Source organism: Chamaea fasciata, unplaced genomic scaffold (genome assembly GCF_029207755.1).
Source record: "Chamaea fasciata isolate MVZ Bird 193981 ecotype frontalis unplaced genomic scaffold, bChaFas1.0.hap1 SCAF_11, whole genome shotgun sequence".
Taxonomy (NCBI): domain Eukaryota; kingdom Metazoa; phylum Chordata; class Aves; order Passeriformes; family Sylviidae; genus Chamaea; species Chamaea fasciata.
The window spans coordinates 24,473,951-24,544,211 of NW_027094096.1; the positions used below are offsets into that span (position 1 = coordinate 24,473,951).

The 70,261-nt window shown below is 43.2% G+C and overlaps 4 protein-coding genes and 1 non-coding gene across 9 annotated transcripts in view; 3 read left to right on the forward strand and 2 right to left on the reverse strand.

Moving 5' to 3' along the window:
* Positions 1-13,592: 13,592 nt before the first annotated feature.
* Positions 13,593-13,665, forward strand: TRNAV-AAC (transfer RNA valine (anticodon AAC)). Its single transcript has one exon. It is a non-coding gene; the product is annotated as a tRNA-Val (tRNA).
* Positions 13,666-13,868: 203 nt separating this feature from the next.
* Positions 13,869-25,451, forward strand: MYNN (myoneurin). The gene is made up of 8 exons (XM_066193711.1): positions 13,869-13,916; positions 14,441-14,737; positions 16,526-17,331; positions 18,866-19,025; positions 19,634-19,812; positions 20,006-20,089; positions 20,551-20,637; positions 21,725-25,451. The coding sequence occupies exons 2-8, from the start codon at positions 14,472-14,474 to the stop codon at positions 21,991-21,993; spliced, it is 1,851 nt and encodes a 616-aa protein (XP_066049808.1). The 5' UTR covers positions 13,869-13,916; positions 14,441-14,471; the 3' UTR covers positions 21,994-25,451.
* A 2,345-nt stretch (positions 25,452-27,796) lies between these two features.
* Positions 27,797-36,882, reverse strand: LRRC34 (leucine rich repeat containing 34). Of its 4 annotated transcripts, none has more exons than XM_066193915.1 (11): positions 36,725-36,882; positions 35,804-35,922; positions 34,802-34,923; positions 34,587-34,651; positions 33,754-33,837; positions 32,628-32,756; positions 31,297-31,392; positions 29,773-29,927; positions 29,531-29,686; positions 28,329-28,455; positions 27,797-28,071 (listed from the first exon to the last, which is right to left on the reverse strand). In XM_066193915.1, exons 2-11 carry the CDS (start codon positions 35,917-35,919, stop codon positions 27,868-27,870), a joined length of 1,254 nt encoding a protein of 417 aa, XP_066050012.1. In that variant the 5' UTR covers positions 35,920-35,922; positions 36,725-36,882; the 3' UTR covers positions 27,797-27,867. The 4 variants fall into 4 exon arrangements, with proteins under 4 accessions (XP_066050012.1, XP_066050011.1, XP_066050010.1 ...); XM_066193914.1 differs by having other exon boundaries at positions 35,804-35,925; XM_066193913.1 differs by lacking the exon at positions 36,725-36,882 and adding an exon at positions 36,271-36,430.
* Positions 36,883-41,132: 4,250 nt separating this feature from the next.
* Positions 41,133-52,439, reverse strand: LRRC31 (leucine rich repeat containing 31). Of its 2 annotated transcripts, XM_066193916.1 has the most exons (10): positions 52,141-52,439; positions 51,542-51,796; positions 50,509-50,658; positions 49,956-50,123; positions 47,336-47,503; positions 46,295-46,462; positions 45,393-45,560; positions 44,163-44,330; positions 42,854-43,021; positions 41,133-41,683 (listed from the first exon to the last, which is right to left on the reverse strand). In XM_066193916.1, the coding sequence occupies exons 1-10, from the start codon at positions 52,151-52,153 to the stop codon at positions 41,364-41,366; spliced, it is 1,746 nt and encodes a 581-aa protein (XP_066050013.1). In that variant the 5' UTR covers positions 52,154-52,439; the 3' UTR covers positions 41,133-41,363. The 2 variants fall into 2 exon arrangements, with proteins under 2 accessions (XP_066050013.1, XP_066050014.1); XM_066193917.1 differs by lacking the exon at positions 45,393-45,560.
* Positions 52,440-67,568: 15,129 nt separating this feature from the next.
* Positions 67,569-70,261, forward strand: part of SAMD7 (sterile alpha motif domain containing 7) — a 7,547-nt gene continuing 4,854 nt past the window's right edge. The window contains exons 1-4 of the mRNA XM_066193920.1: positions 67,569-67,671; positions 68,395-68,521; positions 68,661-68,797; positions 69,909-69,987. Of these exons, the coding sequence (XP_066050017.1) occupies positions 67,569-67,671; positions 68,395-68,521; positions 68,661-68,797; positions 69,909-69,987 (446 nt within the window). The remainder of the gene's footprint in view (positions 67,672-68,394; positions 68,522-68,660; positions 68,798-69,908; positions 69,988-70,261) is intronic.

Sequence of the window (70,261 nt, forward strand, 5' to 3'; positions counted from 1 at the left end):
AGTTGCAAGGTGACACCTCCCCAGTTTGTCAGAACTCAAACCCTTTCTGGAGGACAAACTAATCAACTCACGTTAACTTCATTTTTTTCCCAAATTTCCTTTGCTATCCCCAAACAGGCAACACAACACCTGCTGTCATCCCAACAAAGCAAGTGCTACCAGGGAGGAAAAGCACCTTCTGTTACAGAGCAAAGAACTTCTCCACTGGCTTCTCTCAAACAAAATCCAGCTGGAGCAAAATAAATCCTGTTTTCTCACTGAAGAACTCCTCATGTGCTCAAAACAACCCTGAAAGAACTCAAATGCTTCATCCAGTTTTAATTAATTCTATCTAGACACACAGCAGTCTGAGAAGCTGTAGTGTTATATATATAACCTCCTTACGTTTCACTATTTACATTGTGTTATTCTCTGGCTATTTCCCAACTTTGTTCACTCACCCTGGAGATCAATTTAGGCACCAAAATAAAATATGATCTTATCTTTGCACTGCACAGAAAAGCGAAGCAAAATTTCTCACGGGAGACAGGGGTTAAGGCACTGGACTGGGTGTCAGAGAAGTGGTGTTCTATTCTTGGCTCCACCACTCACTTGCTGTGGGAGCTTGTAGAGCAAGATACAGAGCAGGAATGGAGACTCCAGCCAAGAAATTTCTCCTCTGTAACTTTTCCTCTTTCATTATGCATGAAAGTGAGTTTTTCCAGCGTCCAAGCACACTTCTGAAAGCTGGGGAAACACGATTCCACCAAAATACAGAACGGGCAGAGAAAGAAAACGAGTGGAAAACATCAATTACAAAGTTTTCTTGGGCACCTCTGAAGAACGAAACAGAATCTCTACTCGCACGGTGAAGATAGAGAAGAAATTCAGCCCCAGCAGGAAGGCACTGCTCCGAGGACTGCACTGGACCTGCACATGGGCTGACTTTGGTCTGCTGTGCTGCTGCTCCTTGATCTATTTGCTGCTTCAGAGAAGTTTTCTGAGACCGTGAATGACAAAGAATCAGGCCAGGGGCAAGAACGTTGCTTTGGGGTTTTTTTACAAAAATAGGAGCCTACACTTTGGTTTTGAAATCAACAATCTGACGTTAAAAAGTAAAAATAGACTTTACTGGGGCAATTTTTGTTCAAAAGCCATAGCTAAGACTATATCCAGACCTGGAGTAACAAACTGCCTGAATTGAGGATGACAAACTCACGGTTAACTCCTGCTGGAAGCAGTATTTCCTTCCCCAGGAACAGACCAGGCAGTACTTCGTGCTTTAGGTAACAGCTGTGGTCGAATGCACAAACTAGAAACATTACTAATCATTTTGGGAGACCTGAAGAAACAGTAAACACGTAGGTCCTCACTTGGCGTGGCTGGATCTTGTTCTGCCCATGCCAGCTAATGACTGAAGGGAGAGATTTTTGCAACTACAGTGTTCTGTGTGAAAAATCTCATGAAACTGATTCATCCTGGCCATATTTACTTTTAATCACACAGAAAATCTGCCCACATTCTGCTTTGAGCCGTGTTCTAGATGTTCAGTGTACACTCAACTCGTTTGCTGACAGTTTTACAGCTGGGTCTCAGACCCTTTAAGCTCAGAGAAATGGAAAACTAACCCAGTCATAGAACATTCTTCAATCTTAACCTTCCTCCTAAACTTTGTATAAGATATAAAGGAGTAGTATATACCTTGTTTTATCATTTTAAGAGTCATATGAAATCAAAGTCTGACCAAAAAGCTCACAAAAGCAGCTGCTGTGTAGCGTCAATTCTCAAACACAGGTGACTCTGCTTCTAATATACAATAAAATACATTGTCTTGGCCACCAAGAGGAAAATTTCTTATTCAGTCAATCCCTCAAAATGCCAAGTCTTCAGAAAGTTTTGGTCTGAGAGTCAGGCACACCTGGACTCCTTAAGGAGTCCATAGAATATATCCATGATTTATTAAAAATGTTAGCAGGAAATATTGATCTCCTTACCTACAAAGTGTTTTTTCCCTCTTCCTTTTTTGATGTCAAACCTCTAATATTTCTGATTTTTCAGAACCTGTAACAAACTGTCCCAGGCAGTTGTTCAGAAAGGCAAACAAGCTTCTTGATACATGAGAAAAATCCTTCCAATTTCATACTTTAAACATTTTACTATATTTAATTTACTTTAATTGCTGAAATATTATGTAACTGCAGCCTTTAATCTTTAGTCTAAGTGCAAGCCACGCTTGATATATAACAATTATTCCTTAATAAAATGCAATTATAAAAAATTCAAGGCAGTCTCAGGGAATGTGCAACTGAAACTGTTAATATACCTGAGGGATTATTTCCACACTTACATATATTAGGCACTATATAAAACAAAAGATTTCTTGGGACATTATCAACAAAGGAGAATTCTATTTTTTTTTAACCTGCTTTTTACTGATTGCATTATCAAGTTCAATTTTATTAGCTTGAATCTTCTGGGAAGGATATGATTTTAATAATGTATAAAAGGTTTGCCTGGTAGCTGGCTGTTGGCTTTTACTGGCTACTTAATGTAATCTGTAATTACTGGAGCAGCTCCTATGTTGGCCAGTGCTTTAAGGTCACTGGAAAGCTCTGCTGGGTTGTACCTGGTGTCCAAGAACATCCCTCTGCTGATTGATGGCTGCACCCCATGGAAATGTTTTCATTTTGTCCTTGAAGCATTCCTGTAAGGACCCGTGTCAGTACACATCCCTCCTTGTCAAGCAGCAACCTGGGGCCAGCCCAAGATCTGCCTTTGTACCAATGAGCTCCCACTAATATCTCCTTTGGCTTTCACATTTGGTTCCCAAACCTTCAACCGATGATTTGCATATCTCTTAATTGTTAGAAAATTTTCATTTAAAATGCACGATCTACCTTGCACAAACTTTAAGATGGAAAACACACGAAGCCCTCGCTATTCAGTTTTTTTAAAAGGTAAATAAAATGTTGCAGGGCTTGGCTTCGATAAAGTAGATTTCCACCTTTTTAAATATCGTTCCTTCTTGTGTTTTTTTTTCCTTTAAGCTGAAAATTCCTGAACTGAGACAGCTGACCAGAACTTGCAGTTGAGAAACACAGTTAAAACATGATGTGAACAGGCTTTATTACAAGACTAAGCTGGATTTAAAGTGTAACGTTGCCCAGCCAGGAAGTCACCGGCAGCTTCTTGTGTCACCTGCGGCTTCATGTGCCACTTGCTTTGGTGGTACTACCAAGATAAACCTGGAAATGGAAGCAAAATGCTGGAAATATTCCAGAACTGCTCTATTCCTGAGCCTTTTAAGCTTGAACTTTTCCTCACAAGATTTCCATGAAATAGATTGACAATTACACCACTGTATTAATCACAGGGTCAGCAATTTGTGTTTATGATCCTCACTGGACAAAACCCAGCTTTTTGTCCTGGTGGTGTAAGTTTGTTACATTAAAAATGGCTTTTCTGAGGAAAAAAATCCTTATGGAAACTCCTCGTGATTGCAGACTGAAAAATCAACTTGGTAGAAAAATTAATGATATCAAAAAGCTTATTAATGGGTGAATTTTTTTAATGTATTGCCTAACAACTTTTGTGCTGCCTAACACTACTTATAGATTCTATACATTTATTTCTGGGAAATTGTTCACTGCAAGGTTCCTGTGATTTCACAAGGAAAATCAGGAGCATCTACTGTCATTTTTCACAATTTGTCATCTATTTAGTTTCAAATTCACGGTGGCTGCTCTTTTTGAAAGCAATCAGAATGACTTATATGACTTATAAGTCATAGGAATAGAAAGCTATAAAATACTTTACAAATAATATTTTGGTATTAAAAGCACCAATAAAGGATCGTTATCTTCACTTCCAATAAAACAAAACAAAACAAAACAGGCTCCCTGAGAGGAGTTTTAAATACTTTTTTCAGTATAGAACATCATGTTTTAGTGAGTTGGTTACCTGTTTTCTCAGGGAAATTTATTCATTTCATGTTCACTAAACAACCTGCTGCTCTGTGGACTGGGGCATCCTCATCTCCAGTTCTAGCCAACAGGAACTGTGGGTTTGTGCATCTCACAGCTCACAGGACAAGAGTTTCTTCTCAGGACAAGATCAATTCAAACTGTACATAAGAGCCAAAAGGATTTATTTTCCTAATATCAAAACAACTTAGCTCTTTTTTCAAGTTTAAACCTGCTGCAAGACCAACACAGGTGTAAAGCAAACATATTGTGCTTCATGTCTAATGAAAGAAGAGGGAGTTTCAAACATCATTCTCTGTAACTGCTAGATCATTCACACATACACACCAATAAACCTCTGCCTTTGGACAAGTCTTGTGATTGTCCACTGAAAATCAATTTTGTTTTACTCATCAGCTAAGTTGCACTCTTATTCCAAGAGAAAAATCCAAACACAACAGAGTACCAAACCTCCTAACACTTCTATATCCTGCCTGGCTAAGTCTGTGGGTTTATCTTTTTTGCTGTAAATAAAAACAAATTAAAATCAACATTAATAGAGAAGAAAGCCACTATTCAAGACACCAGTGAGAACCCCCCCCATTACCTGTAAGGCCACTACTGTAATCCCTGATAATTTCTTGGGAGCAGAATCAAAGGACTACAGCATGCAACTTCAATTAAAAAAAAAAAAAATCCAGCCCGAATAAATAGAGAAAACATGAAAACAGTGATTTTTCTGGCACTCCGTTTGAAAGGAAGAGTTAAATTAATACATGAAAAGATCCTATCAGCTCCGACTTGTCTGAGTTATTAATTGAACACCTTCTTGGAAACATGCAGATAAAGACGTGTACCTTAGAGAATACGAGATAAGAGTGAAAGGAAAGGGGGGAGAAATTAGCAGTTTTGCCAGTTCACTCCCTTAATTGCCCAGCTAAAGCTGTTCAAAGCTGCCTGGAGCAGCACAATACGGAATGGCAACGAAAAGCGTGGGCTGGCGATGCAGCAGATAAAAACTTCAGGATTATCCTTAAACGTACTTATCTTTAGGCACAGAAGAGGCTGTAAAGCCAGCTGAACGATATAAAGCTGTTCTAAAACAAGACAAATATCTACTCCATGTGTTATAAGCAGTTCAAGCTGCTTCCTGTGATGAAAAACATGGGCTGCACGGTAGACATACTACAGCTAAGTACAATAGATCCCATGACACAGTTGTTTAAAGGAATATTAGAGTGATGAAAGAAGTGATGGAATTCTGCTCTTTAGGAGGGTAGGAGAAAAAGTTTGAGGTAAATGTTGTTGATGCTGGAGGACAGTTTTATGCCCAGGCTCTCCGGAAACAATAGGGCTCGATGGTTCTCTTGCTCCGGGCAAGAGGAGAGCAGGGGAGCGCTGCTCAGCATTTCCCATCCTCAGCCCCCAAAGGGCGCCGGGATCCTTCCCGCACATCTGGAGTCAGGAGCAGTCCTGGGACCAAATCCCCCTCACCGCTTCATTTCAGTCACTTTTCATCCTTTCTGCCTTGTTTTTGTCCCCCACGGAGCGCAGTGAAGCGCCCAACTGGACAATTCAGATAATACCAAATACAGTAATAAGGAAAAAAAAAACCTTATTAAAATACTAATTGCCACACTAAAATGTTTCCTATGAAATTATCAGAGCTGCCAATATCCCATCATTAATGTACAAAAGTCTGATTATCTTTTCAATAAAAACAGAGGAATTCCAGCCTTTAAACTCGTTATCGTGGCAAACCAGAACGCTGTGATAATGCACGAGAACTTCGGCTTGCAGCTGTAAAATTCCCCAAAGTCCTGTGACTTGGTTCTAACTTTGTTATAGATGATTACCTTCCTCACTCACACAACTCCTACGTTCGCTTTTGGGAAACAAAGTGTGTATTCCACAAAAGCAAGCAGTAAATTTATTTAAATAAATGAGAAAGAGGGAAAGCAATTTATCCTACAACACACTGCTGTGCACTGGAAAGCCTGACGTTTGCACATCCAGTTGCAAATCACACAATGCATTTTCAGAGGCGAAAGTAAAATTTAATATCTGCAAGGGCTGATCTCTGACACTGTTTTCAGTGGGGTCAAATTGTCAAAACACTTTGCCAAGGTAAATCCTAAACAGGATAGACAGAAAATAAAATCCTTTTATTTGTGCAAAGATATGTATTATTTATTTTCTCAGGCAAACATAAACTGCAAATTAGTAGTGTTTCGAGCAAATTTGAAAGGGAATAAAGATCTAGTGTTAACCAACATTTCTTAATCACTTCAGTTTATCTGCAATATACCTTGGAAAATTCATTTTTAAATAGTTTTTACATAAGGATGACAATTCATTTTAGCGCCTTCCCGTGAGGCTTAAATAACATTTTTGAATGTTTGCTTTGAATTGGATTCCATAACAAGAATTTACTTCAGATTGCAAACGTTTCCATTAATAGCAGTTTGTCTGTACGTTTTTTTTAAAAAAAGGGGGGAGAAAAAAAACCACCAAAGAACCCCAAGCAACCAACTATTTGCGCATAGTTTCACTTAAAATTCCCCTCTTTGCTCATTAAACTGTATTAATGCCCCGAGTTCCACTCCAGTGTTTTACAAATGAACGGCTGTTGCCATCTACCGTTGGAAAAATAGGATCAACAGCAGGAGATAACAGCGCAGATAAGACGTGTGGAACAAAGGCTTCAGCAGCCGCAGAGGATCAGCTCTTCCTACTGAAATCTTTGAAACAAAAATCTCAAATGACCGAAGAGAAATAGAAAAAAGTCCCTTCTACTCCTAAGCCACTGTCATTTTTAGATCTGGTCCAGCTGGGAAAAAAACAGGAATCCGAACTTCGACAACTTCATTTTGTATGGATTTGGGGGTTTGGAAGGCTTCACTCAGAGCTGCAGCTAGAGCTGACACAAAAATTTCAAAAAATTAACTAAAAAAGCTGAATTTTAAAATACCATTAGGCCCAAGCTACGATCATGCCTCTGCAGCCTGAAAACTGTAAATGCAGGAGATAAAAGCCGCGTCACAGGTGTCTGAGCACAGCCATGCAGTACAGAGTTCTGGCTTGAAAATGGACCTGACCCGACCCACGGGCAGGGCAGAGTCACCCGGCACAGCACCAGGATACCAGGGTGTTTCTCCCAGGCTCTGGGGCCAGAGGTTTATCACTTCCTGAGGCTGATTTTTCTAAACTTCTCTTGGATTAAACAACTTCCTAGCTGGGGTGTGTTGAGCTGAATGCAGAGAACTGGGCAAAGAAAGGCACAGAAAGTCTATAAAGGGACAGAAATACTATATTCTTACACCATCTTTAGTCCATGTTTTTTAGCATTTACAAAGATTCGATTGCATGTCTTCACTTTACCATTAAATTACTTATGTATAAATAATTGAGACATAGGTTCCTTCCGTTCCTTTTCCTGATAAATATCCTTAGATACCACATCCAACCACATTTTGAAGGTACCCCTGGTTGAGGCAATCTACAAACAGAATTAGGGTAGGGTTCTATTAATGTTTGCCAGACCTGTCGGAGGTTAAACAGCCTTTGAATTAAACCATTCTTTACTCTTTGATAATTATTATTTTTCCTTAAGACACTTTTTGTTGCCTCTTAAGCAAGGTCAACTTGAACTGTGTTGTTGGACTCCGTATCTCAGTACAACGTTAACTCTGCTCATGCTGTTCTTACAAACTCCGTGTGTGCTGTCACCTCTGCCAACAGCTTTGGGAGTGTTTAGCCGAATTCTCAGTTGGTGAAAAAAACTGCAGCTTTTCTGTTGGTCATTTCAAATACCCGGCAAAGTGTACTTTTAAATCTGCACAAAAAGTCACACCAACACGTGTATCTGTACTTGTCCATCTTTACAAACCTCTTGCACTGATTTAAATCTTCCTCGGTTTGCTTGCAGTGCACTGACACATCGCACCCAACCCAAACGACCACAATTGTTTTTAAACTAATGCAAGAAAGCTAAATGCTACACTGGGAACAGATTAATGAAAGCGATGTAAGATAAAATCCTGCTGTTTTCACGTACGGGGAGTGAAAAAGGGCAACGACATTGAGAGGTGACTGAAAGCAGAGGTGAAGGCAGAGCCAGGAGAGGAGCACAGCTCAGGGCCGTGCCAGCACCTGAGAAATGAGCGCTTGGAAATGCGGTCATGGGGGAGGTGTGCTCGTCCCCTCGGGGGCCCCAGGTCTGCCAGCTCCCAAAAGACCCTCAGAGCTGTTTGCACAAGCGCTGTAATGCTACTCCTCCTGTTATCCCACCAGTTCAGTGGGATCCCCTAAAGGATTTCATCCATGTTCTGCTGATTTTTTTTTTTTTCCTAGGTTCTCCACAGAAGAGGATCGGTTTTCCCGCAGGAACAGAAAGCTCTGGGGTGTTCAGAATCAGCACACCAGAAGATGGCCATGCAAAAGGAAGGGATCCCCAGGCACACAGGAATGCAGCGAGGCCACTTCATCCTGCTGGGAGCACACACTGGGCTGGGTCACCTTTGGCCAGAGCACTGTCCCTGTACCCAGCCTGACACAGCAAACGTCGTGTGAGTGACCTTAAACAGACCCGAGCCAGCTCTCCGTCAAAGGGCACCCTAAACACCTGTTACACAACCTCCTGACCACTCGGTGCTAATTCCTGAGCATCTGGCACTGCACAAGTCGCCCGGGATGTGCGGCCCTAAATCCCAAACGAACAGAAGGGCAGCCCGGGGTGTGAACCTCAGTAATGCCCTTTCGTAACTCTGCTCAGCATGAGAGCTCCTCTTCTCCCAGACATAAACGGGATTTAAAAAAGATTTTGAAATTAAAGAAATCTGGAGATATGAAGATGAGCACTTACATTCTGGGGGAAGAAAATTGACTTAATGCCAGATGAGACAAGATGGAGCTGCTGCTGGGACACGTAATTACTGCTGGCTGCCAGGTGACTTTTTTTTCCCTATCTGCTCCGAGGAGAGACATTGAATACAATTCCTTTGACACAGTTGCAAATGGCTTTAAACACTTCAAGAGCCAAAGAGCTGAGAGCTTCTGTTTGCATTCCTAAAAAGCCACATTAGCACGTTTTTTGGCCGGTTTCAGTGGGGCAGGGAGGGCAGCTGTGCAGAAGCAGTAGCAAGCTGTACCTACAGCTTCATTTGTTGTCCTCTCTGCAATGTCACATTGCAGTTTTCCTTGTTCCCGTAGATAAACAAACAAAAGTAGACCGCGTTCTGTGTTCCTTAGCATTTTCTCTCTGACATGTGGATCTGCAGAGCACATACCTTTTTTATGACTGCAGAAACTTGGCAGTTTCGCCTTATCACCCCTTTCAGAAGGGACAGCTAAAAAATTTAAAATGCCACCAAACCAGGTATATTTAGAAGACTTTTCTTCAGAGACAATTGCAGGTCGAGTTTCATTTGGAAAATGATGTCCTAAGCACATGAAATACCTTGGCTCTGCATGTTTAGTTAAGAGTCTGAAATGAAGTATTCGATGCTAAGTGAAAGCTGTTGCTTGGAAACAAGATAAAACAGTGAAAACACAATTGTTTGGACTAAGAAAGAACATTACCATCAGCAGGAGCCAGCACTAGTTTTAGCTGGATCTGATTTATTAAGCAAATTCAGATTCCAGGACCAGAAAGGCCCTACGTATCTTCAAGTGTGTGGGGTCGGCGTCTCCTGTTTCTGTTTATTCTGGCCGCAGAATTCTTTCAAACAGAATAAAAAAAATTAAGTACCCAAGTTCACTTCCATCCTCTATGCAAAGAAAAAAAAAAAAAAGGCCACAAGATGGCACTGGTCAAACACTCAGGAGAGTTAGTCAATGAGGACTGAGGATGCCCAAGATCAGTTTGTAGGGCTGTCTGTGTCCCACACGTGTGCCCGCAGGTCTGGTGAACCTTCTGTAAGTGGTTGATGCCAGGCACAGAAATACCAAACGTGTTTAGCTTTGGTCAGAACCAACAGCAGAGGGAACTGAGCAGCCAAATCCTGTGATGGTGATGGCACAGGATGGGCCCTGGGCATTCCTGCCTCAGGCAGACAGTGCCGGGGCTCAGCACTCCACAGGCAGGTTTGGGGCTGTGCCCCTGGCACAAAATAGGCACGTTTGAGGCTGTGTCCCTGGCACAGAGCAGGCAGGTTTGGTGTTGTACCCTGGCACAGAGCAGGCAGGTTTGGTGTTGTACCCTGGCACAGAGCAGGCAGGTTTGGTGTTGTACCCTGGCACAAAGCAGGCAGGTTTGAGGATGTGCCTTTGCCACACATTGGAGAGTTTTTCTTCATGCCAGTGCCAAAGCCTGTGCACAGGAAGAGGAATTGCTAAGGGAGGACAAGCCACAACACCTTCCCCTCACAATCCTTGCTCCACACTACAGCGAAGTACTTGTCCCTAGCTCTCCACGCTCCGTCTCTCACGCTTTCACAAATTCAGCTCCTTGTCGCCAGAATCGAGGAGTAAAACTCAACATTCCTTGAACTCGACGAAGGAAAAAATCCACACTTCTGAGCCTCCATCACGGCTGGGCTCTCCCAGATACGATCCCGGCGGCGGCGGGCGCATCCGTCCCTCCGCCCGCACTCCGAGGGGAGCGCACGAGGGAACTCCGCGGGCACCGGCGCTCCGGGGGCTCCGTTCGGGGTCCCCGGCCGGCCCAGCATCGCCGGGGGCCGCCTGGACACGCCGACCGCGGCGGGCCGGACCCTCCCGGCGGGGATGGGAGGGTTTGGGGGATGTCGGGGCGGCGCCGACCGCGCACTCCCACATCTCTGGGAGCCACGGCTGCTCAGCGCCCCACGGCGCCGCACCCGTTTTGTTCTGCTGGAGTCCCCCCGCTGCCCAGGGCAGGCGGGCCGGCCCTCAGGTCCCGGCCGCCGCCGAGGCTGACAGAGACGAACTCTTCGCGGCGGCAGTGGCGCTGGGCCTACCGACCGCGGCCTCCACGAGGGGCGAGGGCTGGACCATCCCTGGACAGGTCTGTGGAGGGACAGGGACCCCAGGGTGGGCCGGGGTGTGGATCCCCATCGCTGGCTTTTTTTGAGGCCGGAACTCTTTTCCTCCCCATCACCGCCCCCCCTTCCCCTGGGCCGCGCCCTCTGCCCGCTGAAAGTCAGCGAGTAAAACAGCGGGTGGGTGTGAGGGGCGCAGCCGCCATTAGGGTTAGTTGGCCGCAGGACCTGCCCACCCCGGCGAAGGCCGCGGGGGCGCCGCGTCCCCTTCTTATGCACCGCGGCCACGCCCTCCGCGTCCCCATTGGTTAGAGGGGCGTCATCCTCCGCTGCCATTGGCTGCGACGGGCCGATGGGGCGGGGCCCGGGGGGCGGCGGGAGTTTGGAACGCGCCGCGTGTTCGCGGGAGCGCGCCTGGCGGGGAGCGCGCCTTCCCTGCCCCGCACCCGCGGGCCGGGATCCGGGAAACACGGCCCGGGGCTAGGACAGGACCCGCCACCCGCAGCCGGGCCTGGGGCTTGCAGCGGGATTTGGGGGCTGGTGCCTGGGGTTTAGGGGCTGATGCCTGGGATGATGGGGCTGGTATCGGGATTTGGGGGCTGATATCAGGGTTTGAAGACTGGTGCCTGGTGCTTGTGAGCTGAATTAAGCCTTAGTTTACATCCACCCCATCCCACTTGAGGATCCCTGATTGAGGAACCAGGCCATTCCTCTCCCACCATTCCCCCAAAGCAGAGCTGTGCCAGCCCCACCGCCCCCCTCCTCCCCCTCCCACGCTGGGTTGGATGATGGTTTTCATTCATCTCTGCCGTGACCTCTCTTTGTGCGAGGCGGATGCTCCCTGCGGTGCTCCCTGGAGCATTCCCCTCGGACCCCTCTGCCGCCTCACGTTCCTCAGAGAGGCTTTTGTGCAGTTGTTTTTCCGCCCTGAAGATTCCCATGGAAAAGCAAGGCGTTTTGCAGGCGTTTCAAAGGAGTGTGAAACAACGATGCAGAGCTCTTGGTCCTCCCAAATTTAGTTGTACATATGCTGTGCAGGATTGGTCTGGTAAAGGGCCTCTTAAAAAAATACTTTATATCTATTCAGAAAGATGTATCCACGGACTAAGAAGGAGTAAATCATGCTAGATGCTCTGATTTTTACTGGTGTGCTACAGACACAGGCTTCTCCCTACTCGCTCCCAGGTAGCTCTAATCTTGGGTTCTTTTCCAGCAAGTGTTAAGGAAAATATATATGTTATAAAAATACATCTATTTTAGAAACATCTTCTGTGCACTGTGTTAGACTCAGCCTCCCTGTACTCTGTCACAGTATTCTCCGTGGGCTGGAAGTCACTGAGGGAGGCAAGGAGCCTTCTGTCCAAACTAAAATCTTAGGAGAAACTCTGACTTTCACCTCAACACCTGGTTCCATATATTCGGCTTAATTCCAGGGTAGAGGGCACCAGGAAATACAAGAAAGGACTGGAGTGGAAATCCTTATGGCAACGTGGTGATGATTCATTCATTATAGATTTGGAGCAGAACTTGCCAATCCCTAACTCTGTGCCAAAATCAGGAGGGTGAAATATGCCCTCGGGACAATTGAACTCTTGATTGTGAGCCATAATGTCAGGAAGGTGGAAAGATTTTCCACATTGCTGGGATTCTTAGCCATCCCTTCCTTAAGCCTGAGGCACACATAACATCATTTTTCTCTAATGCCTTGTACAAGCAGCTCCTCAGCTCCCATGACTTGTGAAGTGCCACTTTCAGAATCCATCTTACATGATCTGTGAGCTCACAGCTGTCTGGGTCAAAGTGGAAAATAGCAGGGGCGAAGCAGCAGCCTTCAGGGACTGGTGTCACTGATTGTCACTGTGGGTGACACCGTGGCTGGAGTCTGTCACACGGCCTGTGCTGAGACCTGGAGACAGAGTGGGAGCACAGCCTGGACTGACACACAGAGCCGGCACAGCAGCCTGCTCAGGGGAGAGCTCTGCCGTTTCTTCCCCCCAGCCTCCCGTTTCCCCAGGACATGACAACCCCACACTTTTCTGGATAAGCACAGGAATCAAACAAAAGGCGTTTTGTTTGGTATTTGGTGGAATTGGACAAGCGCTTTTCTACCCCAGTCTCCATGGCAACACCAGCATCTCTGGCATCTCAGCAACATCTTTGGTCAAAGTTTATTGGGGATGTCCCAGGTAAAGGACATTGGGAATGTGTACACTTCAATTATGTTTTATTTTGAAAAAAAAAAAAATACTGGGAATGCATTTGACCTGTTCACAATCCAGGCAACTTCGGAGAAGGTTACAGGATGCATCTTTCCACCAGCTGGACCTTGGCTCACGTTTCCCTCTGCAAAAAGTGGCAAAACCACATTCCCTTCTGTAGCTACTCCCAAGATCTGTTATTTCAGCTCCTGGCGCACCAGAAAATCAGGAGGATTAGTCACTTCCCCATTCTGCAGATCCAGCTCTAGGCGAGGTCTCGGAAGCTGCGCGGGGACAGGAGGCAGGGGGGAGGCTGAGGCTCCCGGGGGCGTTTGGGGCGTCCCTGGGGTGCAGGCGGGGCTCCGGGCGCGGGCCGGGGCGGGAGGGGACACGGAGGCCGCGGAGGGGACAGCGAGGACAGACAGGGTGGGACCGCGGGGACGGGAGGGGCAGGTAAGTTTACGGGTGTAACTGTACAACTTGCTGTCAGCGGCGTTTCCGTAGTGTAGTGGTTATCACGTTCGCCTAACACGCGAAAGGTCCCCGGTTCGAAACCGGGCGGAAACACCAGCCGAGGCGGCTTTTTATTTTTTCTCTTCCTCTTGGCGGACGGCAGCACTGCTCTCGGCTACTCAGCCCCGTTGCTAGAATTAATTTATTTACAGCCGCGGCCCGGCAGGAAGATTCAACCCGTTTTATTCCCCAACTTCGCGAGCCGCCGCAGGAGCGGAGGCCGGAACTCGCGTCCCGGAAGCGGCGGCGGCGTCACCGGGACATGGCGGCCTGAGCGCGGCGCTCAGCCTCTCTCCCCTCCGCAGGTGCGCGGGGCCCGCGGCGCTCGGGCCGCGCCGGGCGGGACCGGGGGGACGCGGGGGCGGCGGGGCCGGGCCGGGGCCGCCGCGGGGTTGCGGGTCCCGCGGCCCGTTCGCCGCCGAGGCGGCCCAAAGCCCGGGCCCGGGGGGGGCGGCGGCGGCGGCGAACGGAGACCGCTCCGGAGCCCCGGTGCCCGGGAGCGGCCGGCCCGCGGCGTGAGCGCTGGCCCGTCCGAGCCGCGCCGCCCGAGCCTCGGGGCGCTGCCCGGGGCCCGCCGTGACACGGTGTGACAAGTCCCGAGCTTATCCCGGGTTAATCCCGGGAGCGCACGGCCGCTGCCCGCGCCCCCGCCGGACCCGCCGAGCCGCAGCCGCCGTCGCGCTGTCCGCTGCTGCTGCCGGGCTGTCCTGAGCGAGGGGCAGGACCGCACGCCGACTGCCTTAACTCTGTTAAGGGGTTACGAAAAAAATAAATTGATTTGTTGGTTTTGGGGTTTTTTTTGTTGTTGTTGTTGTTTTTACTTTCGCAGATCAGAAAAGTGTCTGCAGCGCGTTCCCAAAATGCAGTATTCCCATCACTGTGAGCACCTGCTGGAGAGGCTGAACAAGCAGCGAGAGGCCGGATTCCTCTGCGACTGCACCGTGGTCATCGGGGAATTCCAGTTCAAGGCGCACAGGAATGTGCTCGCCTCCTTCAGCGAGTATTTCGGGGCCTTTTACAGAGACGCGTCTGACAGCAACGTTGTCTTGGATCAGACTCAAGTGAAAGCTGATGGATTCCAAAAGCTCCTGGAATTTATTTATACAGGAAACTTAAACCTTGACAGGTAACGTGCTGTTAAAGGGGGATAGGGAAATGAACTTTGTGGTAAGGCAGAACTGGATTTTTTGTAGTAAGGTCTGGAGAGACAAATAGCAGTGGATGTGGTGAGTGTTAACAACCGAAGTTCATCTGTTAGTGTGCTTTAAAATACCCCATGACATGTGAGTGCCGACATAAAGGTGTATTGTCTGATATTACACCGATTGATAGTTTCAGTCTCCTGCTGTTTTTGTCTGCTTTGGGGGAGATTACACATCCTGCGTGATTACCAGGAGAGGGAAGGACAAGTCTGGGGGTGAATTGCACTAGTCCTTTTCTGGAGAAACACACTGGAATTGTGAATCTGCTAGAGACTTAAGCCTGAGGGATGGATGAGCATCGGCGCAATTTTAAAAGTCACATTTGTTAGAATTTGCATGATCTGTTGCTTAACATTTTATATTGCATTGCCCAAAAGGAGTCACAGAAAAAGTATTTCCTCTCATCACTGCGGTGATTTTGTGCCTGTTGTGCTGCTTCACATACAGTGAGCTTTTTTCTTTGCAGTGCCTTTTTTTCAGCGAAAGAGATTTATCTCTCATGAGGGAGGTGTGGCTACTTAGAAGTACCAAGCCCAGGATTTTTTACTTCTTTCTCAATGCCTGATGTCAAATGCAGGCTTAAAAATTGGCTTTTTTTTTTTTTTTTTTTAACCAAAGTCATACTCAAAAATTTAAGTACACAGATGCAGGGTGGGTTTTTTTTAATTAGCTGCAGGCATTAACAGCAGCAGAGCTGAAGTTAGCGATTGGTGCTTTGCCAATGACATGTGAGCAGAGCTGTGCAGAGTTCTTGATGTCCATCTGGGACTGCAGCGGGAGAGATTCCGGATTTTCCGAGCAGGTGGATCTCTGAAGGAGGAGGAAGGTGGAAGTACCATTCTTGGCCAGAGAGAACTGTTTGGTTATAGGTGACACCTGTCTTGTTGTCCTGTGACCCATCAGGGGCTTATGCAGCTGCCTGCAAAGTCTGTTGTCCGCAGAGGTGGTGGATGCATGAGTGACACCAGGAGGGTACTTTGAACCCAGCACTCGCATAGCACAAGATTCTGAAACACTTGTGCTCGTATGGGGAGTGATTGTGGCAAGTTGTTTATTGTTAGAATGAGGTTGTTTACCGTGAATCTCTCTTTAAAGTGCTGTAAATCCGTAAATGCACTCACGGTATGTGTGGCCGCCTTTTCCAGATCGTTTTTTCCTAAACCATCAAGGCATGTGTAGCAGGAACTGAAAAATAAGAGTGTAGTGGTTTAAATGAGGACTTCCTTAGTGTTGTTGGTTTCTGTAGGATTAATACGTGCCACAGAAGTGCTGAGGTGAATGCACTGCTAGTGAATTGCCTGAGACTTTGGCCAGAAGGTTTATGAAATGGTATTTTTCAATGTATTTGATTTTGCGGTGTTTTATCCCTTCGTTCTGTTATTTGTGAGCGGTTTGGACCAACAAGCCCCTGTCTGGCCTCATCACCTTACAGCTGACTTTTGACTTCAAATTTTACAAGAGGCACGTAACTAAAATAAGATTCCCAGTCTGAGGGTCTGCAGACCCCACTGGACCTGCAGTTCAGGAATAATTGACATTTTAGAGCCTTGTGGCACTACAGCACCCAGAAATTAAATGTTGCTGTGTGTTCTCAAAGTCACGTTTTCGGACAGTCTGGTCCAAACAGCAACGTGTCCGTTTGTGATACAGTTGGAGCAGAACAAACGTTTGCTTTGTCCAGAATGTTTCACCCAAGTCTCGTTTCCTTGCAGCTGGAATGTTAAAGAGATCCACCAGGCTGCCGACTATCTCAAGGTAGAAGAAGTGGTCACTAAATGCAAGATCAAGATGGAGGACTTTGCTTTTATTGCTAATCCCTCTTCCACAGAGACATCCAGCATCACCGGGAATGTGGAAATGAACCAGCAGACTTGCCTCCTGACTCTCCGAGACTACAACAGCCGGGAGGAGAAGGAAGATGCCGCTGCTGCAGAGCTGCTTCAGCCACAGGCCAAGAAAGCGGCTCTAGAAAAGAAATCCCCTCAACCCAAAAAGCGAAAGAAGAATTTCAGCCCCCCCAAAAGCACGGAGAATAAATCCCTGCAGTATCAGAACGAGGCGGCCGAGAACACGTCCTTTGAGATGTTCTTGGACGCAAACAAGCTGGCCACCCACATAACAGAGCAGGCTGCCCAGGGCAGCGACAACTCGGAGCTGCAGCTGGCGGCCGTGGTGGCGAGCGAGACGCTGGCGGCGCAGGATATCCTGGCCCAGACCATGGCAGCCAAACAGAAACGGGGAAAGCCTCAGCAGAGCTGTGCCCTGAAGGAGCACTGCATGTCCAACATAGCCAGTGACAAGGGCGCTTACCAGCTGGAGGGCTCCGGGGAGGAGCTGGACCAGAAGTTCTCCAAAGCCAAGCCGGTGTGCAACACCTGTGGGAAGGTGTTCTCCGAGGCCAGCAGCCTCCGTCGGCACATGAGGATACACAAAGGGGTGAAGCCCTACGTGTGCCAGCTCTGTGGGAAGGCCTTCACCCAGTGCAATCAGTTGAAAACACATGTAAGAACTCACACAGGTAAGCCACTGGCCGTGTCTCGTGGGCTGTGGTGGCCTGGGGTCACACACAGCCGGGGAGTGTGGGGCTAGGAAGATTCTGACCTCTTCCTCCTGAAATTTTGTCTGCTGTTGTGTGCGTGCAGGGGTAGACCCAGTGTCCTGATAACATGAAATGTTTCAGCATTTTTCAGTACTGAATCTTGATTTCTGGATGCTTCCTCTGATTTCTCTGCTTACGAAACGTCAATCAGTGCAAAACCAGCACACTTAGGAGAGCTGGCTGTCTTTTAGCTCTGTGCAGCAGTGGAGTGGCCAAAAACTGCTGTCAGTAGAGCATGAAAAGCAAGCTGTACTTGATACAAGAATTTCTCTTGCCTTTTTTAGACTTCAAAATATAATATATGTTTGAGAACAAGAGTGAGGAAAATATTCAGTCTTATAACTTGTCCCATAGGGTCTCAAAAAAGATAGGAGGTTGGCTGAATTAGTGCAACATTTGGGATTTTATTTCCTAGATGTGCAGCTGAAATGTGTGATGGTGTTATGATCTGTGCATTCAGTAACATCACCAGGAGCTTGTGTCAAATCCAACATGCAAGAAAAACCACTTAGGAGCACTTAAATATTTCAATCCAGCGTGTCTGACTTTAAAAGATGGTGAACAACGAATTGCTGGAGCCTGGGAAGATGCAGGGGAGAAGTCTCGTGCTTGTCTTTCCATATGCTCTGTGTGTTGAAAAGCTCTGAGCAGAGGTCACAGTTTTTTAAATTCTGTCAGCCAGGGTCTGACCAAAGATTCACACATGAGGTGGAGCTTGTTTGCAGGATTCAGAGACAGTGCTGGTGGGAATGCCAGCTGTACTTTGTATCTCTGAGGGTATTGTCCTGGGAATTTTTGCAAGAGTGGGGAGAGAATTCCATGGTGTTGGTTCCTCAGTGGCATGCTAGATGTCTAATACTTTTACTTTTGAAGTGTTTGTGTACACAATTTACTCCTGAGGTTTGATTGTGCACTGCCACAGAGTGGCAGAGAAAGGCATTTTTATACTTTCTGGGACTGCAGAGTTGCACTAGCCCTTACAGGAGACAGTTCACCACTCAGAGGACAAGAATAGTCAGAGGAGTGCCTGTAACATTCTGCAGCAGATGCTAATGAGAAGTTAGGGAGCATTAGACTGTATGTTGAAGACCTGTTGCTGTTGGACAAGCCAGAAAAAGCAGATGATTTGTTCATTTTAAATGTTCAGAATGATGGATCGACATAACCAGCAAAGAGTCTGAAACGGAAGTGGCAGCATTCTTAAAATAATGTGGAGAAGCTGGCACTATTAAAAACTTTTTTTTTTTTTTTTACCCTGACATTATGTGTTAAAAAATAGTCCTGTTGTCCTCCGTGTTCTAGCACATTCCACTTCAGTGGACTGATTACAGGATTTTCCAAGATGTAATTTGTAAGAAGTATTAGAACAGACACCTGAGCTTTTGTCAGGTCATGGATTGCAAAGCTTTCTTATGTAAATACAGAGAGCACTGAGGGTGTTGTTTTTCGCCAGGGGAGAAGCCATACAAGTGTGAGCTGTGTGACAAAGGCTTTGCCCAGAAGTGCCAGCTGGTGTTCCACAGCCGGATGCACCATGGAGAGGAGAAGCCTTACAAATGTGATGTCTGCAACCTGCAGTTTGCAACCTCGAGCAACCTGAAGATCCACGCCAGGTAGGGCACAAGTGAGATCCTTGGGTTTGTTTTAACAGAAACATTTACTGTTGTGAGCGTGAGAGTAAACGTGATTTCTAATCCTTTTCATGTGGGACTTCTCTCACAACACCTAACAGAGTAATTGTATGGATGTACTTGCTCATTAAGGATGAGATTTGTGCTGGATGAATGTACAGCCTGAGTCTGGTACCCTTGGTTTAAACTGCTTGTAGCACAAGAGAGGAGAGAGTTCTGCGGTGGGAAGCGAGAGAAGTTCTCACTGCCGTCTGCGCGGGGCTTTCGGCAATTTTGACAGGAGCAGGAACGATACTCCTGCGTTGGGAATCACCATCCTGTATTTCAGTACAAGAACGCTGAGTGCCCGTGGTGCATGTCACCTGTGCAGGGCCTGTGCTTCAGCTCAGCTGCCGTGGAAGTCATGGATGTTCCAGGGGATCCAGGGAGCGACCAGGCTGCGAGTTCCGCTCCGCAGGACCCGCGAGCTCGCTCCAAACTCCGTAGTCGCCTGTTTGTTTCCCCAGAGCGCAGCAGGAGGAGCGGGCTCAGAGCCCTCCCTGAGGTGATCCCTGAGCCCTGGGTGCTGCTCACAGGGGCTGTCATTGCAGGAAGCACAGCGGGGAGAAGCCGTACGTGTGTGACCGCTGCGGGCAGCGCTTTGCCCAGGCCAGCACGCTGACGTACCACGTGCGGCGGCACACGGGAGAGAAGCCCTACGTCTGTGACAGCTGTGGCAAAGCCTTCGCCGTGTCCAGCTCGCTCATCACCCACTCCCGCAAACACACAGGTACAGCACAGGGGCAGCGACCCAGAAATCCACCTTGGGAGTGCTCACCCAGCTCCTTTCTCATGTTGTTTTTCCTTTGATTCCAGTTTCGGGAGCACTTTCTCCCACTGGACGTTATCTCTGGTTTTGATTCGTTCTTAATGTGTATTGTGGTTTATGTATTGAAGGAACAACGTGCTTGTGTTTCTTTTAGGAGAGAAGCCATATATCTGTGGCATTTGTGAAAAGAGTTTTATTTCCTCTGGGGAGCTCAATAAACATTTTCGGTCCCATACAGGTCAGTTTTCAGACAAGCTGCTTCCTGCACCATAAATTTTAACTTACTTTTACTCTTTCGCCTTTAAAAACCACTGCATTGGTCTGTACTTGAAAGCAGAACAGTTTCTTAATTTATGTATCTCTGGGTTAACATAATGTAAAGAAAATACTCGTTAATTTCTTTAATTGCCTTCAGAGTAGTATCTGTACCACAGCATAGGTGTTGATGTATGATCGAGGCTTTACTTTAAATGTTTGGGTCCTCTTGCTTTGTTTTAAACTATTATTCTGGAAATAATTTTATACTAATAGTATAAATGCAATATATTGTATAATACAGTAAATAGTATGGTACAGACAAAATAAGAGTTACAAAGTTGTATTTCAGAATAGAACATTGAAATCTGTTATCCTGTGTCTCTGACTGTGTTTTTTTCAACATCAAGATTGTTCTCACTGCCAAACCAATTTTTTTTTCAGGTGAAAGACCATTTATCTGTGAAATGTGTGGAAATTCCTACACAGATATAAAAAACCTTAAGAAGCACAAAACAAAAGTTCACACAGGTGAGTTCCTTGTGCAAAGAAAGTAAGCAACCACATCAGCTCTATTGCCTTCCATGTGAATAAATATTTTTGCTCATCCAGGCTTAAAATTAGAAAACAAAAAAAATTTGGATAGTATTTGTTTTTAGGGCCAAAAGCATCTGTATCCAACTTTGTTCAACACTGGCTCCATACTCCTTGTCCTCTGTCCATCCTTGTGTATTGACCATAAATCCCATAAAGCCTCTGTCATAGGGAATAAATGGTGTCTGTGTACATCAGGACTGGGAGGGAGAGGGTGAGAAAATGAGCCATGTGCAGAGACAGTGTGGAATTCAGGAAAGCCCCATTGCAGCAGGAAGTGAGGGCAGGGCAGCACTGAGTGTGGAGAGGTGATGTGGGAGAGCTGCCAAAGCAGGCCAGCTCTGATGGAGAGACAGCAGGCAGCCAGGAGTGTCTCAGCACTGAAATAACAGACTTTGGAGCATGCTTTGGTAGAGGAAGGGTCAGATATCCGATGTGGCTTAATCACAGAGCCATCCAAGAGCAGTGGCTGGCTGCATTCCAGCAGGAAGACAGCAAGGAGCCCACTAGCAGGGTTTCAGTTAAGAATAGAAAGTAATTTTTCAAGTGACTGGATAAAATCTGTAATGTGTCCGGCTGGAATGGAGTTAAGAATTGTTGTCTTCCAAAGAAGTTTACAGACAAGTGGTACTTTATACACTGCTCTTTCAGTTAAACGAGGATGCTTGGGTGTGACTCCGGTTCTGAGACTTTCTGGGATGGAAAAATCTCAAGGAAACTTTCATTATTACATTTTTTTCCCAAAGATCCTTTGTTCACTGTGATGTTAAGGGTTTGTTGTTTTCTGTACCATGCCGAGTAGAGATCAGGTTGGAATGCATCATCCTTCCAGTTGTCACAGTACAGGCAGCAGCAGGTGTGATTCCCAGTGCTTACACTGTACTTAGAGCCTGGAAGCACCAATATTCCTGTGACACACCAGGTGTTGTCTCTGACAGTCATTGGAAAGGGAATTTACAGAATCTGTGCACGAGCTTTTGAACATTTCTTTCTGGTTTGTTTTTCTTTGTTGTTGTTTCTACAGGACCTGAAACTTCCCCTGATTCTACTGCACTTGATAATTCTTTCAATGAACAAGAATCCATTCAGAGTCAGAAAAGTCCTTTATCAGAGTCCATAGATGTGAAGCCCTCTGAGATGTCTTTAGCACTTCCTCTCCCCATTGGGACTGAAGACCATCAGATGCTGCTCCCTGTGACAGGGAGCCAGTCCCCTTCATCAGAAACATTACTGAGATCTGCTGTGACTGGATATTCAGAACCTCAGTTTATTTTCCTGCAGCAGTTGTACTGACAGAGCAGTGCAGAGCCATCCAGGTAGTTTGGTAGGGAGCTTGGAAACGTTTGGTAAAATGAACACAATCAAACCACCAGTCACACTTTCCCATTTGGATGTGTTCACTGTTTTCCTCTGTGTAAAGACACCTGTAAGGCATTTCCGTTGTGCAGTGCTGAATTGTGCTAATCTACAAGCAGATTTCTATTTGTGATTAACACTAATTTCCAGGAGATGATTCTGGCAACACCTGCCTTAAGAATTCTCTGTTACATATGTTGATGTACTTTGGAGTTCTCTTCCCATGTTCCTGTTGATTTGATGTGTCACAATGTCATTTGAGAACTGATATTTTAAGCCATATTTGATAGTTTAGGAAGATTAACCCAGAGGCATAGGGAAAAATCAGTATTTGGATGTGTTAGTAAGCCTGCACTCCAGGGTGCTAGAGTGGTCCATGGTGAGGGCAGGTCAGTGCTCTGCTGAGCTGCTTGCACAGATTTGCTGCTGGCTGCCAGAATTGCCATCTTCAAGTGGAGCCTGACCAGAGGGAAAGGTTTCGGTGTGTTTTCCTGACAAGGAAAGTAATGGAGGGTTAATTTTTGTCTGAAGTGTGGCAAGTGGGATGGTCCTAATGGCATGGATATTCCTGGGTCTTCTTTCCAACAAATTGCCTTTCTTTCTGTGTTTGGAGTGAATCCAGCATTGTTGTATCTTGTCCCAGATTTATTTTTCACATCCCTAAAACACCCTTGGTCTGGCACAAACAGCAACAAAAGGAGAGCTGGGACATGCATGTTGTAGATGAGGTGAAAAGATGCAGTGAGTTAATTAGTGAGGCATGAATCAGAGCTTCATAATCCTTTTTTTTTTTTTGGCTGTAGTGCTGCTTCTTGTGCTAGATAGGAGGTACAAAAAAGGAAATAAATCCCGCCCTTCACTGTGAAAATAATGAGTGAACACTACCTGGGGAAGCATTAAAGAATAATACAATGGAGCGGATTGATACTCTTCCGGGCAAGGTTTTGTTAGAGTTTAACTGATTTGTTTTAATTACAGTTTTTTGTATTGCTTCACCTCTCATGTCTCTTGTCCACAGTAACTGCACAAAACTGGTACCTAGCAAGGCCCAGGTAAAGACGGGCTTTATAACTAGCAACATATTTAAAAAGCAACATTTTAATGTCTTGGTAGGGTCATAAAGGACTAGGTGATAATAGAAGTACTTTTCTACTCCATTTTGCCAGTTTGTGCCATTAACAGTTGCAAGCATTATTTATGTAATCATCAAGCAGCAATGAAACCGTCATGATACTGTACCAACAATGCATTTAAAGCTGTCCTTTGTTGGTTATTTCCTTGGTGCTAGCATTTATTTCCACCGATGCCTTGTGTCCAGACGCTGATAAATAGAAGAGCATAGAAGATACCTCTTAACTGATTCCATTCCACATGGAGTAATAAGTAATCTGCACCTTAATTAAACGGACTTGTGAAAAAATTTCTTGAAGGATTTCATTTAAAGAGTCTGAAAATGGTCCCTTAACTCCTGAGTGTGACTGTAATTTTTTTTTTCCTCTCTTCCTACATGTTTGTATTTGTAAAGTGATAGACCTTTTGTTGCTTTGCGTTGATCAGTTTAGTGTGGGGCATGTCTATAACCTGCTGCTTGGTCACATTTTAGGCTTTAATATGTGGCAGATTTGCTGATGAAATCTACCATGGCCAGCAGGAGTACAGCCACGTTCAACAGGAACATCCCTAATGCAGGAATCTCTTACACTGTCCCTCCTGAAGCTAATTATTGCAGGGCCTTTAATTGCTCTGCTTGTCTGTCCCACAACGCTTCTGCACAGCTGATGTTCATAATGCTGGCAAAAGACAAAGGATAAAGTTCTCTGGTGTTTTCTTTTTGGCATTTCCCTTTGTCTCCCCTCGTCTCTTTCAGCTTCTGTTGTTGGTGTAGCCCCTGAGGGATTCCTCAGCCTTGCCATTTAAGACTGAAGAACCACAAAATCAGGATCTTGACGGTGTGTAGCTTGTAGTAAGCTTTCTCTTTGCTGTCTCTCTCTGAAAGTAGAGCAGAAATCTTGGGATAGACAAAGGTTTAGTCATGAATACTGAGAAAGAAAACACCGTACAACTGATAACTTGCGTATTTAAACAGCTTTGGAAGACAAACTAAAGATACGCTGCAGGTAGCAGAGGAGAAGCAGCTCAGGATAAACATATCCAGGATAAATGAGGAGAGAGAACAGCTCTGGAAAGAAACCTAAACAATAACTACATTCCTACATAGAAAATGCATTCCATAACAGTGTTTGTTTGGACTGGTTTTATATTTCTAAAATTATAGCTTATTACTGTATTCTTAGATTTCAGACTTTTTTAAAAAATACAGTGCTTAGATTTATACAGGATTTGTTTAGATACTTATAACAGTAACAGTTGCTTTATTAGTCATTTAGTTTTCTTTATAGACAAGAAGATACTCATTATTTTTTACAAGACAACAATTTTAACCTTTCTTAATAGAATACACAGGCTTGTAGTTTTGTCTTGGAGCAATAATTTAGTGACCTGCACTCTTGAGTCCCCATCTGAGAATCTTGATTTTTATCCTCATCTTTTATGAAGATATCTCAGCTGCTGAGGTATGATCTCTACCAACTGTATTCATTTACTAGAATATAGATTTTAAATAAATAAATATATATAAATATATATATATATATATATTTGTAGGTGTGTTCAGGCTGTAGGTCTGGACTGTACCTTTTGCCAATAGATGCATGGAAATCAGCTGCACATGTAAGTCCTAGGCTTAAGGGTTCATTTTGAAGTACAAGGCTTATAACAGTATTGGTAAATTCTGTAAGGGATTAATATGGGAGAGCATGGAATCTTTTTAGGCATGTGTCCTTGCAAAAGAAAAGAAGGAATTTCAATAATTCTATCAAGAGTAATTCAAAGAATATGACATGTTTTGTCACACTGCTCTTTCAGTCAATTTTGCACTGAAGTTGGTGCAAATTTTGCCTGAATAGCTTATCTGCATCTCTAAATCTCTGAATTGACTGTTTGGAAGTAACTTAGGTGAGAATAGCTCTTTGTATCACGTTGACTTTTAAATTAGTGCCTCTCAGTGGGCACAAAGCATGACAACCTTTCTGAAATCATGTGCTACAAAACAATTTTCAAGTACAGACAAGTCCCACATGAAGGATTTCAGGGCTGTGATCCCAGAGAGGCTCAATAAGCCTTGCAGAACAAAGTTCAGATAAGGACTAATAACTGATTTTTTTGGTTAAATTATTTTTAAAGTATCTGTCATGTATATACAACTTTTCCTCTGTTATTTGTATATACCTCAACTCTCAATTTTACAATCCCCTGGGAAGGGAGGGAGTTGTACATATTTAGCCTGAAGTGTTTTATGTTAGACTTTAATAAACTTGTTTTATAATTTTCCCTCACCTTGTGTCTCCTGTTTGTAACTGCAAGGGGCTGCAACAAAAGCAGGAGGGAACCAGTCAGACACAACCCCTGTCACCACCCTGGCATGAGCACCATGGGGGCCCCTGGAGCACACAGTAGGATTTGGGGGTCCTTTGCTGCACCCCTGCCCTGCTGGATCAGTCACTTGCCTTCATTTGCCTCCCCTCTAAAACTGGGGGGGAGGAATGCTGCCTTTCAGCAAGGTACAGTGAGGTCTAAAAGCTGAAAAAGTGGTTTTCAGAGCAGGATTATGCTTGCTTTAGCTTCTGAATACCTCAGAGGAACATGGCAAAAAAAGGTCTAGCCTATGTAAATTCTCTCATTCCAAAGAACACAAGATATGTCTTCTAAGAATTTCAAGGTCAGAGGAAGGAAGAAATAAAAGTCTCTGGCACGGGCCTCTTTAAGCAAAACAGGGTTTTGCACAAATAATTGCTATAGTTTGCAGGAAGCTGTATACAAAATTTGGTAGGGATTACTCTGTAGCCCTTTCCTACAAAGGAATATCAAAGAAAACTGTAACACATGAGCTGTTTTTATGACTATTGTCAGTAATGAAGAGGGCTTTATGGGCTGAACAAGTTGCTGTTAAACAAGGGTTCAGATAGAGTGCAAATACTTCAAACACATACACCAGCACTTTTAGATGCCATTTTACCTGATATATTTTGACTGTGATATTGTTGCCATCTTATCACATCACAAAAACTAAAATACTGCTGTTGGTAGAGTTGGCACCACCTGATGCCACCTCAAATTAACAAATGTCATTCATACAAGTAAATTAAGACTTAATTTGAGCAGTGGAATTAGACTGAACTTCGTATACTTGACAAGGGAAAGAAAGATTCATGGAAAAAGTAGCTGTCTGAGTCTTGTAGTGGTGTTTCTAGCAAGAAATTCTGTCACCATTGTGACACTATCAGAGTGTCACCTGCAATGATCCAGAGCAGCAGCACTCAGAAAAGAACCAACTCCGGCTTATCTAATTATTTCAACATCTAGGAATGCTCATAGTGTGCAGATTTTTCTCAAGCCACCATGTTTGGCATATCCCCAACTTGAGTCCTCGTTGCTTCACCCTTCCTGTTGAGCAAGAGTTAAAATAGAAGCTCCTCTCTGGAGCTGGGTGTTCGCAGGTGACAGCTGGACTTTGTGCTCAGCAGGGTGACTGCAGGCTGGGAGGGCCCTGTGCAGGTGTGCAGAACAAACAAACCTGCTCTGGGCTGAGCTCTGAGGCCTCTGAGGATACCAGAGGCTCTTGGAGCAAGAGCCTGAGTAATTTGTGTTTGGGGCTGGGGGCAGTGAAAAAAAAAACAACAAACCAACCAAACAACAACAAACCTCCACCTATGCCAGCTCTCACAACTGCCCTGGTCATTTCAGCAGCTACACTGCTGCTTCCCAGCTATTTTGACTGAAATTACTTTCTTATATTTTTCTTCTCGTGCTTTGGTCTTGTACACACAGTCACAGATTATTCTGGAACTTTATGCTAATATTTGACAGGCACATTTAGAGTGACAGTGAACTGCATTAATGAATGGCTTAGAGCAAACCTCTGTTGTCCTGTTTGGTGACTTTTTCTGTTTAAGAGCATAAATTCAGTCACTTCTGCAGGGATGAGCAGAGTGAATGAAAAAAGGAAACCAGCAGAGTGATTCCCAAATTTAGACAAAGTCTGTCCAAACCATCAAACAATGTTTAACTACCATTACATGCATACGTTGTCTTACTCACGTGTAGGAATTGCCACAGGGCTAAATTATACAAATGTTTTTAGGCAGTTTTCGTGAGATGAGAAGGAATGATGGCACCAGATTTGGTGGTGGTTTCTATTCGTAGTGTAAGAAACAGGTATGTGCTAAAATGTAATCAAAATTCCATGTATATCCCAGCAAAGTGGGTTCAGCACCTTTAAATTCTAGCATGGCTGTGGCTTAATGCTTAAGTTCACTTACCTTGTTTTTTAAAAAGTCACAGTTGGGAGAAGATTAAAAGGATGCAAATGCTAAGGAAAAGGAAAGAGTACGTGGAGAATAGTGCTATCCAATGGATTTACCCAAAGTTCTCAGCTTCAGCAGGAATCTGACTCTGCAGGATACCTGATCTGCTGCCCAGCAGCAGTCCTGGGTATTGCTTTTTCAGTGTGCTCTGCCTGGATACAAACCTTTTCATAGTTACAGACTTTTAATAGATGGAACATTATTTAGCAACAAATGTTGAGGTCTTTTGTTTGGCGTTTTCTCTCTGTTGCCATTTCCAGCAGGTGTAGATTCCTCCCAGACCCCAAAGAAACAACATGCAGCAAGTCTGGTACCGATACAATGTATTTTACTAGAAAGCAGGCAGGGAAAGCTGAGGCACAGGGAGTGCCCCGGGGTGCTGCCACACTCACAAATACTCGGCGACAGGGAGGATTCCCAGGCTGGCGTTGGCGGCGCCGGGGTCCACGGCGGCGGAGCGCGGAGCCCAGTAGCGATGCTTGCCCAGCCCGTGGGACAGCTCTGCCAGGAAAACCTCCCCATCCACCTCGTAGGGAACCACGTCCGTGCAGCCCAGCTCCAGGCGCCCCATCTCGATCAGCTCCCGGAACGCCTGGAATGAAGAAAAGCAGGAATTTGACACGCGGTACTTCCTTTGAAGTGCGGTGGAGGCTCTGCAAGGCAACACACGGCACTTGGTCCCGTCAGCGTGCGGATCTCCAGGGAGTCTCCTTCCAGCACCACCACATTAAAAACCCCAAATCAATCTGGTGTCTTGTTCACTACTTGCTGTAGTCTCCCCAACAACGGAAAGAAATTAGAACAAACAAGCCCCAGCCTTCTCAGGCGAGTTCAGAACCAAACACTTACCACACAGGCGTTTCTATCAATTTTGTTCCCCCAGATGTAAATATGGGAAAGTGTCGTGTTGGCTCGCATTGCCTGTGCAAGAGCTACAAGTCCTCCGTCAGTTATACTGTTGCTTACGACAGACAACCTAGAAAACAGAGAAAATGTGTGCCAAACCACAGATTTCCCATCTCCTAGTTAAAAATAAGAATTTAACTATGATTTACTCTTATTATTATATATGTAATACATATATAGAGCTTTTTATTTATAATATAATTATTTATTTGTATCAAAGCCAGTCCTATTCTAATATCCTTTTCAGGTTGCCAAAGGCAATTGGCCTCTGGAGTTACTCTGTTTCCCAAAGCACTTCCCTGCCTCTTGCAGCCAGGTTGTTCACTACTGAGTTCTTCAGTGTCAGTGACTTTGCTGCATGGTGGCCAGGTCTCATCTCTAGTCTGCTTTGAAGCCCAAGCCTTGGCATTTATCCAGGCTAAGCTTTGATCTTTGTGAAGTGGCAGTTATTTTTATATTAGTGAACCTGCAAGGCTGTCAGAGGCACCTCGCAGCCGCCACCTCCTCAGTCTGCTACTTAGAACTAATGGCTTCAGGTAACACCTTTGATCAGCTTTTACATCCTGCCGGCGGGGGTTTAACGCGGCTGCAAAAGACACCCTGATGGAGAGATTACGGCTCTTCTGGCTTCACCCGGAAGCGAACTTAAACAGAGGATTTTCTTAAGTGTCGAAGATCAGAACCAACAAATATAGTGCCTTATCCCAGCGTGGAATCTGATTATGTCAAAATTCTGAAGACCTACAGCTCTTGTTTTCGTTTGTGCTCCACAGGGACACAAAGCGCTTCAAAGACGGAGAAAGAACGAACAGATCAATTGCCTCACCCCTCACCCTCTAAGAGTGTGAGAGCTGTGAGAGCCCTGAGCAGACCTGGGGCTCACCTCCAGCACCCCAGGGCGTCCCACAAGTCTTGGAGCATCTCACATGGCAGCAGACACAGATGCTTAGTAAAGAAATCCCACCCAATCTCTCACGGTTTGTTTTTTTTTTTCCCCAAGAAGGAAAAATTGTCTAAAACATTTGGAAGTTCCTGACTTTCCTACTGTGATCAACATGAAGACGCAGAGCTGAGATGCCACTTCACCCCCTGCAGAGTCCAGGTTTCCCACCTGCAGCCCCTGGGGAAGCTGTGCAAATACTCACGCCTGCAGAGTCATGTTCCGCGTTGCCAAGGCCTCGCTCAGGTAAATGGCTCCCTTGTCTTCTATTCGGTTTGCACCAAGATCCAGGATCTTCAGGGTTTTGTTCATTTTTAGTAGCTCTCCCAAAAACTTCACACCATCATAGGTTATGTTATTACTGAAAGAGAGATGCACTTTTTAATTTTTTTTTTTTAAGTTGCTAAGAAAATGAGTTTCTAATGTGCCACATTTAATGACTCTCACCAGCTAAGGTCAAGGTATCTCAGGGTGGAGTTTCTATAAAGGGCCTCGCACAGTCGCTCTACACCAAAGTTCTTCATTCCATGCTTGCCCAAGTGTAGTTCCACAAGAGAAGAATTACTCCTCAACATCCGAGCTACGTGAACTGTGGTCTCTTCCTAGAAACATACACTCGATTTTATTAACCTGGACTTTAGGATAAGATACAGTTGTGCCTAAGTAAAAGGGAGGTATGCAACAAACTGCAAATCTGGTCATCAGTACTGTTCTATTTTGTATATTATAAAAAAAATAACACAAAACAACATCTTATGATAAAGCTAAAAATTAAATAAAAAGAGAAGAAAAACACCATAGAGGTATTCGCAGTTTTACAGTACTGTCTACATCACTGCAAATATCAGTGAAGCATCAACATTTAATTATGTCTAATCAGTTTCCCTCCCTGTTATTGCTCTTTAAAAACTGAATGTTTGAGTCAGTCTTTGCTGACATTTGGAAGTACTTTGAAATGATGCTAAATATTTCATACAAGAATGAATTGGTCAAAGTTTTTACTTGATCTTGGAGATCTTTTCCAATCTTAAGGGTTCTGTTAATTGTAGGCAAAAGAAACAGGACTTCTATGGGAAAAATGTCCTGCTTCTCTCAGGCAAAGGAGGTTTGTTCAAAGTTGTCCTGTTTAGTTAAAAAACTGAGTGAATACTGTGAGTCAAAGGAAAAACCCAGAAGCCTCAGAAAATTATAGAGCTGAAGGTGGAAACAATGAAAAATAGAGTCTCTGCCAGGTCCAGACCAGGTTCTTACTGTTACCAATTGCAGTAGTTTAAACTGATTTCCAAAACTGGGGTTAGGCAGATCAAGCCCAGCCTTCGAAAAGAAACAACTAAAATCTGTTCAAACTGTAAAATTTACCTTTGGGAATTGAGGGAGATCTGGCTTTGATGAGAGCTTAATTTCGTTATCCTGCCATCAGGAAAACACTGATCCTGTCCCAGACACCTGAGAACTGCTGCCAGGCAGGTGACTCCACCTCCACCCAGCTCTGCAGCCAACACCTGAGCAGCACCAGCCACGCACAGAGTGAGACAGAAAAACCGCTCAGCCCAGAGAATGTGGGAATTGCTGCAGTGTCTTTCTTCTTCAGGCTCAGCTAAACAGCATAATTTGTGCTCCCCCTCGTTTCCTGCTACACAGCATGGCTCCCTCAGTTTGCTGAACAGTGCAGCAGGAAACTCCATGTTCCAACAGCAGAAGGAACACTTGCTTCTCCAACACCAGCCCCTCTCCATTAGCCCATTATTTAACAAATGTACCAACAAAGAAATTTTTAAAAATTTAACCTTCTAGTTAAACAGGGGCTGCACAAAACTTGGCACAGAAAGAAAAAAATAATATTCCTGCAACAATTTTCTCCAGTTTGTAAGGAATTCCATAGAGCTGTGTAGTTCAGATGTCCATAAATACACCAGTACTGAGTTGACTTATGCCCCTCTCTCTGAGCTGACTGCACAGGCACTCACATACCTGTTGGCTGGATAGCAAAGGACGATTCAGGTTTATGGCTTTGAGTGATTTGTTCTGAGTCAGGGCTATGGATGTTGCTATCAGGCACTGCAGACCCTGGAAATGAAAATAAATAAACTCTTTAGAGAAAATCGTTCAGTGTATAGATCAAGCTACCAAATTACCACTGCTGTTCTTTCTGCCTTCATCTGCTCTGGAGGGATGGGACAATAGCAGGCAACTGCTTACAGACACATAACAGATTTTCTGATAATACCAAGGCCAACTGCCTATGGAACTGCAGAGTGAAATTAGACTAAGTAGTACAAATTACTTGGCAACTCAGAAAATAAAAAGTAAGAATAATGGATCTCAAAAATACTTGTCCATTCAATTGATCCTGTATTTTGATTTCCCTGATTTATGAGGCAAAATCAGCTTATGTGCGTTCCCCTAACATTTATCCAACACATAAATTCATATTTAGTATGAATTGGGCAAATTTAGATTTTTTTTTAATATCATTCTAATTTGGCCTCTATTTTACATTTATGGTACTTTTCAAGAAGGCTGGTCTGTACCCAAAGCCATCTCATTTTAAACCAACTCTATCAACTCCCTACCAAGCACACACAAACCAAGCTTTTGAATAAATCCTGCACTGCCTACACTTTCCTTATTCATGTATTCATAACACCTTCACACTTTCTGAGGGGTATTCCCCCTTCTGGCTCAGAAGCAAATTCTGAATTTCCAGGAGACAAATGTTGGCTTTTAAAAGCAATCCACAACTTCCTGAGTCTCCCTGTGCGCTGTGTAAGAAGTCTCAGTGCCCAGCTCTAGGAGGAACCACATTGTGTAAGAATAAATTGGGTGCTTTTCTACTCAGTTCAGCACTGCTGGGCTCATGTCCTTTACGGGCCAAGCTCTGAGAGGAGCAGCAGAGCTATGGGATGAGTGACTTTCAGGGGTTACAGCACTGCACACTTTTGAAGGAAAGGATTCTCCAGGGAATGAGAAGTCCATTCTTCAACATGAATTATACAGGACTTAGCTTAACAGAAAGGAACAGCAGAAAAAAAAAAAAAAAACTCAGAAAATGTGCAAGCAAAGCACTTGAATTCCTAGAGAGACACGGTGGCTCTAAAATATCCCCAGTTCTCACTTCACAGGTGCTTTGTGCAATGTGCCTTTCCAGGCACACACTGCAGTATTACATATTGTGTTACCTCTGGCTGTCACAAAATCAATGACAACAGATGGCATTTCCCCCTAATTAAGCCCTGCAGGACCCTTGTAATACCCTTGAAAGACTTATGTTGTATTGCTGATAATTTTACTGGGTTACTCACCACATCACAGTCTCCAAGATCCAACTTCTCTAAGGTTGAGTTAATTCTTAGCATTGAAGCAAAGAACATCCCACCTTGGTTTCCTATTTTGTTTCCAGTCATTCTCAGGTGCACAAGACTATGATTGCTCTAGACAAAATTTTTAAAAATATATATTCCTTTAAGATGGCCTGGAAAACAACACTGTCCTGTTTTTTTTTTTTCATGTGAATTCTGCTGGTTGTCACACAGAGACAAAACAACCTTTCAGAAGAATTGTGTCTAAGTGATAACACTGGCTCAGCTCTTGGCTCAGGCTCCCCTCCCTGGCACCAAACATGAGAGTCTGCTAGCAAAACTCCTGTATTAGAAAACTTTTGTTTCCCCCAGGTTCACGAATTTCATCACACTCATGAAAATAATCCAGACAAATATTTCTGCCTAAATCGGCATCTGAGATACAAATTGCATTAATGCTGATTTAAATCTGGTAAGCCTTGTGTGAGCCCATCTACTGCACAGCCTTCGTGTTTTGAAGGCCTGTCAAATTTAGTTGAAATCACTTCAGGGTTCTAAGACTGTGAAGGAGGAAGAAAGAGCTCATGTGAGTCTCCTTTCACAAACACAACAAGTCTTACACACAAGCCTCATTTCCTTGGGAAACCACATTAAAAATAACAAACTTGGGTTTGTGGTGCTGCTGTAAGGCAAAGTTTTGAAAACATGTCTCGGGCATCTTGAATCAAGACAAATATTGATGTCAAAGTACAGGCAAATTTAATTTTTTTGTGAAAAAAAAAAAAAAAAGGAAAAGAATGATGGCATTCTACATCCTGTAGCATTGCATTTTTCGCTCAGAAAAACCCAGCTGCAATAGTTGTGCTTTTTTACAGACAATTACGCCTTTTTCTCGATAATTAAGTGTTAATGGCAGCACAGTGCAACTTTTCTCTTGTGTGAAATCTGATTTCTGAAGTGTGCCTTGGGAAACCAGGCAATCCCTGTGACACAGCAACATGCTGAAAGGAGCAAAGACAGAGGCCCCTTTCAGCCAGCTCTGATGTTGGCAGCACAGCCAGTACTGGTCATCAAAAGCAAAAATATCAAAGGAGATGCCATTGCCTAAATCTCCCAGGCAAATACTCACATGGAGTGCTTCTGCTATCAGCTCTGCCCCACTTGTGCCAATGTCGTTGAACATCAGGTTCAGATACTGCAGACTGGAGTTTTCCTTGGGAACAAACAGAGCAGGAAGCAATGGGGCTTGTTTTTCAAAAACACAGTTGTGTTTTCCAAAAAGGAGATACACACACAAAACTCTTCCCTTTGCAGCATTTCAGGCAGTTCATGGGTTGGAGAATAGTTAAAGAATGCTAAATTATGTCAGGTGATGAGGGCACGGCATAAAACCTGTCACAGGAAGAGCACCCATGGGGCCTCAGGAACCACCCAGGAACCCTGAGCATGAGGCAGTGGTCGAGCTCAGGTGCACAAATTCAGGCATTTTGTGAACCTAACAGTGCCCCTCAAATTCTAGGAACACAGGCACAGGGTGACACTTCACTATTTTCCACCTATATCCCAGACAATGACAAAAAGGCTGCATTAAAATTCCCTATGTTTAGGCCTATAAAAAAGCTATCAGAGATTATAGAATAGCTGAAACAAAGGCCCTGGCACACTTGACACAACCATTACCCCCTTTGTTTAATTGAACTGTAAGCCTAAAAGCCTCATAGTTTATTCCATCATTCTTTTCTCAGGACACCCACAGCCAAATACCCAAAGGCCTTCTACCAGAAATTAAAAATCTCCACAGAGAATATAATCTGAGGTTCTAGTAGGATGGATTGGGATGTGATAGTCAAAGTTATCGGAATTTTGCCAAACCAGCTCGTTCTTGACCCCAATACGCCACATATAAATATCACTACAGACAAATAAATTACAAGTTGCTGAAAGATAAACATCTCTTGACACCTGGAGGAACGTTGCTATGGTCTGTGCTCCAGCATCAGTCAATAAATTATAGGCAAGATCCAAACCTGAAAAAGATGAAGAATAAGGAATGCATATCTAGATTGAACTGATCTCTTAACAAAAAGAAACAAAAGATGAACTAAGGCTGAAATCCAGACTGATCATGTTTTCTTGCATTAGCACAGCAATGTCAAACACACAGGGAATAACCTTACCTGTGACAAAGGCAGCTTGGTCTAAGACAGAGACAAGAGCTCCAAGATCATCATCTGTAACTCTTGACACAGGCACCAGATGATTATTTCCAGCTAATTTTATTGTGATTCCTTTTGTACTTCTGCAGTAACATAAAGATGTAAGCACAGGGGGAGAAGTAAAACGATAGAGAGAAAATAATTTTCTCTCCAGATCAGAGGTGTGTCCATGCCCGCCCTCACTGGAGCTCTTGCACAGGGTAATCTGCTGCCACTCCTTTGGTAACACCAGGACAGATGATGTGATCCGAGCAGTGCCTCAGCACTGCCCTTTCTGCAGGCACTGCTCAGCTGCAAGGCCATGCTTGCACTTCCCTTTCCAAGATGAGGGGAAGGCAGATGGAAATAAAGATTATCTCAGAGGTTACCTCATCATCTTCTTTTTACTTGCTCTCTTTCCTTTATTTACTTCATCCTGCCCTCAGGATCAAAACCTAACACAAACCATTTCATTTTCTCAGGTTTTTTTCCCCCCAAAGGACAATTAACTTTGATCCCAGCACCATCCATGAGAAGAAGCAGTACCCAAACCCTTAATGAGAGAGAATTTGGGCGGTTAATAGCTTGCCAAGATTCAGAGACAGCTCAGGGAAGCATGACCAGCTGGAAGGTAACTGGATGCAGCTAAGGCTTTTTAAACAGGAGTGAGACACAAAGAAGGGAGTTAGGATGACTAAACACTGCGTTTGGCTTCTTTAGGGGACAGAAAGGCACCATCCCGTACATTTTTCACTTTTTTTGATTCCACTGCTTGTAAAGCTGCCCAGAAAGGATGTATAGCTACAAACCTCTGCCAAGATGATGTCAAGATGAGTCAAACCAGAACTTCAGCAGCAAATGTTAAATTTGATTTGTGTTTAAGCCTGAAACTGCATGAACTTTCTCATTTTTCAATTCCTCATCCTGCTACCCCATTTAAGGCTTTCAGAAGCATCTGGAACACCCCATTTGTTATTTCCTTACATTTCATCATTTTTATCAGCTTCTTGAAGCACACGAGCAATGAAGGGGTTTTCAGGCTGGCTCAAATCTTGACAGGCCTGCACATAATGCAGGTGAAGATCTGGAAGAACCGACATGACCTGCTGGAAAACAAAACCAAGTGTTATTGCATCGTTTTTTGGCAGCCTAGCAACCAGGAGAGATCTACGTAACAATACAAATGGGCTCGGTCTGGAGAGGGTTACAACTCGTGGTTTGGGAGTAACAGATACAGGAAAAGCATGAGGAAAACTGTGGGTGTGTTTTTGACGCGCTGTAGTTGGTTAGAGCACCGTACTAACAATACCAAGGCAGGCCGTTCACTTCAGAGTCGATTATTCTTGTGGATCCCTTCCAACTCAGCATATTCTGTAATAAACTCAGAGATAAAAAGTATCTGAGCTAAGAGAGAAGTGATCCCTGTGGCAGCTGGGCCCTTCAGGCCTTACCTGAGCAACGACCACCTCTTCCCTGTCCCCAGCTCAGCCTGCGGTGACCGGCCCGCGGTCAGTTCGGTAACCGGGAGCAGCCCGGTAACGGGGCCCGTTCCCGGGGAGGGTGTCCCGGAGCCCGTTCCCGGGGAGGGTGTCCCGGGGCCCGTTCCCGGGGAGAGTGTCCCAGAGCCCCTTCCCGGGGAGGGTGTCCCGGAGCCCCCTTCCCGGGGAGGGTGTCCCGGAGCCCGTTCCCGGGGAGGGTGTCCCGGGGCCCCTTCCCGGGGAGGGTGTCCAGGAGCCCCGTTCCCGGGAAGGGTGTCCCGGAGCCCGTTCCCGGGGAGGGTGTCCCCGGCCGGCAGCAGGAGGGAGCGGGCGCGGTTGCCAGGAGCCCCCCGGTGTCCCCTGTGCGGGGCTGAGCCCCCGGCGCTGCCCAGACCCTGCGGACGGGGCCGGGCAGGCTCCTCCTCACCGCACCCGCAGAGCACAGAGTCGGTCTCCGAGGAGCCTTTGCAAACTGTCCATGGTTACACGGATCAGCTGCTCCTTCAGAGATTCCGGTGCTGGCCCTTTGCAGCAAATAAATCCCTCTGGTGATTTCACCACTGCTCTCCCAGGCAGGAGGGGGTGGGTTCCATTTTCCTGCACTGCAGCACTGCCAGGAGCTGTGTGTGCTGGCTCTGCCTCACAGAGTAATCTCCTGCACAAACTTCCCCCAGGTTTGAAGAATCTCCCCGACACGAGGGCGCTCAGACTGTCTGGACAGCCTGGAGGAGATCCCACACCAGCTCTGCTGCTGACCTTCCCTTTCCCGTGTTTCTGTGAGGAGCACCACGTTACACACTGCACCTGCATCCTCCACCAGGTTAATCAGTGTCAGGACGCTAGATCTGAGCGGAAAACGCTCTGATGCCATTCCTGAAGGAATGTGCACTATGAAAAATGTATTTGTTCCTTTGTTTTAATTTTTATTTTATTGATCCCCTTTTGCACGATCCAACTTCTCCTTTACAACCAAGTGTCACTTTTCCCTACCGCGGTGAGAAGGAACATTCCACTGGTACACACCCGAGCCTGGGTTCCTCATTATCGCTGGCATCTCAGTATTCAGGCAGGGAAAAAACAGCAAGAACATGGAAACACTGACCTTCGTGTTGAATCATAAAGATGGAACCCTGACTGTAGGAACTGCTGCAGTGTTTTGCATCTTTTTTTTCTGTGTACGCTGGAAAATAAGAGCTGCATTGGCACAGAATCAATCTGCCACAAAGTGAGCAAAGGGCAATTTAAAAATGGATATGGTACTGTTAATGTCTTTAACTCCATAAACATTTGCTGTTCATTTGATAATGAACAACTATGCACCCTTGGGCTATTGTAAGTGTTAGAGTATTCATAGACATCCTCATTTTAGGGCTCAGAACGCACTTTCCTTTTTGTATAATGCAATGCTTTTTTTCCAAGGGTTTTTTTTCCACTGGCGCAGTTTTCTTCTTGAAGGTTATATTTACAGAAGTAGTAATTTATGCAAAAGAATCACTTTCAGATTTCATTAATTTAAATTGCTCTCCCCTGCACTGTGCATACAAAGGAAATGAAAAAGCAGACTAATGGTTCTGCTAAGAAATAAAATTAAACCCTTAAGAAATCTTTCCAGCACAGGAAACAACACAGATGTCTTTGCCAAAATTTCCACCATACTGTGAGGTATAATGTGACATTAATGAGCAGAATATTCTGTGTTCATCTATCAACAGTAATGCAGCTCCACAGAATTTTCTTAGGAGATTTCTTCCCTAAAAACAAAATCCCAAAGATTACTATTTAATCGACATAATATATCTTTTTAATGACTGTGTCTAGATACCTGTGGAGGTGAAGGAACTGAAAATTTTAAATGCCTTAGACTTTCTGAAAATAAATTCAGTCTCTTTCCAAAGGAGATCTTTCTCCTGGAGTCATTAGAAAGACTAGAGCTGGGACAAGACAAAGGAATTAAATGTCTGCCAGAAGACATAAGCAAATTGTAGGCACGAGCAATAGAAGGGGCAAGATCTTGTTCTGCTGCAACATGGAAATTCCATGGACTTCAGCTGCTCCCAAATGCAGGACTGAAGGGACTCCTAATCTCTTTAGGTACATAGTGCAGCATCAGGCCAGAACCGTCAGAACAGGAATAATATCAAAGCTCAGCCTTGAAAACTCATATTGTTTATCTGTATTTAGTAATGATCCCAAGAATATCACAGATTATAGACCTTACTTATGCACTTTACCACCAGAAATGATCAGGATCTTGTTTGGAAATATGGAGTAGGATTCCAGACAGGCAGAATACACACTTCTGGCAGGACCTGCATAACCATCCTGTCTTACAGAGGTGTAAAAAGCTGTTTGAAAGTATCTCCACACTTCTGCAAAACATCACTGATGTTTTAACAATCTGCAGTTACAGCACTCTGAATGACTACAAGCTGTCACTTCCTTAGTGGTACTGTTCATGTCTGGGGTGGCTTGGGGGCAGTTTGGGATGTGTCTGTGTATGATGGGTTTGTTTGAAAGTGGTGGGTCTGCAGGACGCAACTTCTGCCATGATTCTGGTCCTGACACATCACAACACCTTTGTTATTAAAAAGAACCATGAGAAACAATATTGCTAGAATTCTTGCACGCCAAATTTATGTGCAACCATGTCTTTCCACAGCACTTGACAGGCAGACAGCTGTTTGTCCTAGACACACGATGTCCGTGTCTAGTTTTTATTCTGTATTGCTCAGCTACCCCTTAAGCCCCTGAGTTTCATTTGCAGTGCACATAGAGCATCGAGTTGGATTGGGGCCAACCACTGTGCAGGGACAAAATGCAGAGTGGGTGGGAGCAGAGCCCTTTGTTTCGTTTAACTGCTGGTCAGAACTGCAGTCCTGCTCTCCCTCCCCTTGCCTCAGGGAAGGTGATGCATCCTGAGGAAGTTGGTGAGGGCAGGGTCTCTGAGACCAGCTCTTCCCAGAGTTCCACCTCCTGGCAGTGCCTTCTGAATCTGCATCCAGGGGATGGAACTCATTTCTGTTTGGCTCTTGATTGATACTGAAATTTCATTAATATGCTCATTGGCAGGAGAGAGCTGGGACAGCAGCAAAGTGGGATGGCTCTGTTCTGATTTTCCATTTCACTGAGTAACTGAGGCTGTTTTGATTGTTTGGAAACGTCTAATGAATTTTTTTTTTCACCCTAAATAAAAGCAAAGTAGAAGAGAGAAGGATGAATCAGAAACTGCAAAGGAGGAAGTCATTGGAAGAGAGATTTCTGGGCAGATAGGCAGATTGACAAACATTTAGTAGAGGTGATAAAAGGAACCAAAGCTTTTTAGTGGCACAGTTGGCATGACAGAATAATAAGAGGGCAAAAGACTGAGCAGGGGGATCAGGAGCAGGGGAGAGTTTGCCAGCAGTGGGTCTGTCCTGTGGTCTGCAGCTGAGAATGAGGAATCCAGCTATGAAAGAACAAGAAACCCCAACACTGAACTTGAGTTCATTTAGGAAGATTTCAACAGAAAGTGGACATTAAAGGTAAACTGGAGAGAGAGGGTCAAGTGGGAAAGGATTAATTCAGAGAAATTCTCATGGAACAGATAAAAGATCAACTTCCCGGTTGGATCAAGGTGGATTTGAGGAGGAAAGTCGCATGAAGACAAGTGATAAAGAGAACAGGATGCTGTTAAACAGACATGATGGGATTTCCTCATTAGAACAACTGTCCTGGCTTAAGTCACTGCGTGAAAATGTCTCTTGCTATCTCTAAATGAGGTGGTGGCTCTTTGCTTTATTTAGAGGTTCAGGATCCCACATAGCAATTCCCTGCTGCCCCTGCCCAAGAGACTCCAGTTTCAAGTCACATTTCCCCGAGCTGTGCCAAGTGCACTTTTCAAGTGTAACTGAAAGCGGAACCAGGAAGTCCAGGGTGACTCTTACATGAAATCACGGATTAAATGATCAATAGGTATCAGCACAGCACGGTCAGCTGCTGGTTATAGCCCTGAACAGGCAAAAGCTGATGTTGGAAGGGTCACATGGACTGAAAGCTGAATATTGATCAGCATCTGCAGGGGAGAACTTGCTGAGGGGGGCCTTAGTGAGTTAGGAAAGTGCTACTGAATAATCCTGCAGTGCCTCTCCTCCAGGAGCCTGCTGCAGCATGTAGAGATGCTCAGAGCTAATTGAGCAGTACTTTATCCCTCAAGCTGCCTCAGGATTTCTCTAAGACTCCTCACTCAGTGGGCAGATCTAATACCTTTACTTCCTAAAATACCTTACCAATGAATAATCCCACTGCAGTCCTGGAGCTCACGTGTGGGTTAACATGCTTCATGATACAAGTGACTGTGCCAGAATTTGGCCCTTATTGATTCCTCTCTGTCCAAAATTCTTGTAAAAGTAGCAGGACACATCTCTGACTTAATGTGCCAAAGCTTTTTCCTTGCCCCTGAGACTTGCAAAGACAGCAATCAAGTGTTTCTTACCTTGGTTTTATGCTGATTCTCTACACAGGACTCATCTACACTATGAGACGGCATCAAGGGCCAGAGCAGAGGCAGACCAGCTCCTTCTGTATTCTCCTTCCTGGACTAATCTATAATGTTGAGTCGTTAGGATGGATAGCAAATCTCCCAGTCAAGATTTAATTAATTCACAAAAGGAAAAAGTTTGGAGGAGAAGAAACTAAAATTTAAAACATGGAGGTTTCAAGTATTTTTGCAGTAGAGGTTTTTTCCAAGGCCACATTCACACTGCCCACCCACCTGCATTAACACAAACCCCAGCCCAACCCTCCCTGGCCAAACCTGCAGCGTGTCCCTCTGACCCCAACAGGGCTCTGTGGGCAGCAGCCTTGGCAGAATTCACAACATGAAGATTAAGTTGTGTAAGCATGGCCCAGAGAATCTGAAAGAATGTTATTAAATGGAATGATCTATGGTGCAGGACAAATAACAGTTTTCTCTAATTGTGAAACTATTTCAAGAGATTATTAAAAACTGCAGTCTTCTAAGTCAGAGACACATAATGCCCGGTTCATGTGCTGCTCCCAAAAGGCCTTCCAGACACCTCCAACCTTCATCAACAGTCAAAACGAATGTTTCTTTTGTTGTCTTGATTAAAGCCTTCCATTTGCTTCCTCTGGGACTCTGAAAGGGCCCATCTTTGCATGCCCAGCTCTGCCAAGGCTGGCAGCTGTGTCAGTGCTGCCAACAACTCCCTGAACCATGGCCCACAGTCCCGGCAGGACGACGGCCGGAGGCTCAGATCCAGCTCCGAGAGTTCCTTGAATGCTCCTAAACCTTGGCAGAAAACAGTCCAGCCTTCATCAGAGATGTTGCTATTATAACTCAAATCCAGCTTCTGCAATCTGGTTAAATGGCCATCTTGCCTCAGGGATGCTGCAAGAGATGACAGACACAAACACAACTAATAAATCCCGGTAACTGCTTTAAAAGCTTCTCAGAAAAGAGAATGGTATTTTAATACCTCATTTCAGCAGTCAAAGAACAAGATTTAACTCCTCAGCAACATAAAACCACTTGCTGCTGATCTCAGAAAGACAGTTTTATAACAGCTGAAGGAGTTTACAACACTTAAGGCACAGGCAGTTCAAAAGGAGCAAAGTATTGAGTTAAAAGTGTGTGGCAACCTGAAAACCTCGGAGTCGGCTGGAAGGAGGTTACATCCAGTGCCGATTGTAAGAGGCAGACAGGCTTTACAAGGAGACTTAGAAAGAGGAAAGCAAGACTAGGTGAGGCTGACTGACTACAACAGCCACCTCTCACTGTGGGAAGGCCAAATATACCCTAAAGGAATCCTTAACATATGATTGGCAAAGGAGGCACCCATCAAGGGTGATGGTTTTCAAAGTCAAAAGTATTCGGGCTTCGTCTCACCGGATTCCACATTCCAGGGCCTTGCAGTTGTCACACAGATATTGCCAATGTCAGACACTCCAACCCCTGAGTCAGGCCCACAGAATCACAAGGGTGAGTATAAAATTAGCAAGTTTTTTAAAAGGATCCTATAATTTATTTCTTTATCAGGTTCCCATTTTCCAGTATTTCTTGGCAGCTGCTAAGAGGTGGGTGAAAACATTTCTGGTTTAATTCTCCCCCAGTAGCCTGACTCCAGAAACCCACCTAATGGATTGGGACCTGGTAGTGCCTGTATTCCTGGCTGCCAGCACAGACATTTTCGTTAAAGTACTGAGCTGTAAAACAGCATCCAAGCAAAATAAAACTGCTCAGAGGCAGCTTTAAATATTTGATATAAAAAACAGATGCAAACCCTAGATTATCTAAATGATGCGATTTTAAAATTATTTTTTGTATTAATAAATAAAAGTGCTTAAAGATTCTTTGCATTTTAGCCTTTTCAGCTTTTCCACTGGGCATGTCCAGGACACAGAAAAATGAAAGCCCTTTGTGGGAAAAATACTCCCATATTTTCCATATTTTCATTTGATTTATACAAAAACGTGCTCAGCCCATGGAACAAGCCCCTTCTGAATTGTGGTCTAAATGCCCTGGTTCCTTGAGTGCTAGTAAATACCGTGTTATACTTACTTAGAAGTGCCAAATCTTCAGCCACCAGGTTACAGCTGCTCAGTCTTAACACTTGAATCTCCGTTGCAAGCTTTAGTGCTCCCAAAAGCAGCTTTAGGTTCCCACCAACGCACTTATTCCAAGAAAGGTCTAATATCTCCAGTTCAGGAAGGTGAAGGGCAGCCTCAGCTGAAAAGATTAAGACCAGCAACTTCTGCTTACTAAGAGAAAACAACATGGCCTCAACAGACACCTCACCTGCAATTCACCCGTAAGTAGGATCCTAACAGCCTGATTGCTTGTGCTCAGAATGAATTCTTTTATCCCAATAAAAGGCGGACAAAAGAAAATAAGAAGGCTCTGCCTGTAGAATCTATCAGGGCTCTATGGAGAGGGGTTTTTTGTCTTTCTGTTCACATTATTGCCTTGGCCTTGTCCCACTCAATTAATTTAATTTAACAGCTTGCTTTTAAACCATTTTATATCAATTTAAGACAGCGATTTTGCTGTGAACTCACTATTTAAGGTGAGATGCTCTGTATCTTTTGACAGCTCTGATTTCCATGGTGTCACTCTTACATAACTGTAGTGATGTAAATATAATACTCTTTCTACAAGGACCTCTCTGGCCAGCTTAGCTTGCTACTGCTTCTGCTGGAGGCAGTCAAGTCTTACTCCAGGTTTAATGTCACGAGTAAACAGTACGAAATACAAGTGCACAAGACACAGTAATGGAGAGATCCATGGTACTAAGATTTCATGTGCCATATGGAACACCTATCAAAGGCCACTAATCCACAGAGATTTGCAATAAGTAGGCAAAAGAGGCTGAATTTACATATCCTGTGTTAGACTGGATTTTTCTTCACAGCCTTGCAATATCTTTTCCACCACTGCAGTCATTTCCTCCATTGCCCCATGCTGAACCCTACCCCAGAAAGTTTCTACTGAAATTTTCACCTGAAGTGAGGTGAAAAACCCTCAGTCATAATTTTACCCTACTGAATGAAGTGTAACATCCAGACTATGATTACAGCATAACATAACATCACGTTTTTCTTTTTTCCCCAAAATTAAGGTGTATAGAAAAGCTCACTATCAGACAAAGGACTAAGAGAACTTCATCCCCTCAGATACAGTAAAGCAAGTCATACAATTCTCTTTCCTTGCAACCTGGTCCCACAAAGCACTGGTTTCATCACAGGCTTTTTCACTGGGGACCTGAGGTACAATGTAACCATGATCCTTGGAGTTCAGCCAAAGGAGAAGGGAATGCTTTGTCCTTCAGGGATACACAGAGAACGGGCACACTTTGAAGAAACATTCCTACCTAGTGATGAAAGGGACTCTTCACCTAAGCCACAGTTGCTGATGGTCACAGATCTCAGCTTTGGTAAAAACCTGAGCCTGCCCAGAAGAGGATCTGATGAGAGTCCTACATTTTTATTCGAGGATAAATTCAGCTCTTCAAGACTGGAGAGTAAAGGTATCACCTGGGCTACAAAAACATGAAATATTTATTAGACAGTCACTGATCTGTAACAAATGTGTAGTTGTATATTTGCCTGACATAATTTCTTTTCTTTGTAAATCAATCCTAAAGTCAAGGCCAAGTTTTTACACTCGAGTTCATGGTGAGGAATGTTTTAGACCATAAATAGCCTTGTCATTTTCAGCAAAACTGTTTCAGAAGTAAAGTATTCCCTACTATGTGGAAGGTTGTCAGAACGTGGCTTCCTGGAAATTTTCTAGGTGAAGTAGGGAATTTCCAAATGTCTTCATTGCTAACTGAAACTTCTTTGTCTTAATGTATTATTCTCTATTATAAAATAAATTAAAAATAAATCACAATTGATATTACTAATACTGAATGTTTCCTAAAGCTTCATCATCATCAAGTCTTCAAGTTATATTCTTTGTCATGGAAAATAGGATGTGGGCAGTATAGACTTTGAGTCATGGCATTTTGTTGTTGTTAAGAGTAAAAACCAAGTTATGATAACAGAGAGAAAAAAATAAACTGTCTCACAAATTGATTGGGAAATGTCTTTTTCTTCATAATTGTGTTTATAATTGCATCAATTTAACCTAGAGAAAGCACACAGCAGCAGCAATGCAAGAAGTCCTAAAATCACCCTCTACTTGGTGTGCAGCTCACCAAGGGAGTTCTAGGCAGTTATATTTCCATGCACATACCCATCATGGATCCATCCAACTTACACCACTGGGAGAACTGTCCCTGCCTATTCCCTAAATTATTGATTATCAAAGAAAAGCAGTGCTTGGTGGCAGTTCCCACATTCCCATTGTGGGTCTGAATCATGGCAGATTCAGGTCCTTGGTTCCACACAGGATAAGACACTCTGAGATTTCCACTTGTTCAGCAAAAAAAGCATTCCATATTGATCAAGAAAGCTCTCCCCCACACTGCATTTTCAGAGCTGCCTAATGAAAAAAGCACCGAGATCAGCTTTTCCGCCAGGCAGAACCTTTCATGTCCTTGAACGTTTTCAGAAGGTAAAACCAAGATCTTTAATGAGTTTCCTCAACATGTCCTTACACAAAGCTGTCATGTCCTCTTCTGTGACACAGCACTTGTGAAGATCAAGGACTTCCAGATTTTTCAAGCTGGCCAAATGAGCCGTTGAGGCTTTAAAGCCACCACCAATCTCTCTGTTACACGAGATGTCTAATTTCCTTAGCTCTGCAAGGTGCTGTAAAGCAGTGTCTGAAATGGAAAAGGGAACAAGCTGGTCACTGGCTGCCACAACAGCCCAGGTCAGGGCTTTGGCATCTCTTTACTTCAACGTCAAAGTTTGCACAAGGTATTGCAGGCAAAGCTCCTGTGCTAATCTTCAGTGTATAATCACAGCAGACACACAAGTAATGCAGCAAAGCCTCCCTGTCCATGCAGCTCCATTCTTCTCTGGGAGAGCAGGTGAAGGTGAGGCCAGCTCATCCCCACATCCAGTCAATCCTCAGCCTTTTGCAGAAATTACTGTGGATGTGCTAATTAATGCCAGTTGTTTTGCCACATCCACTAGGGAGAGACACAGATAACAAGCTCATTTCATGTGGCTTCACTGGCCACCCTTTAAGTGATAACGGTGAATTTGGGTTTCCTTTGGAAAGCAGGATTACCTTGTTAAAAGTTATCTGGCCTGTGTTCTGTCTGGGGAAAGAGGAAGCATGTCCAGGGAGCCACAGCCCTGAGATGTGTCTCAGATAAATGGTGTGGAGGGTGACTCTCCCCACTGACTTTCACAAGCTCGAGCTCAGGGCAGATAAATTCAGCTCCTGCTGAAAGGCCCCGCAGTCTTTTACCAATCTTCAAACAGCAAATAATGATTGCCCATTAATACTGCCAAACCATCAGCAAAATCCCACCTCATTGCCTTTCTTAAATGGTTTTCAGATGTACAATTTATTAAGAATGGAAGTTTTCTGAACACAAAGTCTAACCTAAGCCCTGGAGGCTGTCTTGCTTTAATCCACACATGTGCAAGTTTAACTCCTTCAAGCCTGGCACATTTTTCAGGTCCTGAGCAATAACCTTCATGCTGCAGCCAATGTTTTTGTTGATAGAGAGATCTAATATTTCGAGGTTTGGCATCACATTTAGAATTTCAGCTGGGGGGGGAAAAAAAAAAAAGAAGAAAAGAAAAGAAAACCAGAATTAGTAATTGTCTAGAATACATACAGATGAACCCTAGAAAAATACAGCACCATGGTAAACAGGAAGACATGACCAGGGTTTGCCTGTCAGTGTGGTTTAGACTTGCTAAGTTCCTGTTCTACCTAAACAACACAGTAAAATAAAAAATTGGATAGGAATCATGAAAATCTGTTGTGAAAAACATTTATAAAAATAAAAGTGAAAAAATATAAAGACTGTTAGGAAAATACAGAGGAACAAAAAGCAGAAATACAAAGAGAAAGAAAACATTCTAATGAAAATATATAGGAATGTCTGTTACATGTGGGGCTCCTCCTGCAGTGGAGATGAGAGCCATTGGGTTTCTCTTTACTGAGCAAACACCTTTTTAAACACACAATGAGATAAAAAGACCACACAGGATGAAGCTGCTATGGTGAGAGGACAGAAGGGAAGGGTGGTCAGTGGTTGCCAACTCAGCCTAAATTCCCAACCCTCAGAACTTCTTTCCAATCCCAGGGCTAATTACATATTCAGCTGCTTAATTTTAAGCAGTTAGTGTTGAAAATTCTTCATTTTTTGCTGAAGGTCTCAAAGGATCCAGAAACTCTGGACCACTGAGGCAGCCAGGCTGTGGTTTAGGTCTTCTCAACCCTCCCTCATATGATTAGAGAGAACAACTTTCTCCTTTGGAAGAAAGTGCATTAATCCTCGACATCATAAATGCTGTTATAACGCAGAGCTTGAAATAAATTAACTTTTCACTAATACTGAGTTCAATACAGCTATTCTCTAAGTCAAATAAGTTTTTGTGAAGCCAGTGTCAGTCCAGCTCGATGAACACATACCAAGGGATTCTCCATCCTTTGCCGTCAGGTTACAGTCTGTAATTTTCAGACATTTTAATTTGCATCCTTCCTGAAGTTTTTTTGTCAGCAGTGACAGTTTTCCACCTATGTTATTGTTCCATGACAAATCCAGTTCTTCAAGCTGAGAAACAATTTCAAATGCCTCTCCTGCAACAGAAGTCTAGAATGATTCATTCAATGTATCAATTTCAGTGCAAACAAAAATACAGGTTTGGAATATATTAAAGAGGAAGGTTAGCTACTTAATACTCAAATTACTTCATGATGAATATCTTATGATGAATGCCAGGAAAATTGCTAAATAAATGAATAATTGCTTCTGCAGCAATGTTGTATAAAATCTCACATTGTCTAAGGGGCAACATAGATCACAAGTCATTGTCATAGTGCACACAAACCTGAAATTTATTCAGGTTCCCAAACCCTCATCGGGCTGTTTGGCCTGGGCTGGGACCAGAAAGTCCAGTCTAGAGGGAAATCAATATAAGTGACAAGTTTGAATTTACTGTCCTGTAGAGTTTTGCTCTGTTTTATTTGGGAAATTTCCAACATCCTCTGTACTGTGTCCGCAGGTCATTTTGGAGGGAATGAAAGAATTCCTCTCACAGCTATTTCTGAAACATCAAAGTTTCATTTCTGACAGGAATTTTTGACTCACTTCATAAGAAACCAAGATGAGCATTGTTTTGACTCAAACCAACTTTCCCATGATTTCAAGGCAGACAGAACTGACTTTTACTATATTCAGAAAAAATCAGCCTTTTCAAGGTTTAACACCCCTGCCAATGTGAACTGTGTTAGTGCTTATTTAAAATACTAACATCTCACTGTAAAATCCAGCTTCCTAACTTCCTTTGTAGAGGACAGAGGCAGAGCATATTTGCATAAACTCATTCCCAAAAAAGATCAATTAATCAGACCACACGCAAATGCAATTTCAAAGTGCCATACACAATTTTTTGATCTAAAGGCTAATAATTGAGAATTGTATTTTAATAGTAACATCCTTTCATGTCTGTGCGGTTTTCATGATTAACTTTTCACAAAAGATTCATAATAGAAAAATAATTATTTCCATAAGTGAATATCCGGATTTGAGAGGAAAGGATATGTCTTCAATTTTATTTTTGCATTTATTTTAAATCATTGCCTCAGTGTTGAATACTGAGTAATGCTCTACAGTTGAGAAGTGCAGCATAGCCTGTTTCTGTTTGACATGAGGACCATAGATTCCCAGACACATCTTCCTCCCTGAAGATAAATAAAGGAATAAAACTCCAGGAATGGTTTCCTATCACCTCTCACAGTCAAACTCTGAGCAGCCACATAGAATAGGTTGACGTTATGGGTATATTTCAGACATTGACTCTAAGCAGGATGTGCTGAGTCCACAAGAGGCCACATTTCTGCAGAGAGATATGGACAAGGTCACACAGCCAGGCTTGGCCTAAATACACAAGTTGTTTCCAAAATCACCGGCAAAATCAATGCAAACTGACTTGCTATTCCACGTGTCAAGGGCATCACATTTTGACTAGAAATTCAAGTTCTGTGATCAATTTTGTGTCTGTCCCAGAAGAAGCTAAACCGAACTGGGAAGGAAACAGCATTAAAGAACCTGCCAGAATAAATCAATTGAAAAAATAACCAATAAAATTCAGACAGAAAACAAAACCCCAAAACGAAATCTATGAGAAGGGTTTGAAAAAGAATGAAATGCATTTGAAGAAAATATTAGAAAATTAAATACAGATTTCACACTCATCAGAAACAGAGCAGCTATTTTCACCAGCTTTTGTAGAGATGCTTATTTCCTCCCCAAGAGATTTCATGACTCACTTTTGATCTACCACCATACATGTCATTTTACTTCTGAACCTTTCCTGGAAAAGACCTGGATATGAATGACACAAACAAACCCCAGCTTTAAAACTCAGACCCATTTTAGAACTTACAAAATAAGCAGTAACTTTTATAATTCCTAATTGATTGTGTTTGCCCTTCTTTTAAATACAAACCATAGATCCACTCCAGAGTAAACTCCAGGCCCAGAGGTGACTCCGTGCCAGAACCTGAGTGTGCAACACCGCCTTAAAAACCTTTACATCTCATGCTTTACAGAAAACAAGAGTGCAGGCACTCCATGCAAAGAAGCAAGCAGAGGAATAAGCTTCTCCCAAACTTGAAAAAACATCAAGACATAAAGCTCTGAGGCAGCACTTCTGGTTTTTAACCTCAAAAGACCATTGGGGTTTTCAGGATGACCACTCACCTGTCCTGCAGCTCCATGACCTAAGCTGATCCTATTTTGACTGACTCTGCTTATAGGCAAAAAATAGTAATCCAAATTAAAAATATTCTTTCCGGCAAGTAGGACTGGATTCTCTCCCCTTCTTAGTGTGAAAGCTTCACACCCTGAGGAATTAACTCTGCAGAGCTACCTAAAGGTGTAAGGTGACCCATAAGCCCAAGTTTGTACTGTTGCACAGCAGGAGTTTACTTTGTCCAGTGTGGAAGCAGGAGTAGGATGTAGGAAGAGATGAGGTGGATTACATTAGCCGCAAGCTGTCTGGAAGTAAATGCAAATGAAATCCTGTACCTAAGGAGATGACATCCTCAGCTGACAGCCTGCAGTTGTTAAGTCGGAGGACTTTTAACTGGTTCACATGATGAAGGTGGACAGTGAGAGCTTTCAAAGTCCCTCCAACACAACCATTCCAGGACAGGCTGATCTCTTCCAGCTCTGGGAGAAACGGCAGTAAAGAAGCTGTAAGGAAAGAAAAGAAAAAGCTTTTCTGTCTGCATGTTTCTGCACATCCTGGATATCAATACATCTTAATATTGAGATGCTTTCTACAGCCAATACAGAATTATAAAGCCATGGCAATTTGTACCTCACTGTTCTTATCTGTATCTTGAGTGTAAGGACATTCATCTGATTCACAGACCTGGATGAGTTCTATATTTATATATATATTACATAATTTATATAATTTATTAATTGATACTCCTCAGAGGCCTGGCACCATTAGATGAAATGTTAATATGTCCTGTATAAAAGAAAGGGAAGGGGAAAGAGGAGAGGGAATAATAGAACAGGCAAATAAAAATTAAAGCAATACATTAATTAGTTGAATAAAACATTCATTTACCCAGCTCTGTTATATCTGCTGCACTTAGTGCACAATTATTTAGATCCAGATTCTTGCTGTTGGGTTTCTTCCCCAGTTTCCCCATGAACTGGTGAAATCTCTGCTCACCAGATGGTGACTCTCCTTCAGAAGTGAGATGTGAATGTCCATCTGAGCAACAAAGAAATAGGGCCCTGGTTACCTCTGCTAATAAACACAAGGTGTAAAACCTGCCTGAGGCTGCCAGGAGAAGACTTTAGGAAAGGAATTAAACCTGCCAATAAAGCAGGCTCTATTTTTCATCAATGTGGATCAACAACCTGACTGATAAGATCATTATAGATCAAATCAGTACAAAGCTCCTGCTGCATTTTCATACCACACCTGTATAAGGTAGTTTTTACTTTTCTGGGCTTTGCAAAGCAAAAAATTACAGAAAATAGCAATCCACTCTCAGTAGCTGCCCTCTTACCATTTTCGCAAACTGACTCAGACCCCTTAAGACAAAGGATGGGGTTCTACGCTTCACCTTCCATCTCCTTTTGAAAAATAGTTCCATCTTCTCTGGAGTGGATGTAAAGAGTATTCTTGTGTGTGCAAAATAACGTCCATGAGGGATTCCCATTCCCTTCCCCTCCCACTGCCCAGTGCCAAGAGATAGGAAACATCTGCTCCTGTTGCCTTCAGACTGCGTTAGCAGGACAGCCGGACAGAGACCCATCTTAAATACAACAAGCCAAGCTAAGGCTCAAAGCTTGGCTCTGAAACTAAATAAGCTCTGGAACTAATGAGCTGACTTCAGCACTGACTCTCACATTGTAGACCAAGAGAGAAGTCACCCAAAAGCTTTACCCTTCCTCAGCAACATGGCTCTAACTCCTTGCTTAGCACCTATCAACACCCTTGATAATGTTCCAATCAGAAGTAAATCCTGGCTAGGGCATAAACTGTAGACAGCAAATATAGGATTTTGGCTAGCCAGAAAACAGCTGATTTTCTATGAAATTAAAATATATACACATACACATGTGTTTCATTATTGTACCAGCATTACCTTCCACAGGGAGATCTTGCTTTTCACTCTGATCATCAGCTCCAGCATTGTTTATTTCTGTTTCTTCAGTTGCCCTTCTGTCCTTGTCTTCAGATTTCCCAAAGTCAAAGCCTTTGAAGAATTGTTTGATGGCTGAAGGCTGCTCTTTCCTTTCTTCAGGAGCACACTTCTTTCCTTGGAACTGTTTTATAACAAAGTCAAATGGGGAACGCTTTGGGTTGTCCTCTCCATGTCTATCCTGGCAGTTCTGGTCATCTTTCAGGGGATCAGCAGACAGAATTAGATTTAGTAACGTTTACTCTTGCTTACCTTTTTTCATAATGGCAGATGCACTGAGAATTTTCCACTGTTGCCTCCATCCAACCATATATCACAGCCATGACACAAGTGTTCAAGAGCAGAGCACTTACAATCACAAAAAGTTTAGGCACTGTTTAAAATTCGGCATAAATGTGTTGTCACAGCTGTATTCCTTAGAAATACAAAAATTATACAAACCAATGTACCTCAATGTACATGCACAGTTACAGTTACAATCCTGCTTTCCCTGGCTGTGGTTTCCTGCTGTAGAAGAGCATTCTTTTAAACAAAGAACATACCTGTCTTTTCCATGGGTACACCTGAGGATCCCTTTCACACTTCTCAGTTTTTACAGCACTTTCAGGGTTTGTGAGATAGGTGAGCCATGACATGAACACAAAACCTCACTCCCTTCCTTAATAGGAACTTTCCGTGCAGTTTTCTCTCACAAGCTTCTGTCTTCATCAGTTTGATAGCAGCAGCTCTGCACAAGTGGTTTGTGGGCTCTTTCCTGATGCCTGTGTTCCTCTGTACTCTATCCCAAAGTCTGCCGTTCGTGGGGCTGAGAAGTCCACTGAAATGCTCCCATCCTGTCCCAGCTTAGATCGCTCTCAAGGAAGAAATCAGGAAGTGGCAGCAACTGCTCACAAACCACTGCATGGATTGTGAGCCATGAGACAGCTGTTGTTAGAAGAGGCTGAGTCATCGCGGAGATCAGATTACAGGAGTACCTGAAGAAAAAGCTCTTTGTTTTCCCACCCCTTTTGTCCATACTGCTCGGCAATAGTGCCGGAGGCTGAGCAGAGCCCTGCTGTCAGCTGGATGTTGCACAGCTCAGTAAGAAAAAGGGAGGACGGACACTCCTCATCGTTTTAAGGCAACAGGAGACACAAGAGAAGTCACAATCATCTTCTGGGTAACACCATGATACAACAGTACAGTGCAACCACTGGACACACCTTAGATATACCTCAGACTCCAGTACACTTTTTTTTTGTTTGTTTGTTTTTGTCTGTCTGTCCTAAAGTCTGATTTCCTCAACGGTGAACATCATAATTTCTGTCTTAACCACTTATGGCCATTTATGCTGAATCTCCTCAGCCTTGATAATCTTTCTCAGTCTATGGGGTCTTCCCTTTTGCAGGTTAAACCAGCCAAACCCTTCTTCCCTCCTGTGCCAAACTCTCCATTTCCCTTATCATTTCCTGCTCACCTTTATATTGGTGCAATATAATTTGTACTTCCTTAAATGCAAGGGACCATCCACCGGTCTGTATACACTACAGACATATGCAAACTGGAGTGATTTTGGTGGGGAATGATAAAGCTGGTGAACAACACCAAGCATTCCTTTGCAAGCAGCCGAGCAGCCACCAGCCTGAGGACAGGCTTGACTCAGTGTGAAACTAGACAAAGGATTCAGAGAGGATGGAATAAGGCACAGGGTGCTGCAAGGAGTCAACAGGGTAAGATGAGGAGAAGAAAAACTTAAAGTGAACACCAGGAAAATCCTCTTTCCCATGAGAGGTACCATGCTGGGAAACATTTAGAGCAGCTAGAAATGCACAAAACCATTGTGATCAACCATCTTTCTCTGTAGGAAAGGAGGGCACTCTTCTATTGCCAAATAGAAAGGATCTCCAAGTTGGCTTTAGGGTTTTCTGACAGGAGTTTTTGAAATCAGCATCTCACTACAGACCTGTATCCACATCGGGAATTTGTGCGAATTCAGGTGTCCAGGCATCTCAGCTATGCAGACAATGGAAAATCCCAGCATTTCTGTTGGTAAAGAACTGAATTTGACAGTTCTTTGCTTGTGCTGAACAACAGAGTGACTGGGAATGAAGCAGAGCCCAAGCAACCCCTGTTTGTGACCGTGTCCCAGGCTCTCCTGGCCCAAGACCCCTCAATACCCACTGCAGTTCAGTGAGAACTTGGAATGGGAATATTTGATAATCTCTGTTCTGTGAAAGTGGGGAGATCCTTAAGCTTGTTAAATATCAGTTACAGTGGTTAGGCTGGACTAACTCACATGCTCTGACATCAGTATTTCAGGTGATGTGCTGCCAATGCAGAAGTTCATCCACCGCTTGAGGCTGTTGAATGGCAGTGACAATACCCCGGGGCACTGTGACAGCATCCTTGTATTCCATGAGAAGGGAAACAGTGACCTGGTCTCCTCTTCCTAAAATGCAAATCTTTATCTTTTTTTATATCAGCTGTGAGGGAAGAGGTAACAACACATTATTCCCCCAAAAAAGCAGGATGAGGAGAGTGAGGTGGCTGCACTAAGCTGTAAACGTGAGCAGCAGTTTGCAATAGGCCCAGGCTGTGCTGTGAACATGTGATATATATGACACACCAGCCCAGCTGTGCCCTGTGAGCTGCTCTGCCCATCTCCTCCCTGCCACACTTCTGAACAGGTGTCCTGCTCCTGCCTGGCAGAGCCCTGTGTCTGCTTCCCGCAGCATGTCATGGACAGCACAGGGCAGGCTTAGCTTTTGGAGTTTAAATATAATAGATGCCTTCTCCTTTCTATGCAGTTAAATGGCCTGTGACCATCTGCCGAGTGCTCAGTGTCACACTTGTTTATATCTACTCTTCCCTCTGTCTAGACCTGGGGCAAGGTTAGGAACAGAACCAATTTTGGAACAAAATAGTTTAAGTTGCATCCCACACAGCATCCATCAGGGAGAGATTAATGTGGATTTTTGTACTTTGCCTCATTGTGACTCCTTAATCCGGCATATATTCCAAAGAAATAATGCCATTAGAGGATTAGTGCCACAAGTTCATTTGAAAAAAAGGATTTGCAAACACTGAAATCCTATATTCTATGTGCTTAATCACTGAGTATCATTTTGGGGATTTCCTCTCCCTTTAGCAGTGTCTCTTTCAATGAAACCCAAGCAAATCAGCAACTCTGTTTTGGACAGCCCTTATTATCCACTAAAGGAAAACAAACCCCCAAGCATCTGGTTAAAATAATACAGTCTAAACACACTGGACTAAACGCATCCTTGCTGTCATACAATCACAGTTACATCAGGGAGGCACTCGGCCCAATATTTATATAGAATGTAGTGATTTGGGATATTTATCTGTTAGAGATTTTTTGATAATCTGAGTCCTGCAGCACTTAATAACACTGTGACCCTTGTTTGCTTCCGTGGCAGTTCCGCCCCCCAGCTTTGCCTCTGCAGGATTCTCTTGCTTGGCTCGATTTGTTGGGGGCATTTGCATGGAGCAAGAAATTGGTGGGGCTGGAAAAATGTACACTGCCCCATGGCTGACTCTGGCAGTTGCAGGTGTTGCACTCTAGGGCTGTGCTGACTGAGAACACTTGTGCCAGGAGCTGTTGCCAAGGGAGGGTAAGGGAAGAGTGGCCTTGTCCAGCACCAGGTTTGCTGCCCTCACCTTTTATAACCACATGCAGCAAACCATGCTCTCCCCAGCTCTCTCCATCCTCTCTCTCCTGCTCTGACTTTGACCCCTCTTGATTCAGGCAAGGGAATTCAGCCTTGCCCACACAGCTGGGAATCCCTCAGCTGGCATTGATGCTGTGTTGCTTGTGCCAAACATCTGTGTCACCCACTAATTTGATGCTGATTTTCTTTATAGCCAAGTGATCCACGGGGCTGCAGGGACTGGCTTTAGGGCCAGACAAAATCCTTCAGAAGAGACTGCACACACAATGGGCTGGAAGCACCTTTCCCCAGGGAATGCCTGCCTGACCTGAAGGGGCTGCACGCTTGGCAGGACATGGCCAGGTTCAAGGACAGGTTGGACAGGGCTCGGAGCAACCTGGGAGAGTGGAAGGTGTCCCTGCCCAAGGCAGGGGGTTGGAACTGGATGAGGTTTAAAGTCCCTTTGAACCCAAACCATCCTGGGATTCTGTGACAGTCTTGCAAGGGCTAATGCTGGATGAACTGGTTGTGTGCAGAGCTGTGTGGCAGTCCCTGTTGTCACTGATTTATTATAGCTGTAAGAATTCCAGCCATTGCATATTCCACCATGAACAGCTAAACACAAACTGTAGAATTCTAAACCATAGTCTTTTTTTCAAAGCCAGAATTTACATTACCTCCCATTAAATAATAGTGACAACAAATAGATTTTCCCAACTACTAAGTCATATTGACTATGCATTTTGAATTCCATAAAAAGCAAGACCTATACATCTATTGCAGGAAACGTACATTTATACACACAGTGCAGATACTTTTAACACTCAGGTATCAAGTTACCCATTTTAAAATGGAGCTACACAAATGCAAACTTAACTTTCAGTCTCTGTTAGAATATACTAGACTGATAGAGAAGATTTTCAGTCTGGAAAATTCTTTTTGGTTGAACTTCTGCCAGGATTAATCTCCTTTCAGTTAATCATTTACATGAATGGGCAATCTGCAGAGTTCATGCAAGGCCTGGAAACTATATTAATTACTAGAAACCTAATTACAAATCAACAGAGTCACAGGATCAGTGTTACCTCCATACGGTACCATCTGGTACAATGGAGCTGGATAGTTCAGCAAAACTCCGCACTGCATTCTGTGGAACCTTAACCTGAACGTTTATTGCCAGAGGGAGCAAGTTAACGCAGATATAGGAGCTGGTTATAAAGCATTTTTAGGGTCATCCTTAATGACAGCATCCAATCCCTGTATTCTAGCTGCTGTTTCAACAGTTACTTCAGAAAAGAGTATTTATTCAACACTTTTCTTTTTGAATGTGATATAAATGCGGTCATAACTTGCCTTTCCACATCCGAGAATACCCATACAAAAGGTAATGAAAAAAATCACTAAACAAGCAAATATGAAAACATGTCCACCATAAAATGCTTTCATTAAAGGTCTTATGTGTATTGTGATTTGCTTCACTAATTATTACTCCAATTTAAAAGCTATGTCCAGAAATTTCAGAAATGACAGGAACATGGCACAGTGCAGCTTCCATTAAAATTTAATTTTACCAATACAGTTGTTCTTTCAGCAAATGGCCAGTTTAAGAGGTTTGACCAAAAGCTATCAGTCTCATTTTACACATGTTAGCCAAACAAAAATTCAGGTCTTTGAAACCTCAACTCGTACCGTTTTAAATCCAGACCTTCTAAACCATTTGGATCCAAGGTCGCACAAAACCCAGTATTCTTTTCACAAACAATGCTTGGTCAATTGACTTTTCAAAGGAATTTAAAGTTATTTTCAAGTGTTAGCCATATTTGCTAACCCTTGAGGGCTCTATCCCAGAGGTTCACTCATTGGCTTTTGGAATTGAGACCAGCCACACTAAGCAAAATTGAGTAGCTTCAGTTTTGCCCCAAGTTTGGCTCCAGTTCTCTGATTAATTCCCAGATTTCCCTTGGGAATCTGTAATCCACCTAGTCCCTCCAAATTCTCTCAAAAACAGCAGTAAATGTAATGCTTTTCCACTAAGCAACCCATCATGTTGCAACCTGTTCCCTCTGCAGTATCTGCTGACCTTGTCAGTGTGAGTTTTGTACAGGAGAACACCAAAGGTCAGCACGTTTCAGTGTCCTGCAGCTCAGGAAGGAGCAAAATCATCTACTCTGCAACCAAGGGACTGGGGAAAAATTAACTCCCAAGGAGTGTTCCAGCTTGAAGGACATTTTGCACAGCCAGTCCATTACAGTGACACTCACACAGGTTTGCCTGTTCCCTTCTCTGGTTGTTTTTCAACTTCTTGTGGACCAAGACCCCATTTCTAAGGCAGTGTGTCACTGTGAAGTCTGGTGTTTGTTCCTAATCCTAGGACACAGCTTCCGTACAAGTTCATTCTTAAACTGGTCTCAGACTTCCTAACCCATCCATCAGACCAACCCTTCTTTCCTCTGCTTGTGGCAACTTCTAGATTAGACCTTTCTGGGGGAATCGTGGAAGGAAGTGAGGTTCAGCTAAAGAATCTGATATGTCTGAACACAGATTTCTTGTTGGAAAAAGACAGGCTGACCTGTGATAAATAAACCATTCATCAAGTTCTGTATTAGTTCATTTCCTGATATAACTCCATCAAAGTGGAGATAAGCAGATTTTTATCTGCAGATTTTTATCTCCAGTAAACTTGATAAGAAACAGGGATTATCACTCTTTCACAGATTCCTCACTTAGGACAGACAGTGTTTAGAAAGAATGGATTAAAACCTGCCTAGACTCTAGTTTAGCAGGTTCTCTACTTCTACAAATCCATTCCAGCACTGCACTTTGATAACCAACACAATTCTTGAACTTCCTATTAATTATTAGACAATTATTATTAGACAATAAAATTGTCTAATACAATTTTTATCTTCCATTTGTGAAGTCCATAAATCCCAGCTGAGCTATGTCTGCCATTGATTTTGTCAAAGGGGAACAAAAGCGCACATCCTGGTACTTCAGGAATTGAGAAAGATGGGTAGCAGTTGACATTTCTTTGGAAATTAATTGAGAGAATCTCCTTGTTCTTAATTCAGCTTTAGAATAGTACCCACACTGCCCAAAACTCATTAATTTCTTCTGCTCATAACTAATTTCCTACATGTCTCTCTCTCCCTCCTTTGGTGCTTTGCCATTTCTCCTGAGGTGAAGACACCCAGCAGGAACAGGAATGCTGAGGGACACACAGACCACTGTGTGGTTCAGAAATGCACTCCTGCTTGATGCTCGCAACATCCCGTCAAGAACAACTTGCTCTTCTCAGGAGAGGGACCACTGAAGCATCTTTATGAACTGTGTTTGTCACAGTTCACTACAGCACACAGAAATCCTGCTTCTGTGCCAGAACCCAAGGGTTATGTGCCAGAGATCCTCCAGGGCTGTGTCTCTCTCTCTCCAAACTTCCCTCAATAGGTAAAACAGGAAAAAATAAATATTTGACCTTATTATATTGCTGGGTTTGTTTCTGCCTCAGGAAGTAATGTTTTCTGATAATGAATTTTTCCTGGTTTTCCTGAAACATGATTTGCACAGACTAAAACATCTGATGAAAAATAGATGCTGATGGAAGTTTTTACTTTTATTTATTTGGGCAACCCCACATCTTATACAGCATCTGCTTCAGCCTCACCCAGACAATCTTGAAAAAATCCCAGTAAAAGAACTTTTTTCAAACTATCTACTCATTACATTTCAAGTCACAGGCCGCTAGAGATTGAGTGGACTGAACACAAGGTGAAAACTATCTTTAAGCCTAGAATGCTCCTTTGCTTCCTAGTCTGCCTGCACATGCAAAGATTTGCACAATCATATGAAAATTATTCTCAACTTATTTTAACTGGTCTCTAATAATTTAATTTTTTTTTAAAGGATGACCTAAAATTATTTTTTAAAACCCAGCAGTGGATTTTAAAAGCAATATTTCTGGGTGTGATTTTCTTCTGTATAAGGAAGGTCCAGACAGGAACAAAGTCACCACAATGGAATTTACAATAAGAATATTTAGAGTCACAGTCATTAAAAAAAAAATTATATAATCCCCTATTAAAAACAGTCTATTTTTTGTTATAAGAAAGAATTTTTTTTCTGTGAGGTTATGCAGAAGCAGAGCAGAATTACACCCCTTTGCTAATGATAACACTTCCCTGAAAGTGATTTTCAATAGGAAGGAGCCCATTTGCCCCAGGTTTAGGCACTCTTTTAGTGTTTTAAAGAGAACAAGGGACAATATCTTGTTGTTGCAGTGAGCACCTGATGAATTTTAGGCAAGTGATTAAGGATTAACAAACATCCCATCAACTGACACAGATATTGGAAGAAACTAAGCACTCTCTGATATTTCCAAACTTGTCATTTCTAGGCATTGGTTCTGAGAGCCAACTCATGGCCAGTGAGAATTAAGGAGTAAATTGCAGGCTTGAGCAGTATAACCAACTGATCCCTGTGTTAGCCTCACAATGTGCTTAACAGGATTTCCACCTTGCAGCTCCCCCCAATCCCATCGGATACACAGCTCTGGGATATCACACTTCTGGGATAACTCCTTGCCAAGCCAGAAGTGCATCCTTTCTAAAAATCAGTATAAATAAGTGACACAACAGGGGAGAGCCAAGCAATTCCAAACCTTGTCTTGCATTTCTTGTTGGAACAGGAAGATTTCAAGTGAATGCATCAAGCATCTTAAAAGCTAACAACGGCTTAGCAGGTTAAATGTGAAATAGGTTTATCAGCTCAGTGTAGTGCTCTTCGTGTAATTATGTTTTTACAGCCTGGTTAAGGGATGGTATTGGAGAAGAGCTTGTGATGTCAGAGTGGGGAGGGCTTAGGAGCAGGGATGAGAGCTAATCAAGACAAGTTCAGTCTGTATTTAAAGTAAAGTCAGCGTTAGTTAAGGCAGTTTTTGACATGTTAATCTTGATGTGTTTTAAAAGCTGCCAAACACATTACTGAGGCAGCCTGGAAGGAAGACTCATAGAAAAGGGACGCACTCTTGGATGTTCATGGTGGCTTCATTGTACCCAAAACTCAGGTCTGCACGATAGATGTAAGTACACATGAAATAAAAAGTGTTGGATTTTTAACGTAAGTGGTGATGAAACACCTGTTAAGTAATACCAAAAGGTGTGTGCTTTTTCAGATTAAATAGGAGAGACTTGTCTCACAGCAGAAACGGAGCAGATCAAAGCAAACTTGTTCATGGTGACTTTATTTAAGAGCAGCACTTGAGTGCACAGAGTAAAGTTAGGAATAGGCAGGGTGATCTAGAAAAAGTAAAGTATGTGATTAACTATGCTGATTTCTCAGCAATCTGCTATATGTATTCTTATGGGTAAATAATTCTGCGTATTCAGGTGCAAATACAGTATTTCTTTTGACATAACTTGATCATTTTAGAAATATTTCAAAATCTGTTTTGCAAACAGAGGATTTTGCTTTGGGAAGACTTGCCCTTGCATACTTGGTATTTTTCTAGAAGACTTTGGATTCAGATTGCACTGCTTGTTACATATGTACAAATGTTTCCCCGTCTTGTCTATCCATAACAAAATACTCTTAAAAGCTAAGTGGTTGTTAATATATTTATCTTCATCTTTGTGCCAAACCAGAAATATTTCGATATTTTGTAGTTATTTCCTGGTGCAGCGGATTTTCCACATCAGCGTGCAATCAGAATTAATCAAGGTCATCATCACAAGATATATTTGGCTGCTTTAGTCTGATGTACCTACATTAGATTTACCCCGTGAAATTTTTGCCTCTATGTGTGTAGCCACTATAACAAACCCCAGTGCTGGCAGCTTTGTGGAACACCAATGTACACAGTGGGATAATTTTTTTTAAAAATAACATAAGGTAATGAGGGTTCCTTACATTTTGTTATTATATGATTAGGTGGGTAGAATTAGCTGTAGACTGAGAAAGGCTTGGGCACTATTACACTGTCTTTGGAGTGAAAAATTAAAGTTCCTTTAGTTAGAGAACATGTGAGTTTCCAAACCTCCACAGTGCAGCAGAATATGGAAAGAGTAAGAGAGGGAGCCAATCCTAACTCAAGTAATTCTGTCATAGTCTTCAAACTGGAGCTGAAGATACTCACTCCGTTTGAGATGCTGATTTCTGAGCCTGTTCACAGGGTCAGGTGAGCAATTTCACATGCTAATCTCACTAGAGGAAGAAGTTTGTATTAAAACCTGTGACTTCATACAGGAATTTGGATAACAATAGTGGGTTTAGTGTCGGACATCTGTGACACATACCTGCAAATATTTTTTAAGATGTGTATGTGCTGAATTTTGCTTTGTAATGAAGAAACTTGACCCAAAATGATTAATGATGGAAACCCACATCATCTTGATTTACCTTAGTGGTGGAAGACTCATCAAATGTAGGATTTTGGTAAATCCAAGTGATACTCCTGTAGTATTTAATATCCTAACTAAAAAGGGCAGGTATCAATGATTCAGTACAAAATTTCTAGATTCAAGCTCTTAGTTATCCAGTTCAGTTAAAGAATTGCTAAATTAAAATAGTTTTAAATGGTCTACCTAAAACTCGTTCCTCTTTCAACTTCCTGGTTACTTATGGCACTGAGAGAGTTGCCATTTGCAGTGGCATTTCCTGTAAAAGTGAGACACAAATCTCACTAAAATTCAACCGCATTTCATTTGGAAATACGACCCTCGCCCTCCAATGATCAGAAAGCTGTTTGTCCCACGCTTTCCATTTCCAGTCGTCAAAAATAAAATTAAAAAAAAGTACAATTCTTTTTAATGCTTTGAAAGTAATAATCATCAAAAAGTAAAACATACAAAGTTTAGTTTCCTTTTAACTGATCCTGGCTTTGCCATATTTTGCAATCTCTAGGCTTCTGAGTCAAAGAGGATAATGTTTCAAGTGTCATTTCTAATTATGAAATAAATCCACAAGGAAAACAAATGACATCATGCTTTTATCTCTGTGTATATAACTCATGTAATAGGAAGACCCATCCCTTGTAAACATCTCCCTGTGCCAGTTAGCCAGGATCCAGGGTGGGTGCACTGTGTTCTGCGAGTGCATACACACATTTTCTCCACTATTTTCATTAGTTCTTGCTTAGCTATTGTACTTAGTTTCTTTTAACAGGAGTTGTTAAAGCCCTCAGAGCAATCCCAGAGGAACCTTTGGGTGCTGCCACGAAAACAAATAGATCTCAGCCCTGTGGCTGTGCAGGGACCACTCCCGTGGTCACAGCGCCGAGCTGAGAGGAGATAAGCACCCGGCGCAGTTCCCACCCCAGCTGCTGACTATCCTGGATCTCTGTGCCCCCAAAGCCACACCAAACAGCGGGAATTCAGCTCCTTTTCCCTCGGCCTTCTGTCTCTGTCACCTGGTAGGCTTTGCAGGCCCTCGCTGTATGTTGGTGCCCGGCACAAAGCATCTCCACCTCTGGGTTCAGCCCGTGCCTCAGCCTGAGCGCTGCTGTTGGGGCGCACAGGAATGAGTCTCCCCTTGCCCGCAGCCATCCCAAGGGGAACAAGATGAGCTTTTGTCAGACCCAGCTTAGTTCCTGAAGGATTGAGTTTGCCAGCGCTAAGCCCTGACTACTTGCTGAGAGCAGGGTGTTTAAAAAAACAGAGTGATTTTTTGCTCACAATTTTACCAATCAGCTGGTCAAGAACGGGCAGATCTGTGTCTCCCAGCAGTGTGAAGGCATGCAACACAAACTCTGCTGGCTGACATACACAGTATAAATATAGTTATTTTCCTTTCTTTAGGCAATGTATCGTTCTCAATCCAGTTTTCGGATTACACTCTAATCTCAGTCTCTGAGCAGTCTGTGCCCACATATCTAGGATTAGAATTTAGCCCCATAGCGTCTCCAACAGCACCTTACTCCAATTAAAAAAACATATTTCATGTTCCTGTATGACATGATGCTAGCATAATTGCCTTTTTCCTTTCCAAAAGTTGTTTATTTTGCTGACTGTGGATTCTGGAACAATTAAAATCTCTAGTTTCATGACCTTCATCATAGAATCAGAGCAAGAATCAGATCCTACAACTAATAACATTAAGACTATTAATAATATTGTAATATTTAGCTATTCTTTAAAACAGCACCTGATTTCTCAAGCAGTGAGATCATCTTTTTCTAAAAGGGAAGCCAATGGAAATGCAAATGAGATTATGTATATCTTCATATATATGTTTCACTCACAAGCACGAATACATGTTCATACGGTATGTTTGACTGACATGCTGACACAAATTTACCTGAGCATTTTAAACAAGACTCAGCTTCTTCCAGTCTATGGAGACAGTGCTGTAGGTCACTAAACACTGACTTTAAAGAATGCGAATTCCATGTGTTTGATGTAAGTAAAAGCAATACTTGTAAATTAAATATCAATGCATTTAACTATTTTTAGTTAAGTCTTCCAGCAAGTCTGTAGTATATATGACTGAACTGTATTTTGCCAATGCAATTGATAACATCGACACCTAGACTGCAATAGACATTTTGAAACTGTTGCATGATTAGATTTGCAAATGCTTCTGGTTCATGAAGTTCGTGTCTTGCCACTTCTCATCTAATAAATTGAGACAGAATTAGTCCTGGGTGAGTGGTTCTGCCTGCTGCCAAGAAGGGTTTGCTAAGGGTAAGACTCTAAAGGTAGAGATTAACTTGTCTTCATCCCTGTAATGTGCTGTACAGCCAGGATTTGTGCAATAGGATCAGAGCAGAGCCATATATGAATCTAATGCTGGACAGCTGGTGTGTATGAATTTATATGAACCCTGATGCCAGATTTTGAGCTACTCTCAAATCCCAGCTAATAAATGTATCAGAAGTGTACTTTCCCTGCTCCCTGACAGATCCTCCTCAGCTGGTGTGGTTTCTAATATGTGAGTTGTTATGAAAATAGTATGAACCTAAACTACCCTAAATTTGACCTGCAGGTCAGAACCCCAGCTAAGTAACTGAAAAAGGTGCTTTTCCAAATGGAATAACGTGGATTAATCAGGTTCAGTACTTCCTCCTGACACAGAGTTACATACAAATCTTTATATTAGGTTATTAAGCTATTTATCCCACCTGATCATTTCAATACTTCACTAACAGGAAATTCAGGGAAATAAAGATGTAATTTAATACAGATAACACACATACAAAACATGTCCTTTAAATTCAGTTCGAAGGCTATTTTTCCATTCAACTTGCAAAAAGAGATTAGAATTCTGGTGGAAATAACATCTCAACTTTTTATCAAAAATACCAGAGTTATTTTTATGTATCTGAGAAGAAATTCAAGATAAGTTAGATAGGATTGATTGGCAAACCAATGAAAAAATCAGAATGATTTCATGAAGCAACTCCTGTGAAAACCTCGTTAAGGAATCAAACCTTCTTTCTGGCTTATGATGATTCAAAAACTGGGTCAGTGGAAACAGTAAGCTACAGCTTTAGTGGAAGAAGATACCAAAGAACTTTTAAATCATATTCTTCTGTGAGTTTTTCAATACTATATCTTTTCCATGTGAAACCAAAGGACCACATTGTCTACGTTTGCAAGTGTAAGTTGTTTATTTGATGCACACCGTCTGATATGGTCTGTGAATCTTGGTCATCTGGTGGATAATAATAATCAGTAAATATGGATCACTGTGCTGTGGATGCTGTTGTAATCAGTACTCTACATTCTGGGAAAATGCCAGCATTTAAAAGAAAACCTCACATTTAAACAGAAGTTTTAAAGAAAGTCCTTACATAGTTTCTGCTTCATCTCTGAAAGGAGGCAGTGTGAGACTGCCTGTTAATAGCCACTGTATCATCCTTCACATCCAACACAAAATCCAGACTTATTTTGGGAACTGCACAGACTACACAGAGAACACCACAGTGATACTGGTGCTACTGGTTTCTACCCACTTACTGCTGCTTGGTTTTGGATAGCTATCTGTCAGGACAGGCAGGGTATACGGGATCCCACAGAAGGGATTTGGGCCAGAACAAATGGCTCTTTTCCCACCAGGTTCTCCATGATACTACAATTTAAAGTTGCATCTTATAATTTCAGTCATCAGTGTGATTTTATGGGGAAGGGTAGAAGTTCTAGGAAGGCCTGATGAAGAAAGTGTCTTTTACTTGTGTGTCTTTTTCTCACACAGGGACATTTCTCCAGGAAAAAAAAAAAAAAAAAAAAAAAAAAAAAAAAAAAAAAAAGCATTCACAAATTTGATTTCAACAGGAGACTGACATATTCGAGCAATTCCTTAAAAAGTGGTACAACCTGTCAGTCACCTGAGAGACAAAAACGTGTCAGTATTAAAACTGACACGCTATTAATTTTATTTTTCCCTGATTTACTAGAATAAAAAGGTTAAAACCAGCTGGATCTTTTTTGCATTATGGCCATCTGAACCTCTGATGGTTTCTTTGCACCTTCATATCACAGAACCACAAAACAGTTTGAAATGGAAGGCACTTTAAGGCCGTTTAGTCCAATGCCCCTGCACTAAGCACTGACATCTTCAGGTAGACCAGGTTTCTCTAGTCAGGTGCACCAGACAAAAGCCAAAACCAGGCTGTAAGAAGAGCAGCACGAAGTTTAACATTTCAGTTTGTTTTGCAGGGTACTCAACACAGAGTCTCTATCCAAGAAAGAAAAACGCCTAAATGGCTCACCGAACAATATGGAATGGCAAATACCATCATCCCAGTTACCACCTATTTTTTGAGCTGCTGAAAAGTTTAGTCTAGCACTAAATCGCTTTAGTACTGAGCTTTAAAATGCTTTAGCAGCTCAGAAGCACTTTGGCATCTCAAATGCTCTTCATGAGGCACCCAGCGTCCTAAATCGCTTTAAGTCTAAAGTATCCTAAAAAAAAAAAAAAAAGGCAAATGCAAACGTGTCCAGCAGCACATGCTCAGATACAAACGTCGAGAACAAAGGCCATGGTGCTGGTCTGGGGTTTGACAGGCTTGTCTGCTGCCAGGAAGACCTGAATCTTGGCCAACACAGAATCCAACATCTACACTTGCAAATGTAAAGCACTTTTTATTTTGAGGGAACACCGGTGGTATGGTCTAGGTTCAGCCTCTACTTTCGGTGTAAATGGCCGAAATTACTCACTTGTTTACCTTTTGATAAACTCATTTTGAGACCAAATATCTCCCTCATACCAAAGGAATGGTTAATTCCTTAGGCACATGAATTAGATTAATATCTATCACTTAAATGATTTTAAACTCATCAATAGGCCAAAGGCAATAAAACAAGATAAAATGATAAATCTAATTTATAAATGGCTTGGTTAGCAAAACACAGGACTTTGCTTTTATTTCATTTTCGGATAAGAAACGGTGCTCTTGTCTTTGCATGTCCCTCACTGTTACCTCTACCAAATGCTGGTTGAACTCCTGGAGCTGTAACTCTCTATCTGCAGAATAAGAACATTCAGCATTACATTTTCCTTCTTTCAGAAGACAGAAATAATCCATTTCATCAGAGCTAAATGGGGATGGAAATTCAACTCCTTACTTTAAAAAAAAAAAAACAACAAAGTCTAATCATTTGCTGTGCAAGATGAATGTACATATGCTCCTGCTGCTGCCAGCCTGCTCCCTCTCCCAACTCCTCAACTCAAAGCATTCCACACAAGATAGCTTTTTAACATCCAGGCTCTGGGTTACAGGACTAGCTTCCTTTTCCATTATTAATTATGTATATATTAATTACATATATGAATTTATAATCTGAGTCTTACTGTTTTTATCACTGTTTTCATCACTACAAAACATGTTCTTTTACCTTTTTTACTTCAACTTGGCAGCTTTAAGGGGCTGATGTCATTTGGAACAGATAATTTCCACCATTTCCTTCCATCTACTTCACTTAGTTTCCAGCAGACAGGCCCCCAAACTGTTACAATTCTCAAGCCAAAGACACCTGCCTTCCTAAGTATGAGCACATCACTGCTCTCAGACATACCAAGGCTTGAAGGCAAAGGCTTTGGTTAAATTGCCTCCTTTTGAGGTGTTATTTTCCAGCAACTTGTTTTTCCTTGCACTGTAGGATCTGAGACACTGAACAACTCAGTATAAGCAAGGGGAATATTTGCATTGTCCTGAAAACTGGAAGTTTCTACATGGAAAACACTACAACCCACGGAAGGCTCCAGCTGTGACTGGCAAGCAGGGAAACAACCTGGGGAAATAACCCTCTCTGTTTTTCATTGTTGAATGTCTTATCCCTCTCTCTGGTGCTGCTGCCTCAGCAGAGCTGTTGCTGTCTCCCTGCAGCATGACTCCCCGGGAGCACATGAGGAAGATGTCCATCCTGGGGGAACAGGGGACCCTGGAGGAAAAGCACCTGTACCGGCTGGCAGGAGGCATGGCAGCAGGAGGTAAGCAGCAGGGAACCTCACTGCACACGTGCTCATAGCACTGCTGGCATCTACAGCCTGCAGGAAACAGCCAGCAGCAGGTTTGGTGTCTTTAAAATGTCGTTTAAATTCATCTTGGGAGTAACTGCAGAAACATTTTGTTTAAGGTAATTAAAAATTAACATGGAGGGCATTTGGAATTCAGTATTTTATTAAGAGATGCCGAGCATTTGGAAGACAAGTAAATGCCACACAAGAACTCAGAGCAAAAGCCACAGCTGGACATTATGATGTTCTGGCTCACTATTATGGGCTTTTTTCTCCCTAGAGCTGCTTTCTCATGACCATGCAGGTTCCACCTAGTAGGATTTTTCTCGGAATGAAACTATTAGAAATGAAAACCCTCTCAAGCAGAGAACTTAACATCCAAGGCTATCTTCTGTTTCATAGTGTAATGTAAATTATTATTCATTGTAATTTGTCCTTTGATACACTTGACTGAGCACATCCTATTTATTTTTACGGCAGTTTGATTGAATAAATGTACATTATTTAAACAAAGTAGTTCAGGTGGCAGTGAAAACATGTTTTCAGTTGCCGCTATTAAAAAAAAAACGGCGTGGTTTGCACCAGAGGAAACAAAACAAAACATAGTTTTTCTGGTAAGATTCTGGTAAGAGATTCTGCAGCCAGAATCTCTTCCTAACTTACCCCGCTGACAGCAGAACTGCGTGTGCTTTGCAGAACTGCGGCAGCGGCAGGAGATGCTAATGAGGAACCAGCTGATGGCAGTAAACCCGCAGCTGATGGGGCCGGGCCAGCAGAGGATGCAGGCGATTCCCGCCCAGTTTGAGCCGCGGCTGGTGGACAGGTACCGAGCACTATTTTTCTGTTCCAGCACTGCAGTTAATCACTCTGTGTGTGCTGTCCCTGAGGTTGTAAAGACCTTTGGGTATTCTTAACTAAACAATATCCTCTGCATATCTGATTTTTTTTTTCCCTCCTCTCAGAGATCTGCTACCTTCAACTGAAATGATGGCCTCAGGTGACCCCAGACAAATCCACCTAGCATCCCACCTGGGACCCACAGTCCCGCAGCACCCCAACATGCCAAACCTGTTGTCCAACCGTGTCTACCCAGGCCCAGGTAACAAGGCACCCTCTGCATCCTGAAAAGCGAGAGCCTGTGGATCAGAAAGCCAACTGTACCTGTTAGTTTTCCATAGGTTTATTGGTAGTGCCAATAACAGTTTATTTTATTTAGAAAAAAATCTCACTAAAAGGAGGCAGCCTGCTCACCAGAGATTCTAAACTGTGCCAGTTTAGGTCTAAGCATGTCCATTCTAGCTTTTGTTAAATACAGTTCCCAGAGCCTTCTCCATGTTTTAGTTCCCTCCTTTTCTTTTTTTTTTTTTGTATTTTCCAGGCATTTTCACACCCAAACAAAAGGCTATAACTAAAAGAAAAAAAGCTCCTCAGCAACACTTTTACACTACATTTTACTCTTCCTCTTATATGAACATTGGTTGCTTTATACTGATCATATTCTCTAATGATAATACCACATGCCACTTAATTCATGTAGGGCAAATACAAGTCCTTTTTAATAAAGGCTCAAAATTACAGAGCACAGCTCCAAGGGGAAGGCTGGACATCACAACCATGGCACTCATGTCATGCTGCACAAAAATTTACATATTACTTTATAAAAAGTGAGCTGCTTAAGAGTCTTTCTTTGAGATGAGTGAATGTATTTTCAACGTCACATCAATGCACCAAGAAAAACTTCTGATTCCAGCTTCTCTCCCCACTTTAACGTGGATCTCAAACAAGAGAGTCCATCAAGAGGAAATGTACTTTAAAATTACACAGCCTCCAGGCTGAAGGCAGGAGCAGGTTTGCTTTGCTCAACTGATGGCTATTATTTTTTTAGCAGTTACATGTACTTCAAAGGCATAAGTCACCAAATAAAACCACCCTGCTGTCTCCTTCCTCTGTGGTTAATAGCAGGTTTTCCCAACTACAGATCTGATCCTGAAGACACCTGATGATGGACTTCATGTTCTTTCTACACATTCCCACCAAAACAATGACAACAAATAGGATTTAACTAGAAATCCCATCACCTTCCTAGTGAAGCCCACAGTTGAAGACTAACAAGTGATTTTTAAAGTGTCTGCATTGCTTTGGGGGTTGTGCATTTGCATAAGGAAATAAGTGAATTTTAATGATTTGGTTTTTCTCCCCTTCCCTTTAAGGATACAGCTTTCTGCCACCAGAATCCATGGAAGCTGTGGCCAGAAGACAAGAACTGGTTCAAAAGCAAAATATTGCCAGGTAATCAATAGCAAGCTGTGCTCTGAGCTGCATGCCAGGATTAAAGCAGAAAGTGATTGAGATTGTTTTTCAAGTCACCCAGAGAAGCAGAGGGCCCTTGAATATCAATTAAGGCCTGAAGCTACTGACTTCTGTTTGCCCTATTTTGCTTTTATTCTTAAAACAATACAGCAAAAATAAACAAACCCCTTAGCTTGGTTAAGGAAAAGAACAAGCTACAGCCACAGTCCTCGAACTGTGGATCCAAACACCCTTAAATTACAAAAGTTCAAAA

Coding starts and splice junctions, on each gene's coding strand:
- MYNN (XM_066193711.1), top strand. CDS start 14,472: ATGCAGTATTCCCATCACTGTGAGCACCTGCTGGAGAGGCTGAACAAG. Junction 17,332..18,865: donor ACATGTAAGAACTCACACAG/GTAAGCCACTGG, acceptor GTTTTTCGCCAG/GGGAGAAGCCATACAAGTGT. Junction 19,026..19,633: donor AACCTGAAGATCCACGCCAG/GTAGGGCACAAG, acceptor CTGTCATTGCAG/GAAGCACAGCGGGGAGAAGC.
- LRRC34 (XM_066193915.1), bottom strand. CDS start 35,919: ATGTCGGTTCTTCCAGATCTTCACCTGCATTATGTGCAGGCCTGTCAA. Junction 32,757..33,753: donor TGATAGCAGAAGCACTCCAT/GTGAGTATTTGC, acceptor AATTTTGTCTAG/AGCAATCATAGTCTTGTGCA. Junction 28,072..28,328: donor TTGATAGAAACGCCTGTGTG/GTAAGTGTTTGG, acceptor TCTTCATTCCAG/GCGTTCCGGGAGCTGATCGA.
- LRRC31 (XM_066193916.1), bottom strand. Junction 50,659..51,541: donor GCAAGATCTCCCTGTGGAAG/GTAATGCTGGTA, acceptor TTTGTTGCTCAG/ATGGACATTCACATCTCACT. Junction 50,124..50,508: donor AGCAGATATAACAGAGCTGG/GTAAATGAATGT, acceptor CTTTCCTTACAG/CTTCTTTACTGCCGTTTCTC.